Genomic DNA, 72,089 nt, shown 5'->3' on the forward strand with positions numbered 1-72,089 from the left:
GAAGAAGAAGAGTGGTAGGGAAGTTATTTATGTCTTGTTTTGTCAGTAAAATGACAAGTTTTCCCTTCACATTTCCTGCAGTCTCTGCCAGTTTCACATCCCTGTATTTCATTCACAGCCAGTGATTATTTTACATGGTCTTAAGTGTCGTGACTGAAGTCTGAGCCAGTCATGCAGCTAATTTAAAAACTGACATATTGTACAAACTTTATTAAACAAAAATAAGGTTTACAACAGCAATGCAGAAGACTTTGTCACTCTGAGCAAGTCATGCTGAAATACACAGGAATTTTATGTTCTATCAATTCAGTGTTTATTTCTTCAGAATTTTCTTTCTGTCCCTTCCCTCATTTTTTCTTATAAATGATTAACATTAAACCACACCAAAAAAAAACAGATTAATAGTTAAAAAACAAGAACGCAGAAGCCCAGTTCAATCAAATTTTACTGCAATTTTTTTTTTCCTCTGAGTGCTTTTTGCCATATGTCTGCTTGATGTGCAAAATTATCGTTTTAATAGACTAGCAGTTCAGAATTAGAAATCCTTTGGCACTCAAGGCTGTTTAATTTCTATTGCTGTTTCTCAGTTACAAGCCATAGTGGCCGGGAGATTTAGGAAACCTGGGTTCTAGTAATGACCTAGCCACTAAATTTTGCACCGGTTTGAGTAAATCACTTCACTTCTCTGAGGCTGATTTTCTCTTCTCTTTTTTCATCTGTCTTATGCAGTTCATTCAAGCTATTTTTCCATTTGACAGCACTAGCTTTAGAACACATAACACAGGAGTGAATGTACACATCTGTGCACTCCACTGCCTTTCATCTAGAGAGTCTTACAAATCTTTTGTTCAATCTGGCACGACACCTTTACTGTACCAGCCTTCATCTTGCACTCCAGTAAAATGAAATTGAATACACAGATCCCAACATAGTTTTATTTTTTAATGCACACAAACATTTCTGTGCATACATATTTATCAACCTACAAACATATCTGCACATATACAAACCGGTATTTTACTCACCTTGTCCAAAAGCCTGAATGTAACTGAAGATGCATTTTCCTTTTTGTCTGTGCTGCTCTGATGCTTCACAATATGATAAGCACAGGTTTTCTCTCCATACTCACATACAAAATTACCCCAGTCTTACCTGCAGAATTTCTCTGTAGCTCAACACTGCACAGAAAGTGCTTGTTTGTTGAGATCATGTCTGCTTTGTGGATTTTGACTTTGAATGAAATCTAATCAAATGCCAACAGGTGATTTAAATTTGAACACTTAGTGTATTAATCTGCAATGTTAAGGTGCTTAGACGAAAATCAAGTCTAATGATATTGTGCTAGTATACTACAAAACACTACATGATTTGGATACATCTAAATGTAAAGGGATACCACTAGAATTTTCTTTCTTTATGGACTAAGTTCAGTTTCATAAAGGGCTGAGTCAAAACACCTTGATTATGGTGAGAGTGGAGAGCGTGCAAATGGACAATTATCATGCAGAAGCATGATAAAATGCTTCTGCATGATAAAATGCTGCTGCAAACACAATCCTCCTCTTATTATTGCATATGTTTTCAAACCCATACACCACTATAATACTCAACATCATAAACATTTTTATTGCTCAAAGTCCTAGTGAAATCTATGATATTAAAGCCCTGTTTATTGCACTTGGACCTTGTGTATTATGGAACTGCTTCCTCTGTTGGTCAGAAAACAGTGTTCTGGTCACAAAACAGATAAGAACAGCCATATTAGTCTTAGTGTGCTGCATCTTCTTATGCAGCATCATGCAGTATTGCCACAATTTATCCTTCCTGTGCAAAATTCTATTAAAATCAATAATGCAAGTACTTCACTCACAAAATGGAGTTTGTATCATAAAGATATCCTGCAAAAGCCTTCTATATATTACTCAGTAAGTTGCCTTTATGAAATAACCATGTGACCAAATTGCAGGCTTAATGTTTTATGTGTGTTTTATCTTCTTTCCATAAAAAGCAGAGAGGATTGATGCATACGAGCAGGCCTCCTGCCTACCTATCAAAAGCTGGAAATCCAGAATATTTATGGGACTAAAGGAAACTGATAAATCACAGAATCACACAGAATCACAGAATGTTAGTGATTGGAAGGGACCTCAAAAGCTCATCCAGTCCAATCCCCCTACCAGAGCAGGAACACCCAGATAAGGCTACATAGGAATGTATCCAGGTGAGTTTTGAATGTCTGCAGAGAAGGAAACTCCACAACCTCCCTGGGCAGCCTGGTCCAGGTTCTGGCACCCTCACTGAGAAGAATTTTCTTCTCAAATGTAAGTGGAACCTCTTGTGTTCCAGTTTGAACCCATTACCCCTTGTCTTACCATTGTTTGTCACCGAGAAGAGCCTGGCTCCATGCTCATGACACTCACCCTTTATATATTTGTAAACATTAATGAGGTCACCCCTCAGTTTCCTCTTCTCCAAGCTCCAGAGCCCCAGCTCCCTCAGCTTTTCCTCGTAAGGGAGATGCGTCACTCCCTTCAGCATCTTTGTTGCCCTGCGCTGGACTCTCTCCAGCAGTTCCCTGTCCTGCTGGAACTGAGGGGCCACAACTGGACACAATATTCCAGGTTTGGTCTCACCAGGGCAGAGCAGAGGGGCAGGAGAACCTCTCTGACCTACTGACCACCCCCTTCTAATCCACCCCAGGTACCATTTGCCTTTCTGGCCACAAGGGCCCAGTGCTGGCTCATGGTCATCCTGCTGTCCACCAGGACCCCCAGGTCCCTTTCCCCTCTCCAACAGGTCATTCCCCAATTTATACTGGAACCTGGGGTTGTTCCTGCCCAGATGCAAGACTCTACACTTTCTCTTGTTATATTTCATTAATTTTTTCCCTGCCCAGGTGGACAGAGGTGTATCAGGTAAAAAACCTGTATGGATAGGTCCAGCCTTTGGTTCACATTTTATAATCAAATAATCTATTTGCAGAACTGTGAAAAGCAGCCACTGGTGCTTACCTTTGGTGAACAAACCAGAAGTTAGAATGGAAGAGATTTTGAAAACTCATCCAGATTACACATATATGCACACACATTTCCCAGAAGAGAATATACTTTATTTATGCTATGCTAGCAGTTTTTCTATCCTGTGCTTAAAAACCACTGTTTAATAGAGAGTCTCTCTGAAATCTAGTTCAATGCTTCACTTCACTACCCTTACAGTTACAAAGTTTTAGGGTTTTTTTAACATTCAGACTAAATATCTCTTGCATTTAAGCCTGTTAAAACTTGCAGTACGTGGAGCAGCCAGGGAGAATTCATGGCCTCTCACTTCAGAGCAACCTCTTGTGTACTGGAATATTATGACCAAATCCCCCTTTGGACTTCTCTACCTTAGACTATGCAAATCCAACTCTTTCAAGCTATCAATGAGGCAATTAAGAATTCGTGCAGCTGAGGACATTCTTAGCACAAATATCTGAAGATTTAGTTATGTTAATTTTCAAAAAGGAAAATTCTTTTGGATAAACAAGAGTAACACAGAACATGAGTCTTAGAGGATGACCACTGGTAGTAGTGTTTTGAAGGAACTGAGTAAAGTGTATATAATAAAAGTTGAGGAGATTGATGCTGCTGTCATCATACAAATGAGGAGAATTTTTATAACAAAGTAGATCTGCAGAAGGAAAGGAAAGAGGGAGCACTGTCATCTTTGGATGCAGTTTGTCCTTCTGCCTAATCTTTCCTCCACGCTGGGATTTTAATCTCCAGAGTAGTGCTGTGAATATTCCTGGCAACTTGAACTCACAGAGATAGTTTACATAACTCTTTGGCAACCTCTCCGTTCCCACTCCTCAAGTATTTCAAATAATTCAGACCAGATGGGTGGGAGCTGTTAAGGAAGTTTTCTATTCCCTATCACAAGCCAAAGAACTAGAAGACTTACCTGCTAAGGGTAGACACAAAATTCAGCCAAATAAAGACATTTGCAGTGCTTAGCAACACGTTTTCTTCCTCCCTAAAACCACAGAATTTGGCTTTGCATCCTTGAGCACCATCTACTGGCTTCTCGTCTGCTGACTACTTATCATCTCAACAACTAGAGATTGTATTTGTCCCACCAGCACATAACAGGAGCTCAGGGTAGTGAATAACAGATAGCTTGAGACCAGTCCATAAGTTGGACTCTGTGTCTATGAAATGTTTCTCAAACGATTTTGAGTAATTAACAATTTCATAATAATCAAAGTCTGTTTCTGGACAATTTTCAAAGAGATAATAAGGCTTAACTGAGCCAGTAAATTATTTGCTGTGAACAGTTCAACCAGCTGTACGCTGTGTATTGCAGATTCTATCCTTTCTGTTTCTTCAACTCAAGCGACAGTTGTTATGTTAAAACGATGAAATAAAGCCTAAATCCATAAAAATAATAATTAAGCACTAGGGAGCAGTAAACAAGCATAATAAAGTTATTAATAAATAGTTTCAAGTGCTGTAAAAAAGGGAGTAGCTTATTTTTTCAAGTCTTTTTCATAATTTGTTTTTATTGGATGGTTTCCAGTTTCTCTGTATTCTTCTTCCAGATAATCACTTACAAGCTAGAGATCATGTCTGTTTTTTACTGAGCCTGTTCTACAGATTTCACATGTAAAAGATCATATAGGATTTACACAGATGAAAACCCACAATAGAAACACATAAAATGAAATAATTCAATGACCTCTGAGATTTTTATATCTAGAGTCTCTTTTCTCATCAAAGCCACATTCCTATAGTTTTTTGTGTATGTCTGGTGTTCCGTTTCCATGCAGAACCCTGTTGACTCCTGTATGGAGCAAGATTTCTGAATGACATGAAAAGGTGAGGTAGAAATAGCATTTTTTTATTTTTCTGTGTAGATCTAAGGAGGGAAAAAAGGCCACAAAACACTCATATCTGTCATTTTAATGTTTCAGAAAAGGGAAATTATCAGAAGATATATGAATAAAGTTAAGCAATCTATCCATTTCAAAAAGCTGGTTTGGCAGCTTGGCTCATGAAATTTGCACAAAACTGATTATTTTTATTTTTACACTGCCGTGCTCGGGCAGCCACTTTGTCAAGCTATTGGCACAATGTAGAGTAACAGTGAATTATATTTCTTTTTGATAAAATTATATACACAGTCATAATGGAAAGTTAGTGAGTTTAAGTGGTTTTGAGAACTCAAGTGTTGAACTATTCGACATTGAATGAATTAGAATTGATACATACTTTTATATATGTTCAAAGCTCAAGATTTCACCTTAGTTAACATGAAGAAAGATAAGGAGAGGAAAGCAGACTGTCCTTCTGGGATACCACGTATTTTCTTTATTGGAATCTTGACAAAAGGTTTCTAAAGTATAAATAAATTCCTTTCCAATTCTGCGGTGTCTTAGGCCTTGAAATAGATGATTAGTGTTTCGTTAGCATGATTTAGCATGGCCTCATTTGGTTCCAATGGTTGTGCCTCACAAACCTGACAGTGGAGCACCAGGAGAAGCTGAATTCTCCTCCTCTATGTAAGAGAGACTCCCCAGTGACAGGGTCCTTCAGCTAATGAGGGCGGATAAAAGCCTCTACACACAAAATTTAATTAGAATTAGCACTCATGCTACATTGCTCTTACTGTCACAAATTGGACCTGAGCAAGATTTTTAAAACAAGCAGCAAATGAAGCCTGACGCAACCTTTGACTCAGCTGTGGAACGGGATGTGATGAGGTGGCTGCCGTTGCTGGTAGCGTGTTTTGATGCTCCAGCATCAATGCCAGTAACTAACGCTGGTTAAATGTCTCTCCAGCTGTGAACTGACTCCTACAAAGAGAAAAGACACAAAACCCTTACTTGGGGCAGGTAATCATAAGGAAATTATGCAGCCCAAAACCTTCCTATAATTTCACTTCACCAGCAGCCATAACTACTATTTTCCAGATAACTCAGTCCGGTTTCCTTACATTACTTGCCAGCTGAAACTTGAATACATAGATCTACAAGCTCAGACCAGAAGGACTTATCATTAGACCAGTTTTGTTGAAGGGAGAATGTGGTGAATATGTCAGATAAGTTGTTTTTGAGTGTCAGAGAGGAATTTGCAGAGATAAGAGACATCCACTCCTTCCCCTTCCCTAAACAAAAGGAAAATTAGACTTGCATTTGCCAAGATCTAAAATGTGAGATGCAGAATTAACTATAAAGTTGCTTTGTACCAGTTATGTTTCCCAGCACCAACAACCCATGGATTAGATGTGAATTCTTCCCCACACCAAAAAATCACTGTTCACTAAGAAATTAAGTGAAACTTATTAAAAGCTAGAAAATCAATGTTGTGTTTGATCCTTTTCTTCACAGAACCACATTCATGCAAGCAAACAATCCATGAAATAGAAGTTTGGGGTTCAAGCAGTGCTTTTACCAGAAAGGTTTTAACACTTTTTTCCAACCCATCAGAAAAAATGCCTAAACCATCATATATAATAATAATATTCTAAGGCTATTATTTCTCACTGCAAGTGTTTTCTCTCTTTCATGCTGTAGTTTATTCAGGTAATACTTGCCAAGCACTTGAAAATTCCTTTCTGCGTCTTGCATCTCCAATAAGTAAGACTGAACATAAATTTATGTCGGTGCTTGAGTCAGTGAAAAATTACTGAAAAAATTCCTACTTGAGCTAATTATTTTGGAGAAGAACAAGGACAATGCTTTAAAACAATTCCATTCAGAAGCCATTCCAGGAAATCAGCTCTTTCTGCCGCTCTGTTTGTAGCAAACTTGTAAAAACAGTAGTACTTTGTTCTGCAGTCCAGCATAGGACACATATGAGTGGTTCAAACAAATGGTAGCATGAAAGACCAACCACAAACTTCCTTATTGAACTAAAGGACATTAAAAATAACATACTAGGAAGAAGGAATTCAATAGGAAGAAAGGGAATGGAAAATAATTCCTGTCTCGCTGAAAATAAGTTTTCTCTATATATGACTAAAATCCAAATTTTTCTTTTTCCCCTGGGTGCCTCACTTTAATTGGATGAATCTGTCTATAAAATCCACAAATAATACAATTATAGAATTCATGGCGAACGTCCATAACAGGATCTGAAATTTAACTGTAGAGCAGGTGTTGGCATCTGAGCCAGTTATCTCAGGTTGTCTTTAGAGTCAAGATGCCATTCCTCTGACCTATTTTAGAGGATTCACACATCTAGGAAGAGATTAATCACCTGTGAATGTCTCTCCACAACTATAAAGAGAGATTAAGATAATTAGCTAAGTTCTAGATAGTTGAATATGGTCAGACGAATTCCACCCAGGGGGCATATGAATAAACAAATAGAAAACCAAGCAGAATCCCAGTATGTACAGGTGAGTATCAGTCCTTGGAGTATTATCAGGGTCTCTTGGCTCACAAATCAAAGGTCTGAGCTACCACACTGCCTTTCTTTATTCTTCCCTTGGGATTCAATGCTCTTTTGTGTAATACCTGAACAGTTGCATCTCTCTAACCAATGTCATTAACATCCTGCTAAGAAGACCTTGTAGATTTTTTGCCTCCCTAACTATGTGTTTGAATCAGGCTCTCTTACTACACAGAAAGTGTTGGGGATTTTTTAAATACTTTTTTTTTTATTTTATTTTTTTCAGAATTAACCACTAAAAGGAGTAAAAAGTCACCATTAAGTACACCAGTTTACATTCAGGTCCAGGAGGATATTGAGTGGGGCAAGGAGGAACTAACAGTTCTCCCGTGCCTCCTATTCTGTATCTATCTGTCACAGCCCACTTGCAGAAAAAGGCTAACAACATTTCCAGAAAGCTCAGGGAAATGTAAACCAACAAAATAGGGAGGACCGGGAGATGAAAGCGGAATGTTTTCCTCACAATAGAAGACTATCGGGTGTTCTCAACCTCCATTACTGTCTTTCTACCATTTTTTTTCTTTTTCCTTCTCCACAAGTATCTTGGCAAAAAGAGCAGGGTTTGACAGTTGTAACGATAAAGCCTACCTTCCCAAAGGAGGAGGAAAAACTAACAAGAAAATATATATATACTATTGAAAAATATGTTGTAAAATTCCATAGTAGAGATTTAAGGCACAAAATTGAAGGTGCACCCTGGCAGATTAAATCTGTTAAAACATATTTTTCCTCTGCCTGTTGATGTCTTCTTCTTTTTGGCCCTCCTTTTAGTGCCTATATTCATTGGCTGGCTTTTTTTGAAGCTAAGTGGTAAATATAGGTTCTTTATGTGCTCAAGAGGTGGCAATTATCAAGTCTTCTGTAAACACAAGCCATGGAGTTCTTTTAAGATGTGGAATTAAAGCCTGTCTTTTGGAAAGTCATTTAATCTTGTATTGAAAAATAAACACACAAAACTCTTCTTGCCTCCCAAAGTATGTTGTTTCCATGTTTAATTTCCCTTGGCTATAGGAAACTGAATCTTATTTCTAGGCTGAACTTATCTTGCTTCATGTGCCCCTGCACATACATGTTACATCCCCTTTCACAAGAGCAAGAAGGCTTCTGCTATCAGATTTCTTTCCTATGTATTGCAATTAAACAATAATTTTGGCTTTTCCACTAGGAAAACAATTTGGAATAGAATTTGTCTAAACATTCTGTTTTTCCATGCTGGGCTTAAGAAGGTTTATGAGCAGTAACTGAATGCTTAGAGCTGTTTAAAAGCAAGGATAATCTTTGAGGTGAAGCCGCTTTCCTCGTATGAACACTTTTTGTTCCAACAGGCTCATTACAGCCTGTAGCTGAACCAGCCCTGTTCCAGCTTATTAGATGACCATAAGCCAGTACAGAATGTCTGGGTTGGCAGTAATTGCAATATCAATGCTATGTCGATAATTACCTACCAGGAATATAATAAGAAAAAATACTTCTTGCAAAAAAAAAATAACAATAGGCTTATTTTGCTAGTCAGTGCTGCATTATATGTTCACAATACTTTTTGATATTAGGATCTTTGGATAACTGCAATGCACTTAGTTAAAATAATAAAAGTCCCATTACGGAATCATAAATGTAACTGTTAAGATAGTACAAAACTGATCTGTTGGATCAATCCAAAATTATCGTAGTGTATATCAGATAGTAATAAAAAGTTAATGTGTGTAAATATCTAAACACATTCTATAACCCATATGTGCACACGTATGAGTGTATAAACATATATGTATGTGGTGAATGGAGTCAAATCTGGTTGCTGCCCAGTCACGAGTGGTGTTCCCCAGGGCTCAGTATTTGAGCCAGTTCTGTTTAATCTCTTTATCAATGGCCTAGATGAGGGAATTGAGTGCACCCTCAGTAAATTTGCAGATGACACCAAATTGGTTGGGAGTGTTGCTGAAGGGTAGGATGCTTTACAGAGGGACCTGGCCAAGCTGGATTGATAGCTGAGGCCAATTGTATGAGGTTTAACAAGGCCAAGTGCCAGGTCCTGCATTGGCAATGCTACAGGCTCGGGGAAGAGTGGCTGGAAAGCTGCTTGGTGGAAAAAGACCTGGGGGTGTTGATTGACAACTGGCAGAACATGAGCCAGCGTGTGCCCAGGTGGCCAAAAAGACCAACAGCATCCTGGCTTGTATCAGGAGTAGTGTGGCCAGCAGGACTAGAGAAATTATTGTCCCCTTGTACTTGGTGCTGGTGAGGCCCCACCTTGAATCCTGTGTTCATTTTGGGCCCTTCGCTATAGGAAAACACACTGAGGTGCTGTAGAGAGTGTAGAGCAGGCAACAAAGCTGGTGAGGGGTCTGGGCACAAGTGTGATGAGAAGCAGCTGAGAGAACTGGGGCTGTTCAGCCTGGAGAAAAGGAGGCTGAGGGGAGACCTTATGCTGTCTACAACTGCCTGAAAGAAGGTTGTAGCATGGTCTCTTTCCCAAGTAGCAAGTGATAGGACAAAAGGAAATGACCTTAGGTTGCACAAGGAAGGTTTTAGCTTGGATATTAGGAAAAAAATTCCTCATGGAAAGGGTTGTCAGACATTGGAACAGGCTGACCAGGGAAGTGGTGGAGTCACCATCCCTGGAGGAGTTTAAAATATGTGTAGATGAGGTTCTTAGGGACACAGTTTAGTGCCAAAGTTAGGTTATGGTTAGACTTGATGATCTTGAGGGTCTCTTCTAACCAAATAGATTATATGATTCTATTCTATGATATATTTCTATTAATATATAAATGAATGTACATTTCCATCACTCGTTTGTGGTCAAGCCTGTTTTCTAACTTCCACTCATGAAAAGATGTCGTTTATTTTCACTTCTGATTCTTCTCACTGGCATCTATTTGCTTGTGATTTAATACTACGTTTTTTTCAATAAAATAAAATTTATCGGGGTTAGACAACAGTTTTGTAGTCTAGTTTTGGAGCTTGTGGCCATCTGTACATTGCGAATCTCTATACTGTCTTTAATCCTTTAGGCTAGTTACAGAAAAGAGTCATTGCCTGGTGTAGATTCAATGCAAACTATGCGAATATCAACACGAGCTACTGCTGTGTGAGCTAAAGAGCCTAGCTCCATTAATCAGCATCTCAACAGTATCAGCATTTGCTGTCACTATTTGCTATTAACACTACATATCAAAGAAGAGCAAATAGACTTGGCTGGCTGAAGCAGTACTGAGATTGTGTCTGCTCAGCCCCTCTAGGAAGGGATATACACCCAGAGTCTTTCTGTGCATTCAAATTGATTATAACATATATTGGTTTGTTTTCATTTTCAGAGGTAGTGCTCAAGTCAGCAAGTACATTTTTGCCAAAGGCTTCCCGTTTGTTAGGCCTTGTGTGACCTTTATGTTTTCAAATTAATACTCCTTGTAGCTCTTTTGAAGTTTACAATGGCATTCAGCTTAAATAAAGGGAAATAGTTTGCAAAATATCAGTTCCCATTTCACAAGCCTCTGTGTCTACCATTGTGACAAGTTAACTGATCTGGCAGTTTCAATTCTCATAAAAGTGAAGATTTATATGAATGATATGATGTACTTATGGCCTTTAGGCTACTAATGGCCAATAGAAAGAGACATTTTCTTGAGACGTAACAAAATACATGCTTTGTTTTGGATCCCAGAGGTAGGTCCTTTTAAATGACTAAAACAAATTATTTCATTTGTAAAGGCTGTAGGAACTAAGTTAGAAAGGACAGCTTTAAATCTTTTATGATTAGCTGTACTGTTCTTTCACAAGGCATACTGTCATTATCTGTAACATGGACATTTTTTTTTGCACTCCTTTATGTGCTGTATTTTCAGAACATGTGAAGCAGTTGCTTGTACGTGAACAATGAAGACGCATGCGGTAATTTGTTCTTCTTCTTCATCTTTCTGTGGGAACTCACCAAAACTAATTTTGGGATTTTGGGTAGTAAGCAGGAATGCTGTAGTCCATTTGACACAGAACTCCAACCTCCTGTGCTGCTCAGTACCTAACAAGAGGGATTAGGATGGACCAAGTATGACCTGTAGAGAAACAAGTGGCTTAGACTAAGCATTAGAAAGAAGAGGTCCTGAGTTGGAGTTTTACCTGGAGTAGGGGGACATGTGTCACCCCATGTGTTTGTGGAATTTTTTATGTTTTCTTCCTTTTTCTCAATAATCAAATCACATATTAAAAGTTTACCTGACAATAAAAAAAAATAAGTGAAATTTCCCAAGTCTGTTTTGCCTGTGATGGCACCAAATAGCAAGTTTGTAAAGCTGCAGGGAAGGTAGAGACACAAGGTCCTGCTTTCTTGATTGTCCAGGTGGGAGACTTAACTGGAAAGGTGTTGTAGCTCTTCACTACCTGCTGCCTTTCCATTGTATGGGTTTCATCGCTGACATAGACTCAGGATAAAACCAGGTTATGTGCTTGAAGGTGGAAGATCCAAAGCACTATAAGCATCCACAGTTTAGATATAAACTAAGAAAGATGAGAACATCGAGAAGACAGTCAGACCAGCTACAGGAGGGGAGCATGGATAACATGCTTTAAAATAACCAGCGGCTACAAGATAGCTGCCAAAAATCAAGCCCCAGATGATTAGAAATGGGATATAACATCATAATGTACAGCTTGCAGTAGAAGTTCTCACAAAGGTATATGTTTCAATGCTAAGTCAACATTCTAGTGTGCTACTTTCACGTAATTAAAACAACAGATTTAATATTGTATTTCCACTTCTCTGGCACTATTGGAATTTGCACTTTACAGACCAAAAGCGTTTCATACAGAAAACAAACTCCTGTGACAGGACTCCCTCCTGTGTTCTGATCCCTCTGTATTTTGACCACAACTGAGTTGCCATGAATCTTTTCACCTTTATGCTTTGACTACAGGTTGTAATAGCATATAGAAGACCATTGATACGCATGGGATCTACACCATAATATTGCATTTCAGTTAGGACACACCACAAAGAAAAAGGGCTTAGATTTCTTTTTACAATTGTCATGATGCACTTTAAGCACAGAGAGGATTTTTTTCATAAGGAAAAGAGATAAGAGCTTAAAAGATTTATTAATGAGCTTGCTTTTGTTTGCCAAGTGCGGATTAAAGGATTCTTTTGTCAGCTGAGGAAAATGTCTCACTGTTCCCAGTGTGACATTTGGACTAGATCCTGCTTGGTTTTGTTTGCTAAACACCTGCAATTCCCTGATGCTTTTTTACTGTAAACAGGACTGGTTGTAAGATAAATGTTGCTGGGTACCAGGGTGAAATTATATATGATGAGACTGACTTACCTCTCCCCTTTGACAGGAGCACATTTCCAGGGATGAGGATGGATTGAAGAGGCAAAAAGGCGGAGCAAGAACTGGCAGCCTGACAGACATCATGGAACCTGCTCTCTATCATCTACCTTTCTGTATTTTTCCGTTGACACTCATATCACTGCACAGAGAAGAATTGTAAAATCAGGCAAAGAAGGAAGGAGGGAAATATCTACCACTGTGTAGTGAGAATTAGACACCAGTTCTGTAGCCAGCTGTAACTGTGACAACTGTTTTGCCCAAAACAAAGAGAACCACTTCCAGCACAGCTGTAAACAAATGCCCACAAGAAAAAGAGGTGGGCTACAAATGTGCAATACACAAGGTGCTGCCTGATACAGCATGCAACACTTGGGTGTTCACATGGGGAGCTCTGTTAAATAGCTGATGTGCCACAAATTCAGTTCCAGTGATTCTCCTGTGGTAATATGTTCAGAAACATTATCTTCCCCTACAAGCTAAGTAACACAACAGTGCTTGGTATGGAATCAGAAGTATTATAAACCCCATTTGTGTGGAGCTGGCTCTACCTCACAAAAGAAAATCTGTACATTAAGGATTGTGCCACATCTCCCAACTCCTGTATTTCTGCATGTATTTTAGAGGTTTGATTTGCTCTGAAGTAAGGGAAGGTCTCTACTGAAAATTCCTCAGCAGACCAAAGCAGCTCTCTGTGAGCTCTTGCCTTCTGTCATTGAAGTGCTTCTCAGTACTTCAGGTATATCTTTGATAACAGCAGGTATTTCTACACTGTATACATATACTTCCATAAGGCTTGCAAATTTCTATTCTTGTATCAGAGACTAAAACTATTATAGTATGGATATAACTTGCTATCTTGTTTATAGTCTGATTGGTCCTTGAAAATCAGCCTAACTGTAAACACTCAGGTGCATTTCTTTCTGAGAAGAGCCTAGCAGAGATATGTCAAGAACATGAACCTCAAGGCTCTTGTACTAAAACACAGGAACCAGTCCATCCTGGCAGGGTCACGCTCAGCATCACGCAGGAACTTGTTAGAAGAAAGAATAGGAAAACCAGAGGAGAACACGACAGTGCTGCTGTGTTTTCCCTATGGGTCCTGTGACTGTCTACAGCTATTCAACCATCACGTCTTCATTCATGCTTCATACCTCTATTTAACAATAAAAACCATAAATACAAATACAAATGACACTACAGTCATGAGAATAAAAATGGGTGGATGCCCTTCCCCTCAGGTAACTTATAAACTGCCTACTCTGGAGAAAGGTGTTTAAGGTGAACTGGTTTCATTGTTTCTAACCATTTGCCGTTATTACACACTTCTTTTCATTTGAAAGCTATAAAAATATCCCGGTTTTCATACATCTCATACAAAACATCTCTCTGACAGAGCTAGCTGAAAGGAAGCATCTTTCACCATGACAGTGTAATAGTGTCTTTTCATCTCAAACAAACAGCTTTTGCTATGAAATAGTTGTGAATTCATAATAACTCCTCTGTACAAAAGTAGAGTCCTTTCAATTCTGCACATCACTGTTTCTTGAACAGTGGATTCTTCAGTGTCAGAATTTAGAATGTAGCTCATAGATACAGTTGTCCAATGAATGTGATGCATTCATTTTTTTTCTGTATGTTTTTCCCCTGTGATTTCAACAATAATTTATTATTGTTTTAAAATAAGCTGGATAGCTGAGTTGGTAGAAATACATATGCCAGTTTTAGTATCGGTATACAAATAAACACTGTCAGATATGGAGATTTCTAATAGTAAGTGTGTACATCAGTAACAATAGACAACATGTCAAATGTCTGTTGCAACAAATAGCTCTTGAAGCAAGACTCTATAGTTAATTTACAAATCAAATGCCTATCAAATACAGTGAGTCAAATTCTTTTCATTTCAGTAGATTTTCAGTTAAAACCCAAATTAGGCAATCATACCCTTGCCATCATTTGCAGAAACAGCTGAGACATTAAAAACCTTCTGTCCTTAAAGTCTTCTGCCTCTGTGATAGAAAGGGGGTTTCCTAATGTTTAACACGGGCCTTTTCCCTACAGGATCGCCCTACAAAAATCTTGTCTGAGGACAAGATATTGTGTTTCTGCCAAATCAATAAGAACATACATTACGATGTATTCACCCACTCTTATTTTCATTACAGTCTATGTCAATGACGATCTTTTGGGAGACTGTCAAAGGCCTCACTGAAGTCCAGGTAGACAATATCCACTTCTCTCCCCTTGTCTACCAGGCCAGTCATTTTCAAGTTTATCAAGTCTATCTAGTTGGTCAGTGTCAGTTCTATATTGACTGTAAGAAGAGAGAGGAATTGATCCTAAAGTTAGGATCAAAAGAAGAGTATATCTGCTCTAACATAAAGCCTAAAGGGAAAAAATTATCCTTTTAAAGTCTGCTGACCACATCTGAGCCAGGAGAGAAACTCTATACCAGGTCAGTGTTTTTCAGCATATGGCCATAGCTGTTTTGGTCCAAGACTAACATGCTAAAATTGGTTTTACCAGCTCATGATTTCACTGTCCAAGTAATTTCATCAGGGACTATTCTAACATTTCAACCAGCAAACCATTTTCAGAGCTGGAAATATGAGAGGCACCAAACAGCTGTCTTTTTTAAAGAAAAAATTTCCTCCTTCTTTAGTCAAACACAGAAATCATCCTCCTTTCAGCTATGAAAATAATGAGTTTAGCCTGAAGCTCAAGATACATGACAGTCTTTCACCAAGTGAAAATTTTCTGTATATGCTACTTTAAAGACCACTATCTCCTGTCTGTGCAGGGGTAAAAAGACAATCTCTATATAGCTGAGAAATAAGAGTTTCTAAGCTTTCTAATGGGACCCAGCACTTTTCACTGACCCTACTAAGTCTTAAACTAATAGCCTTCATAGAAGACACTGTTCAGTATACCTAAGCGGATTTCTGAGTTTTAAAGCTGTGTGACATCACCAAGCCATTTAGAGGCATTAAAATAGATCCCTTTAACATATTAGGATTGTGCTCCACCTCTCCCTGTCTCTTTCCTGCCATGCTCTTTATTTCCTGCACAGTTGGAACTCACAACACTCCTTAGACACCTGGATCATGGACATCTCCACCTGAGCTAACACCTGGGCTCTCTCTGTGACAAGTGGAAATAGAGTTTTACAAGGAGCAGTCCATCCTAAAGTGGATATTCATTTTTAATCAGATGAATTGTGCCCTAAAAAAATACAACATTCTGTCATGTGACTAGTTCAGGTGTAGAAACCCACTTGACAAAAGATAAACACACCCAGATACACACTGGGCCAACTTCAGTTCCAAGTGTTCCCAAACTAGGAATAGAAGGAGAAGACTGTCTTATTATCATATACCTGCTCCATTCCCTATTAATGTGCAGATGATTAGTTGTTTAGTTGTAAACCAATTAGTTATTTCAGTGGCTCGGTAAATTTCTAATTGTTTTCTTTCATGTGGTGCAGCAAACTTATGATCTATACCCACATGTGAAATATTCATTTTAGGTTGCTTACAAACTACTTTGGAATGGTTCTGTGTTATGAACGGTCTCAGACTCCTATTTTGCCTGGAACAATGATCCTTATCTAAGTATGCTGTTCTAGTTCACAAGATATTACTGCAAAATAGGAGACAGGGAAGATTCAGAAATGGTCAAAAAAATCCAAACAATTCCAGCAAAATCGAAAGCAGAATGATAAGGGTGACATACTTAAAACAACTGAAAAAAACAATTTTGCTAAGAGTTCAGTATGACCTAAACATTAGCTTCAATGGCTCGCTGCACTGAACTCTCCCCTACAACATTTCTCAAAGTTCAGATCATTCCCTTGTGCTCTGGTCCACTGACTCCATTTCCTTGTTTCCATGACGGGAATGTGCTTTAAAAATAGCGCTGTTTCGCCTTTAGCTAAGACAGCTTCAGATCACCACAACAGATGCTTTCCTGAGCCGATGAGGTGAATTCCCATCACATTTTTCAGCTGATGGCTTTGTATTTCAGCTTCATTAAATGAAGTTTAAGTAGCGCGAGAAAAGCCATTCCTGGGCTATTTCATGCTCCATATAATCTTCAGTGTGCTGTTTTTCACCAGCATTGAGAGAGAAGGTGAGGTAGAAAGGAAGATGCTGCCACCACAGGTAGCAGGGAATGGGAGTGCAGTCTACCAAGATACATGGAGTAGAGCTAATAAGCCTGCAGGAAAAGCCAGGCAAAGCCAAGCCCAAATAAATAAATGAATAATGTAGACCAGTGGCTTAAAACAGCAAAAGTGACTGTCTATGGCAGAGAGGTTACAGTGCAGTGGGAGATATTTTAAACAGGCAGAGTGAATGCAAAGAAATATTTAGAGAAAAATGAAAGTTGTGCTTGGATGTTTAGAAAGAAAGAAAACAAATAAGCTATAAGAGCCCCTCTAAAGTTGTTGCTGCTGATATTGCTTTAATTTTTCTTCTGATTCATGGAATACTATACTTCCTAGACTTTATGAACAATTCAGTAGCAACTTATTCTGAGAAAAACCTATGAGCTAGCCATATACAAGTATTTTTAAAGAAGCAAGTATCTAATATGACTGATGATTCAAAACAGAGAATTTAACAATGAAAATATAAAGGTGGACAAAACCAACCCTGTTCCCCTCTGTAAAGACATGGGAACTCTGTAACACTCAGCATGGCTTCCTTCGGGATTCTAATTGCTGCATTTTTAACCTTTCCCAGAAAAAGACTTCAGGCAGGATCCAGTAATGGTCCAGTATTAAATATTATAGCATCTTGGACATGTTTTTCTCAAAGATGGTCTTCTGTTCTTTTGTCTAAAGACTTCCTAGCACAGTGCATTTGTAAGCATTTGAGGTGCTAAGATCAAGTAAAACTGAGAGAAAAAAATAAAGATTTTCACTCTGCATAACACGCTCTCATTTTAAAAAATGCTAGTGCTCTAAATCAGAACAAGATCTATGAAAAGGATCTCTGGAAAACTAGAATAGGACACCCTGGCATATACAATGTGCCATAAAAAAAGCCCTACCCAATGAATAAGTTAATTGGATCCACAGTGTCATCCCTGCTCTGGATCATGTTTTATTTTGATATACTTAGACTGACAGGTGCACACAGATAGATATCTGTCTTGTTCGTATAACCATGCATGAGCTACAAATAATGCATCACACATCCCTCAAAATGTTATAATAGGGTTTCTGTTTCAGAGCCAGTTCATGTCTGTCTGGGGAAGACTATGAATGTTGTAACTGCACTTGTAAGTTTCTGTCCATAAAGATATACTCTGAATGTTATTTATCATGTCCTTTAATTTAGATTTCACTTTCCGATTTGTTTGAAATTAAACAAATTGTGTTTCTACTACTTTGTCACTTCATTCACCATTTCTTCTTATTTACTGTATTTTTTAATAATCAGAACCGTATCAAACACATCAGGACTCCTATAAATTACCATAACCCAAATAAAAGGGTTGTTGACCGATGAGCAATGCATCAGACACATCCTGGACCATTCCTAGAATGCTCATGAACTATAATTATATAAATCAACAGTAAAAAATATGGCCAGCCTGCTCCTTCAAAACAAAATCAAAATTATATACAAATACATATGAGCCAATGCTGAAGTCAGTGGCAAAGCCAGTCTCTCCATTCCTTTCACAGTTCCCTTCCAGGTACAACACAGCCCAGAACAGTGCAGCTGACTTGCAACTGGACTCCCATGCCCAAAAGTCACATCACCTTGTACCACTTCCAGTAACTATCCAGAAAAAATGAAACTCCAACATGGGGCACAAATTCAAAGCATGAATGTAGACAGCAAGGATTCTGAAGGGTTTTGAAGCAAGCACCTGGAGCAGGTAAAAGAATAAGAGCCTGAATGACCATAGCTTGATCACTTTCCCTGTGACACAGAAGCAGCAGATTACAGAAAGGCAACTGAAAAAGAGTTCCCCGTTTCACTGGAACATTCCCTGGCAGCTCCTGTATTTGAGAACATTTCCTTAATTCATTCTTTCAAAGAATAAAAATTCTACACTGATTTTCTACAATTTGTTCTGTAATAATGCATGCTTTAAGCAAAAGGTATTCATATACCAAATAAATTATTCATTATAGTCCAGTCACTGCCACACTTGAGCTGTCTGCTCCTATATGCTCCTTTTTTGATATGTACCTGTAAATTTTAAAGTTGCAGCTTTCATTACAGCTGCTTCTCCCATGCTGATTCATGTCATACAAGAACGTCTTGCCTTCACATTTTGTACCATATTAACAAGAATAATTCAGCTTTTCTCCTGCTGACAATCCTCTTTTCTCATATTAACTCTGATATTGCTATTGTGTAGATCATTAGTAGTGTATCTTTTATAGCATAGCATGTAGAACTTTTTCATTATTATCAGTACAAATTAATGCCAATGCAGATTTCCATTTATTTTTACATCAGTGGGACTTTCTCATCTTGTTTTTACCTTATTGCTTTCAGTTGTTCTTGTCAAAGATCCAGTTATGCCATAGTGTTTTAGCAAATCCCAGCCTTTATTTAACAGTCTGAAGGGAGATTTAAAATCCTACTCTGAGATCAAGTTATAAAGTAGGAAGGAAAAGTGCAGTCAATTAATAATGAAGCAGAAAATTGTTTACTGGGCACTCTGCAGTTTCATCTTTGGAGCAAGGAGTGCATGTTCAATGACGAGAAGTGGTTTCTGGTATCTATAAAGCATGTGTTGTAGGCATTTATATAGCTTAAATAACAAACAACTGAAAATACAATATGAGCTCATGAACACTGAAGTAATGAAACATGGCTACTCCATTGAAATCGTAAGCAGCACCTGCAGAATACAATAGCATTCTCTATGTGAAGAAAATTGAACCTGATTAAACTCTCATCCCTTTACCTTTCTAGCTCACAACGGAATAGCTCAATTAGATGATCATCTCCTGATAATGTGATACTTCCCACTCTGGTCCAGTTTTTAGTGAACAGGATAGACTATAGAAAAAAAGATCTTAGAAAAGTAGGTTAAGTAAGTGCTATCATTCCATTTTATCAGTTCAAATGCCATTAGAATTGTCTTTAAAAGTCTAACCCCAGTTTAATCCATATATCCTACTAGTTACCCACAGTGAAACAGCAGTAAAAATAAGTTTAAAATTATGAGAATGTTTTAAAATCAGTTACGTTTTTAATTTTAAAACCTACTGATAATAATGTACTGATAATAATGTACTGATAATAATGTACTGATAATAATGAACTTCAAAACAGGCAAAAAATAAAAAAAGGATGAGTTAGACATTTTCATCAAAAGTTGCCACTGTTTTTGTCAAATGCTTAGGAGAAAAATATGAAAAAGAAAACAACTGACATCTACCTGAAATTAATAGAACTAACCTGGTTTTGAGAAACTGAAGGGTTAGCTTTGCAAAGCTGTGTATTTTGCCTTCTATGGTTAAACCCTCTACCCTCTTAAAGACTCAACATGCTCTGAAAAAATCACTTCGAATATTCACTCACTGTATGAGTCCCTGCTTAGTGTGATTTCACCCTCAAACCACCAAACCATATGTGTATAAACTGTGTGTTTATGATTCCTGGCCCTGCTTCCTATCAGAAAGTCAAGTCCTGCTCATCATCAGTAATAAATATCCTGCTGTACAGATTCCATTCTTGCTTTCATTCACCCAACCATTCTGCCTACAATAGATTTTAAAGGGAGTAACACAAAACAGAATTTGTCTATCAGATTGGAATTGAGTGGTTCTGTTGATATTTCATGAGAAAGAAAATTATCTCATTTCAATCTCATTGTTGTGTTTCCCAGGTAGGTCTGACACAAGAAAAAGGAAGAGAAAAAACTAATTTATCTCACTAATGTAAGTAGATCAAAAGGTATTTCCCAGGTCACTAGCATCTGTCAATCTGAGCCTGCTTATCACATTTGTATGGATTTATGTATGTAGTTCTTTGTACGGTTAGAACTAAACACTTTTTGCATTAAAATATTTCACTAAAGATGAAATCTGTATTTGTACTGACTGATTTGTGTATTTATTTTAACAAAACAATAAATTCTGCTTGGGATTCCTAAAAAACATAAGGCCTTTCAGAACTGTCAGGAAACAAGTACTATTCTTTGGGCAGGAAAAGTTTTTAATTAATAATGATCTGTTAATAAAATTAACGGATGTTGTTTTAAAATATATATACATAATCAACCATTGGAAATGGTTGGAGGGGAAGAGGAATGAAGGAGGTAAATCAAAACTAGCTTGAGTCTTTCAATCAAGTCTGTAGACCCTTTCAAAACAATGTAATTCCGCTTATTCATTCAGGTCTTGGATGGGATGTAGAAATGCTTAAGGAGAAAACTCTGGATTTTAACACTCCAGATCAATAGAATTATGACTATCCTCCTTTCTGGTCTCAAAATCTGCAACATTTTACTGAACACTGTGTCCTGTTACAAGGGAATCCAAATAGTTTGTTTCTTCACAAAGTTTGACACAGCTTAGTTTTATTGCAGTCTAAGTCAAAGCAGTCTGGAGTAGGTCTCACATAGGAACAGATAACATATTTCAGAGAACATCAAACAGAGGCAAATTTTCAAGACTGATCAGTGCTATTACTTCAGATATACCTCATGGACAACACTAAACCACAATGGAAATGGGCTGGAATAAAGCCAGAATTTGTGAATTAAAGCCCTCTGGCTGTTAATGATTGAGATAAATGTCTGGTTTAAGAGATGGGCCTGAGCTCCCCTTAGATTTGAGCTATGACTTGGTGCTGCAGACAAACCATCAATGACCCAGTAACCTGGATTAATTCCCATCCTCTTATAAGTACAATGTATAGAACACAGAATTAGGACCCTGTGGGTGTTGAACTGCAAGCTGTTACAATTATTACTACTAAATTAGAAGAATGTGCGTAACTGTAAAGCACTACAACTCCCTCAGACATCCTCCAAGCTTTATTCCAATGACTCAGTAATTACAGAATTCCACCAGAAGAGACCTTGAGAGATCAGTTAATGAATCAACATTATGTTCTGAACAAGTTTGGAAGTGATACTGCTACTATGCTAAAACTCATGTCTAAATGTTCCAGCTTTCATGGAAAAAAAAAAATAAGGATGCTTTATCTAGCCTGGGAAATACTGATTCAAAACCACAGGGAAGCATTTGATATTCTTTGATTTTAAAATACCAGCCCAAGACAGGAAATTCCCAATCTGCAAAATACTCAGGAATCAGGACATCAGGAATCAGCTTTTTAACTATATTCTCCATAAGGGGGAATCTTGCTCCAGCAGGGGGATTGGACTAGATGATCTTTTGAGGTCCCTTCCAATCCCACATACTCTGATCTTCAAGTAGATCATGCCTTCCCCAGGGATTGTGTGACACTGCAGCTCCTACCCCTCAGTTTGGTGAAACATCTGAGAGCCAGATGCACACAGGCTGAAGAAACAGTTGACACTGAAACAAATTTGCTGTGACTGATTGCTGGAAGATAAAGCTTCTGTACAGAGGCAACCAAAGGTGAGATAGAATTGGGCCTCAGCCAGTCCAAATGCTATCCCAGCATTTTGGCACAAACTCACCTCCATCAGTATTTTATGCTCACTCTGAGGGACTTATGCTGAAATGAAGGCATATATTCCCAGTTGCCAGCTCAGTGGGAGGACAACCTGGCAACAGCATTAGCTGCTTCAACAAGATTCTCTGGAACTTCTTTGTCTGAGCCTTCAAAAAAAAAACATTTGTGGTCTTTACTCATGTCCAACCACTGGACGCTCTTACAGAGGCTCTTGACGTGCTTTTGATTATTGCATTTTAGTCTGATATATATGCCCCTAATTCTTCCATCCAAGGAGAAATAAGCCAGAAGCAACACCCCCCACACTTCCTATTTTCAGGCACAATGAGTGTAGGTAATTCCAAAATAATTGCTGCCTTGGACATGCAGATATTGTTAATGAGATCTCCTTCCTGCAAGCAAATATGAACGTCTCTTTAGCTTGTGAGCAATGAGGTTAATATTCCTGTGCCTTCCACCTCCTCCTGCAGGGACACTAGACTGTTTAAATGAAGAAATGGCACAAGAATCTCTTCCAGATCCTCTCTGCTGCCAGGGACGAGCGCCTCCTCTCTTACTATGTACAATTTAGATACCACCCTTCCATTTCTGTGTACATCAGAGGATTTAAATGGACAAGCACATACCACCAAGCAGTTAAGCTGCCTGTAATGTCAGCAAAGATTTAGCAAATGGATCACATGCAGAGAGGCTTAGTAGTACATTTTGAACAGGCTTAGGTGACAGAATCACACGTATAGACTTTTTGTGAAGGAAAAGACAAACAAAAAAGCAACAAAACCTTCCTCCCCTATGGCAATGACTAGTCCTACAAAATTAAATAAATACCTTTGAAGAGACTGCACAGAATTCAGAGTAACTGGAGAAAAAGCTCTCAACTCAGATAAATTAAGAGCATGGTCACATTTTCCAGAGACTGTAATACACCTTTTCAAGAGTAGCTGATTGTCTTTGGCCAGGACTTTATTCAATAACGTTGGAAGCCTGAGGGGAATTCCTAGTGCTGACAAATTAAGATCTTGGTAATTAGCAGCGACTGGGCAAACTACCCTCTGTGATAACTGAAAATACCTCCTAGAACAGCTTAGTCCTCCCCAATGAGCAACGAAAGGAGAAAATATGTTTGAATAGCATCTTGTCATTGAATTGCTTTGTTGCATAAAGTCTAGGGCCTTGAGCAGTCCCAAAACATATGGTGCAGAGAACCTCGCTTGGAGTTTTATCTCCCCTTATATCCTGTTCCCTGGTAACTGCAGCTGTCAAACTGGCCTGGGTCCAGTAAGTCCAGGGCAACCATTTCCCAGGCCGAATCAATTGCAAGGTTCACAGCAAAGTCCTAGCACAGAACATGATCTCCAGCTGGTGTCTTCCTTCTGTTCTGGAATTTTCTTAGGCATGTCTTGCAGCAATTTAAGTAGCAATACCAGTACAGATGGAGACGGCTGGACTTCTCAACTTATCTGCATGTAGTCGGGCCTAGTGATGAAGCAGCTCATCAAAACATGCCAGATGAAGCTGTCTCTGTAATAACATTCACAAATATACCATTGAAGTAAATAAGTCTGAAGGTCCTGCTTTGCTGTGCAGAATGTAGGACTAATGTCATAAGACTGAAAGGCCCCATCTGCTTTGTAAAAAGAAAACTTCAAAGTGTTTCCTGTTCATTTCTCCCACAGTAAAATTCATAATAATTAATAGAGTAGACTCTGAACAATGTAAAAATATTTATCAGACAAATGGAACTTCAAAGATGCAAAATATTAGTAAGTAAAGTCTATTTAATTAAAAATCTGTTTCCAAAATACAATACCTCTTGATAATCACAAATCACGTTTCAACCCATCACATCAAAGTATCGGCAGAAAGGCGTTTTCATCACTGTAAATCAAAAAACCTTGTCATTTCTTTATTACCTCCTCCTTAGCCCAAAGCAATATTTTATACATTAAATATATCTTATATCTGTATAAGGTATAAATATATTTCTGTATCTATAGATACATAATATTTATTTTATACTGTGTGTGTCATGGTGCTTATCAGTCTTCTTATCTGCCTAAAAAAGCATCCAGTTTGATTTAAATTATTATCTCCAGGATGCCTATTTTTCTCTTTATTTCCATGAAAATTTTACAGGGAAATAGTCAAAATTCTAAATCCAGGGAGAGAGTGCAACATCCCAGTCTCACACATTCCTTCTCAGAGATTATACAGTCCCTCTTTGACATGAAAAGAGATATTTTTGGTTCTGGCACAGAACTTGGGTTGAGGAAGTCTACATACAGTTCTTTGCACTGTTACTTTCAGTCTCCCTCTGTAAATCACTCAGGCTAACTCTTTCTGTATCCACAAGGTTACAAACCATATGGTGTCCCCACTCAGGTCCCCATCTATAAAGCATGTGATAAAATATTTGTTTTATTATATAGCCAAACTGTGTACATATTTTATGGTGAAGATCAGGGACAATTTTTTTCAGAAGACAGTTAAAAGAAAATACTTCAGTCTCTACTTAACACCTTATAAGGTGGTTCACCCAAGGTGACATCCTGTGGTGCCACGTTCCTCCATACCCATCATAACTGTGACCTGGGGAACTATCTATTTCTAGTGCATGTCTTTATGTAGTCTGTCTTTTGCTGTTAATTCTTAAGGCTTTATTACCTCATACTATATCATAGACCAACTGTCAATTTGAACATCTTTTTAGTCTTTCCCCCGCTCCTGCCCCCTAGGCATGTCTGTTCTTTGAGCCTCCTATTATTGAATCATAGAATCCTTTTGGTTGGAAGAGACAGTTAAGATCATTGAGTCCAACCATAATATTAGTGCTGATTTGCTTGTATATATCAAAAGTAAAAAGATTTTTAGGAAGTCTTACGTAAAGTTCAGAAGCAGCACTAGAAACAGCCTGTTAAAATGAATGACCTATGATAAATAAAAGAATGGGACAAATGAACCATTTTATCAGCTTCCAATGTATCCAAGTCTACTACAATCTTCAAAGGCATCCAGAAGAATTGCTCACTGTTGTGTGAAATTTCTCTAATGAAATAATTTTAGTATTGTCTGTCCTCTGTTACTTATACAGGGTGTTATCCCACAGACGACCCCTCAAAATACATGAATTCTGGAAATGACTAAGATGAACTCTCTCTCATCTCATAAGTTAAATGAGAATTGCACTTGTATCTGTATGGAGCAGAAAACCAGACAAAAATAGCCACAGGTCCTATGAGGCCTTTAATGCGTGGACCAGATTCTAAAGAAGGAGTTAGTATAGTAATATAGAAAGTGGTAACGGTTTGCATTTTAACCATAAAAAGCATTGTGCTTCCTTACACTGAAAACTGGACATAATAATACATATAAAATTCAGAGTAGCACATTGTTTATAGCTGATACTTTTTAGTCCAAGGGAGAAATAGCATTTATCTCACCTGAAAGACTCACCTCCAGATTTAATGTCTGTTCAAAAAACATTGTCTAGACATCCACGCACATTTGGTCTATATATATCTTCACACACAGGTGCATCCGTTCAAGATCTCTCTCTAAATTCAATGCCATAATTTATCACTACAGAGGGAAGTGGGGTTACAATCTTAGACCACACACTTGATTGCATAGTTAACGTGAAATCAGACAGTGCAGGACTGTCCTCATCCAACATTTACCACCCACAGAGCTGTCCACATCTGATCTGTTAACACTGAGCCCCCAGTTTAGTCAGCAGAACACTTCTGGTGCCTCCATCCCCCCTCAAAGCAGACAGGATGACACAGATGATTCTCCCTGATGCTGTCTATTGTTTTCCACTGATAATAAGTAGAGTTGAGGGTGAGTAGCTCAGATGTAGGCCTCGTTGGTTTAAAGAACCTGAGATAACTCTCAATCGTGTTGAGCAGAAATAAATCTCCAAAATATGTATTGCATCTCCTACAATAATATGCAAGTATCTGTATCTGACCACAGTATGGCTTTAGGAAGCAGAAGCAAAATGTAGTGATGCATACATTCAGCATTTGATTAGCAAATTTTTCCATCAGTTTAATGACTGTTTTGATTGAAAGAACTACCCAAATATTCCAAATGCAACAAAGCAATTAATACCATACACTGAACAACTGTCTATGGAACTTGATTCCTTATAATTCCTTTCTATCTGAACCTATAGTTGCATTTGAACTCTGTGAATCTAAAGTGAATTCTGGACCTACTGAAGATAATGGCACAAATGCCACTGACATCAGCAAGGAAATACACAGAGAAGTTCTTATTTCCCTGTTTTGGTGATGCATAGTCCAAGTTCCAGTAAAGTATAAAGCAATGGTGAGTTAAGGCACAACAACAGACATTAAATCAGTAAATGTACTTGCATTTAGAAGGTTACCAGTGGTTTGTGTTGATGCTCTGTCCTTGTATTTGGTCTGGCAGGGATAGAATTAATTTTCTTCGCAGCAGCCCATATGGTGCCATGTTTTGGATTTGTGACTAAAACAGCGCTGATATCAGACTCATGGTTTACCTATTGACAAACAGTGTTCACACAGCTTCAAGGTGTTCTCTGCTTCTCACTCTGTCCCCTCAGCAAGTGGGCTGGGAGTGGGCAGGAGGCTCGGAAGGGACACACAAAAGACAGCTGACGCGAATTGACCAGAGGGATATTCCATGCTATATAAGATTGTGCTCAGCAATAAAACTGGGTGGGGAATCTTCCCAAAATAACCACTGTTTGGAGACCAGCTGAGCATTGATCTGCTGGTGGGAGAAGGTTAGTGAGCACCTTTGCATCACATCTTTTTCACTTTTTTTTTTTTCCTTCACTTATTAAACTGTCTTTATCTCAACCCCCAGGGATTTTTCTGACTTTTGTTCTTCTGATCCTCTGCCCCATCTGCTGCAAGGAGCAATGAGCATGCAGCTGGTGGGTGCTCAGCTGTGAGACAGGGACAACCCACCACAGTCCTGTAATCCTCTATAACCCCAAACTTGGCTCCTCTAAGAAAGCACCATTTCAAGAATAATAAAAACAGACAAATCCATCACAGGCAATTAATATATCAAACTGACCACTGACAGAACCAAGTAGCAAACCTTGATCAATTATAGAAAGCTCATTTTAAAAAAGAACTGGAGCTCTGCATAAGGTGGGTGCTACAGTATTCAACATGATATCCCGGTAGGTACAGATGACAGGATGGAAGAAAACTACACATGGGTGGAACAGTCTCAAAAACATCCTTTCTTTAAAATGGCTCCATTTAAAGAATAGAAAGTCAAGACAAGGAACAATGCATTTTTGTTTCCCTTCCCAACAGAAGTTAAAACACAGTCTTCAAAGTATTGAAATGCCAATACAATCTCTGTGCTTGCTCACAGTTAGTTTGGAGAGTGTTTTTTAAAAGTATGTAATGGATGTAGGTGCACAGTTCTTGACAGATTTTGACCCTCAGTGCTTCAAATGTAGCACTCAGAAGATGCATTCGATAAACATTAACACAAAATACCTGTTACTGTCTCTTACAAAAGTGTGCTCTCTTATGACCTGACTGTTTATTGTGGCAGCTGGATGAGACAGAGGGGAAATAATTTTGGATTTCAAAGATTTTCTTTCCCTCTTTGCCAAAAATCTCCTCTGGGTGTTACAAAAGCTCAGGAGAACACAACTGCAGTAAGAAATGCTGGTAACAGAGAAATTAGTTCTCTTCACTGTGCCAGAGGATGAGAAGATTCAAGCCATAAAACCTTTAGCTGGGTCTCTCTGCATCTTGGTGAACAGGTTCTCCTTCTCCAGCTGGTTGTACAACTGCTGGAATGTGAAGTCCACCAGCCTAGTCCATGGAGTAACTGACTGTTGACCCTGGTATGTCACATCACAGTGAAAAGCATGAACTGTGAGCACATTAATATCAAAGCCACTGCAGGCGTGGGCAGTTGTCCTGCCATCTGCAAGTTGTTCACACAAAGACTGATGTCAAAGATCATTGATTTGTCCATAATATAAATATCAGGTGGCTGAAAAAACAACAGAAAAATGTGATTGCTTTTGATCAGTAGTAGGAATCTGAGAGTCCATGAAACTGAGTTAGGCTAAGCTTGTGCTTATAGTTCTTATAGTATTCATCACAATATTAAAATCATAGGATAGCCCTCTTCTAACAATTGGTTTTGGTTGTTTCGGTTGGTTGGTTGGTTGTTTTTTTTTCCTTTATTTTTCGGTAGCAAATAGTGACAAGTCCTTGTACTGTGGCTGGTTCTCCAATTCTCTTCCCCATCTCTCATCCTCTATTCTTGCCTTAGTAACTTTCTTGCCTTTTAGACACATTGCCACATGAAAAAAACACTTCATTTTACCAGTTTTAAATGTGCTGTTTTTCAGTTTCATTCAATATCACCTCTCTGATGTTATGAATCACAGAGAATTTAAATTCCAAATTTCTTTCCTGAATTATTCATTATTTTATACACTTTTAAAGGTCCTTTTTTATTGCATCTCGGTAACAAGCAAATTCCCTTTGTTCTGTTTGTCTTCATATTAGTCATTTTAGAGTTTGTGGTGTTTGACTTTCTAGGGAAAAAAAAATAGTAGAAGAAGAGAAATCTCACCAGGACATTCAGCTGGGGAGAAACACCCAAAGAAATAACTTTTAGAATTTTCTTTATCTTTCAAAATGGATTCCACTAATCTCTTCTGATCTGCCAGACTCAGAAATGCCCATTGACTCTGACAGACTTCTCACAGAAGTGAGGTGTTTGTTTATGTTGAGTTTTGTTTTAGTTGGGGTTTTTTTTGTTGGTTTTAGTTTGTTTTTTGGTTTTTCTTGGTTGTTGGTTGGGTGGTTGTTTTTGTGTTTGTTTTGTTGGTTTGGTTTGGTTGTTTTTAAACAACTTTCTCAACTTTCCTGAACTCTTTTCCTTTTGTCTCTTATTTGACTCCTCTGATAAGGAATCAGCTGATAAGCACAAGGTAATGTGCAATATCTTATTCTGCATGATCAGTGGATTCTGACCCATTCCCAAAGTCCAAATTCCATAGCAGCAGTACTCATAAGGTGGTGGCTCTTGAATCCACATTAGACCAAATTTTGGCAGCCCTGCAGAACCTCTGGGATAAAAGTGATTCCAATTCAGATTTCAAAGTACATTTTCACTATCTGAGTAAGACTTATAATTAATTTTTTAAGGAAAAAACAGACCAAAAGCACCTGCTGAAAGCAAAAAATGCACATTGCTTCCTTCCCGTAATGATTCTGGGAAATTAAGAAACACATTCACCAGACATTAGAAATTGGCAGCTTACACTAAAAAATCAGATGCCATGCCCAGCTATTGCTCCCTGAATACTGCAGATTTTTGAGTTCTGATCCAGGACTTTTGCACTGGATGCCTACATTTCAGTTAAACCAGAGCCTTGAATCCAAGTATCTTTTCATCTCTTATATCTGAGATGGTTTACACGGGGATTAAAATATGATTCTTTTATCATCTCGCCAAAAGCACCATCTAAAAACTCATTGGACGATAACAACAACATTAACAACACAGAGTTGAGGAGGCAATAGGCTCTGGGAGTTGCATCAGTTTAGGGATGACAGAAGCTTCTTTCCAGCAGCACTTTCGAGAGGGGATAGGGCTAGGTCTGCATTTAGTCCTGAATCCAGACATTCACTTTACAAATACTCTGAACACAGCTGGATTATTCTGTGAAACTGTGAAAAACAAACAAACAAACAAAACAAACCACCACACAAAACTTCTTCCTATTAATAAGTATATGGACATGTTGCCCACTGGAGTAGCATGTCCTGTTTGAATTATTCCAGCTGAAAACCTGAAATATGATTTTCATTTTCACAGAGATGCTTTTGTAAACTTCATTCAGACCAAAGAAGATTTTCATGCTGGGTTTTTCCTTTAGCGGAGCAGAAAAGCATATACCAATTAGAATCATAGAATAGAATCATAGAATCATTTCAATTGGAAAGGACCCTCAGGATCATTGAGTCCAACCATAACCCGACTCTAGTACTAAACCATGTCCCTAAGACATGATCTAACGTTATAAAAATGATTCTAATGTGATATTTTGCTCAGTTGGATGTCCCTGAGCAAAACCAATGGGGAAGTAAAGAAGAATAAGGATATAGAGGAGACTAGAATGGGATCAATCCTTGATCTGTGTAAATATAGAAGATAAACTAACGCTGCTTGCAACTTCATGTGACTGTGCATTTAGAGTTTCAAATGCATAAATATATGGGGGAGAATATGTCTTCCCCTGAACAACACAGAGAAGAAAAAAATCTGTAGAATATTCCACGCCTAATCAGAAGATTTTTTTCACTCCAAGAACTGGTATAAATGTAACATTTACTATTTAATGTGTCTACTTATTTGCTATGTGTGCATATACATAATTCTAATTAATTATTTGTTAAATCCGTGGTTGCAAAGTGCAACTAGTTCAAATTAGTTTGGTGAAAGATCCAACATTCATTGCTGAGTAATGGAAACTAGACTAATAAAAATTCTGTGGCTTCTGGCAGAGTCAGGGGGGCAAAGATGTTAATGTCCTCAGAGATTGACTCTTTGCGGTCTTTTGTAGGGCCATTTACATGTAAATAAGGTATTTATAATTTCACATAGATGTTAGAAGAATCTGAATTTGGAATATTGTTCTCAAATAAATAGCATGTATTGCTGCATCAAGTTTTTCAGTGTTTATTTGGTATTGCTACTATTTGCATCGCACACCCTGCTGGGATCAATACCTTGTTGTGCTTAGACACTGTACAACTGTTCAAACAAAGAAGACCTGATTACACACTATTTATAATCTAAATAGCAAACATCTACACTGTCATTGGGTAGTGTGGAAAAAGCCAACACTCTTTTTCCTCCCCAATGATATATTAAACAAAACATCAGTTTCATCTCTTCGCCAGATTTTGAAAGGAAAGGAATGCTAATGAATGATTTGCTTTCCTGCTATTCCTAAATTCTTGCTCAAAGAGGTGGATGTTTACTTTGTTTATCTATAAAGTTGTCACTTCAGAAAACATTTGAGAGGAAACAGAGGAAAGAACCTGCTTCAAACAGACTCAGCAGAGAAGGGGTAGAGTCAGGAAAATAAGTGAGCACTAGAGATTCCTAACCAGCAATATATCAAGCATATCAAGCAGAATTTTGATAAATCTGTATCTGGTTCCTATACTGCCTGCTCACAGCCAGGTAAAGCTCTTGTATGATATAAAAGACACTAAATAGATTAGACGATCTTGTTTGGATGGAACACTAATACCCAACAGTATCTAGAAAGGCCCCTTTCTTATGCTTACCTAACCCTTACAGACTTTGTTATGTCAGAATAATTTGATTAGATAGAATAAAATTGGATAGAGAGATAAACATGACATCATTGGATGCACCAGCAATGAAAAGGAACATTGAGAAGTTTCAGGTGTGTCAAACACAAAGCCTGTAGGAGCTCTTGGCCACGTTTTTCACAGAGGATCTCCTATGTTCTATGCTAATCCACTGCTAGATTGCAGTCACATCCCCAGGAAAAACAAACAAACAAAACCAGAAACAAACAAAACCAGAAACAAACAAAACCAGAAACAAACAAAACCAGAAACAAACAAAACCAGAAACAAACAAAACCAGAAACAAACAAAACCAGAAACAAACAAAACCAGAAACAAACAAAACCAGAAACAAACAAAACCAGAAACAAACAAAACCAGAAACAAACAAAACCAGAAACAAACAAAACCAGAAACAAACAAAACCAGAAACAAACAAAACCAGAAACAAACAAAACCAGAAACAAACAAAACCAGAAACAAACAAAACCAGAAACAAACAAAACCAGAAACAAACAAAACCAGAAACAAACAAAACCAGAAACTTCAAATTTAACATATGTTAAAAAAAAAAAAAAACTCTCCATGCTTTAAGTGCTTGCTGCCCCATTTATTTTTCACATACCACAAGGACCTATACCTCTTTTAGTTAGTTTAAAAATACGGGAAAACTGTAAGTTTCCAGATCATGCTACAAATGTGACCAACACAGTGACCATGACAGCAATCTCAAGCCTTTGTTTATTTTTATTTCTTTTTTTTTCATATTTTTTTCTGTACAGATAGATACAGTGTAGTGTTCTAAACTAATTGCATGAATATCACAGTAAAATCAAACAGTATTCCCACTGTTGGTTTATTGCTACCACACAGCTCATTCTACCCCAAATCCATAAGGAAAATTATGTAAACTCATGTTGCCTCCCTTACAACCATCACAAAGATAATAGTTTAAGTGTTGTCAAGTAACCAAGCAAAGCACCAAAGACAGAGATCTCTTAAAATCTGTTAGGATTTTAAACCCTCAGTACAAATTATTCTCAAAATGCTAAATTCATCTTCCTCAGGCTATGAAATGTAATAGGGAGTCTGGGAGAACATTTCTCAGGAAAGCCATAGTACAAGAGCGATTTGCTTTCTCATTGGGTCAGAAATATCCACTGCTGAGATGTAATTTTTTTCTTTGTTTTCACAGTACCTACTCTCATATATGTTCCTATCCAGCTCCTGCCCATGTTACCTCTTGCCACCATAACTCCATCCAGAAGAGTCCTTATTTCATACTGATAGACCTCCTCCCCCACTTATTTCATACTGATAGACATACCCCCACTTTACTCACAGCATCTCTTGCATGTGTTGGGATAATTATCTAATATAAACCATCCTTATGAGGTTCACTTGCTCCCAGGGAAAAGTTAGATCCATGCTTAAAATGATGCATTTGGCTTTCATCCTACATTTAATTTTATTTTTGCTTCGTGAACAATGATTTGATGGTGATTTCAATTGCACCAGGCTTCCAAAAACCCAAGTCCGTAATCCACCTTTGGAAAAGTTAATTGAGTACAGACTTGTAAAACTGTTTGAAGGATATTTAAGTTCCTAAATCCACCTGGAATTAGAAAACACAGGGACCTAAATATGTTTAAAGGATCTGAGTCTAAACTACACAGACGATACAAAGGGTTTGGAAGGGGTTCTTAGGCACAACATTCCTTTTGAAAGAGGAAGTTAATAGTCTCTCTTACATGTGAATCTTTTCCAGAATTTAGGCACAGAATAACCAAGGTTTCTATGGGAATTAACTATAATACTTTTCAGGAACTCAGTTTTCGGACTTACTAATCAACACGTGTATACCTGGAAGTCAGCTTCTCTGATCTTTTGTTTTGCATCAGTAAAATAAGATAACCTTACTTCATCTATTTCCTATATGTAGAATGACAGTTCTTCAAGACAAGGAGCCTTACTGCATATGCTTACCACACCTCCCGCCATGGGAAAAAACACAGTCGACATGCTGGTTATTATGCAATTATGGATGCCTATTCTGCCTTTGGTAATGTATAGATGTATTGTGAATTCTGGTTTTCGTGTTGTTCTGAAACTGGTAGTTAAAATTTCAGCTGAATAATTCAGAACTTTGCAAGTTATATGAATTTTCAGTTAACACTGCATTTAAAAATGGGTGAAAAACTTTTCAGTAAAATTATATTTGCCATAGAACAAATAATAACAGTGTAACACCATGCAGTCTGTTTATTGTTTCTTTCATATCTGTCCCCACCTCATTTCTAATATGAAATACAGCCTTATGAAACTTCCACCCTGTGTGTTTACAACATAAATAGATTTTCAGATCAGAAATCAAGTTTAAGTTATCAATGCTAAACATAAACTTTAAAAATTTGTGAGACACAGTTTTTTGAAAGAGCAGTTAAGACTAAAGTTTTCTATTCACAGGAAAATCAATAAGAGGAAAGCAGAGAAAGGGATTCATGGTATTTCACAACTCTGAATGTGTTTTTGTCAGGTATGATCACCAGAACTGGAACAGAAAGGCTGTTTTTCAGCACATTAATAGTTACCTCCTATCATGTTCCTTCTCAATCCTGCTTAGTCTAGTTGATGACAAGGATCAATTTGAGGGAAGTTGGGGGTGGGAGGGTAGGAAGTTGGGGTTTGAGGGGTTTGGTTTGGGTTTTTTGGGAGTTTTGACCTTTTTTTGTGGGTGTTTGGTTTGTTTTTTTCAAAGGCACACACTGGAGCATGACCGAAAAGTGTGTGGACTTGCAAATGTGACCTGGGAACCAACTGCAAATCTCAATGCTTACCGATGTAAAAGAAAATAAATAGGCACAGAGAATTTATTAATTCCCTTAGCCCTATGCACACACAAACTGGCATCATATTTGCATCCAGAAAACGATCAAGTTCCCCATCCTTTCTGCTCCATCTTTTGAAAAATCTAAACTCAGAATGTTTAAATAACAGTGGGTCAGGAAACTTCAGTAGAATAAATCATTGGAGTCACAGACTTTCAATTTGAGTTTTATCTGAGTTTTGGCAACTTATGCTTTGGCAGAGCTTGCAAATTAAGCACACAGCCAAGCACAGACACCCCTGAGACTCTAGGAACCAGTTTAGCATTGCTTTTTTGTTTTACTTTCTTGTTCAAGCTATTTTCCTACTTTATACTTTGCTTTTAACCTGTTTCTTTCCCAAGCTGTGTTTGGAAGCAAATTAACATCATATAAATCCCCTTCCATAAACACAGAGGAATATCCAAACAGAAGCGTCCAGGAAAGCACTTCACATAATATGGTAATTGTGAAACTCTTCATAATTTTGTTTGCATTGTTATTTTCAAAACAGCACCTGCCAAAAGCACTGATGACTTTTCATAACACATTTATAAAGCAGTGCTTATAAAATGATCAGAACATTTCTACAGGTGTGCAGGATGAGGCAGGCAGACTAAAATGCCAAAAAGACACATTTCTTCAGTTCACTGACTATTCTTAGCACAGCAAAAGTGACCTTTCTGAGACTAAAGTGTTCCCAGCCACCTCACACTTTGCTTTTAGAGTTGTCAATAATCCCATCTGCACCTTTTCAGATGGAAAGCTGGGATGCTGTATAGCCAATCTGATACATGAACCTTGAAAAGTATATGACGAACAGAAAAACCTTTAATAGCAGTGCAGAAAAATAGATAATTGACCTTCAATTGTATATCACAGTAACTGAAGTTCATGCAATTCAAGTAACTAAGGTGTAAGAAAGTCTAATGAGAGAATTACACTTATCAATACTTTTGCATGCTCTCTAATTCCTTCTCTAGCATCTCACCAATATATGACAGTGAGTGTTCAGGTGAAAGGAAAAGTAACTTGTCTCTAATAAGCTTTTGCTATTGGCCACTAGGGAAAAATACATACAAATGACAAACACATATAACATTGCCCCCCCCCCCCCCCCCCCCCACTACTGTCTCAGCCTACAAATATTTGTAGGTCAGGGCCAGGGTTGAATTTTGTGGATGTAATAATTCTTTGTGGGTTTCCCATTAATTAATTTGTCTTGTTTCCTCTTGAATATTTCACTTTGTAAACCTGAGTATCCACATATTCTAGTATGGAGCTCTATAGCTTATCTTTACAATATAGATTAATAACTTTTTCCTTACTTATATCTTACTGCCATATAGTTTTTTGTCAGCATCATCCTCACAAATTGATTTGGAGCTGGGTGCTATGTTCTCTAGCTCAACATACACCATTGCCTACTCACAAAGGAGGAAGATATTCTTTCTGCTTGATAGGTTTTGATATATTGAAGTGAATAGCTGCTTAACAAGGGAGAAAGAGCTTCTTTTCAGAAATTATCTGAGCCCTTACACATCCAACAGCGTAGGAACTTAGAAGTTAACTGTCTTTTTGTCTTGCAGGAGGACTAACCACTGCCAGGAGCTTATGTTTAATCTTGTCTCCTACAAAAATGCTAGAAGACTGAGAAATAAGACAATGAGTTGCTGCGATGTCTCATTTACTTTTGCTTAAATTTTTGCCTTAAAATAATTTTAAGATTCTTGGCATGCTGGAAATCTGTTAGCAGAAAGACATTGTAATGCGAGGCTATAAAATTCACAAGAAAGCAAGCACACTTGGACAGGGTTGGGTGGAGGGAATAAAGCCATATGCTAAAGTGACCTTCGATTTAAACCAATGTTACCTACACAAGCAAGCATCCAGCCAGGATGATAACACTTAATGAAATATTTTATGTGAGAAATCACACAGAAAATACCATCTGGGATTGCAGTGGGAACTGAAATTTTAACGATCCATCTTCAGGCATAGGAAAGGCCATAGTGGGACATAACATAATCAGTGACTAACACAGATGAGGTGGTTAGGGAACCAAAAGGAGAAGATGCAATGCAATAGTTGTACAGGATCGCATCCTAAAGTATTCCACTGAAGAAAGAGTTCCATACTTTGTTCTCAGGAAAGTACTTTGTTACAATAATATATACTCCCAGGAGAGTAAACAAAATACAGCAAATCTGTGGGAGTTGCATTCAGCTTCAAAAACAAGCGCTACGGAAAGAAAGAGAAAAGCCCTAAAAAGTAGTCCAGGCTGTATAAAAGAATTAAAACCTTACAGGTGAAACTAGACAGAATCAGTACATATCAGGTCTGAAGACAGGGTTGAGAAAGGACAAGAGAAAACTAACCTGGCCTAGAAACAAGGCAAAAAAGGTTATTATACATGAGAAGGCATCTGTCAAAAGCTGAAGTTGTATTCAAAGGCAGAAACCAATAACAGTCAAATTCTGGCAGATTAAATGTGAAAATACAAAGTGGAAGCCTCCCAAAAAAGAATGGGAGAAACAGCAAGTCAAAGGAGACAAAAGAAACAAACAAAAAGAGAGCATTTCCTCAAATACATCAGAAACAGCAGTACTGTCAGAAATCCCACAGCATCAAATGATGATAGGACTAAGAACATGAAATCCAAGAGAGGACAAGAATACTGCAGAGAAACTTAAGTAATTGTTTTTATTAGTATTCACTGCAGAACAAAGTGGAAAGATATTGATATTCTCGCCCTTCTCTCTCTGAAATTGAAGACACTTCACAAGACATAATAATAGATTGGCAAAGGGAATGGTAACAAATCTCAAGAACAGCTAGTCATAACCACCATGAAACATGACAAAAAATTATAGCTATTCACCAAGAAAACAAAGAATGAACACGGTGTTTTGCTACAGACATTACCAGCACGTAATGTCTTGCTTTTTACTTGAGGACTAGAAAATAGCAAAAGTGACGTAAGTAAAAAATAAGTCTGAAAAAGTTTCTAAGAAACACTAAAGGAACAGGCCAAATTAATAGAAACTGTAGTAAGGAATAGGTCAAGTGGACATTTGGATAAATGTGATCTGCTTTGGAACAGTCACTGTGGCATTTGCAAATTGAAGTTCTGCCTTTCAAACCTTTCAGATTTTCCTAAATGGGGTCAACAAATTTGCATATAACAAAAGATCTGGTGGATACAGTCTTTTTTGGATTTCAAAGAGCCTTTTAAGAAAGCCTCATACCAAGCACTTTTAAGGAAATAAAGCAACCAGGACTAAAACCAAAGGTCCCAGTGTGGATAAATAATGGAATAAAAGACAAGAACAGCAGGTAGGAGTAAGTAGTCAGTTCCTACAATAGGTAGGTGTCAAGTGGAGTTCTGCAGGGTCTGTTTTAGAAAAGTGCTATTTAGTTTATTTGTAAAGAATATGGAAAAGCAGTTAAGTAGTCACAAGTTAAAGTTTGCTAATCAGAGTTTAACATAGTAAGGATGGGAGCAGCTATACAAAATTCCAGAAGAGCTTTATAAGACGAAGTAACTCAGCAACAGAATGGCAGATGAAACCCAACACAGATAAATGGAAAGTGATGTTCATGGAGGAAAAATAGATGGCTTTAAAAAAATATCCCAGCTTTCCTTGCAAGAAAATGCTCATTGTTTGAAGAATTCTATGAGTTACTGTAGGCTATTCTTGCCTTTCTGTAGGTATCCCCTTAGTGCTCCTGTCAGGGGTTGCTGGATTAGATGGGCCTTCTGCTGACCTGTGTAGCATTCTTACATAAGGTCTGAACTCCCAGATTAACCCCACTGCTTCATATTCTGTCACCAATGACTGATATCAGCAGATTACCAGTAGCTCATTGTTTGGTATTTTCTGCTAAAACCAGAAATGAAGAATGACACAAGATTTCTGAAAAAGGATATTGCAGTTTAAAAATAAATAGTAAGCATGGGCTCGAACTCTAGTCGCAGTAGACCCTATACAATATATGCTGCTGTTCAGAGCACAAAAATTAGCAGATAACAGCATTTGTAGGCAAGTACAATATGGTCAAAGCAGTACTCCTTGGTATAATATCAAGTTTTGTGTTTGCTATCCCCAGCCAGCCTGTCCAGTTATGTCTTGTAAGACCTAAGGGCTTGGAATTTACAAAGGAATAAAACATCAGTAGATTGTAGCAGTGACTCTGGGGTCTAAAATACACTCAGAATTGTACTAAAACTCACTTTACTAATTCTGGATTGATATTGTGGCCCTTTGTTTTAAGCAGTAGTAATGCTTTTGCTTGTCATTAACATAAATATACAAGCCAGCCTATTCACATTCACAGGTGACTTCTCATTGTTACACGGAAGGGAGAGAAGTAGCATTGTGTAATTTTTCTGCTTAGGCCTTCAAAAATCCAGGCTCCTCATTGTATCTGTAGAACAATGACACCTCCAATTTTGAACAGGTTGTTAAATTCATTACAAAAGTGTCAGCCATTGGCTTGTCAGTGGAGGAAATATTGTGTCCTAGGATCCACACTACCAAAGCAGTAAGCACAAAATAAATAAATAGATCAATAGATAAAAAACAGGCAATTTCTTGTGCCTTCAAGATCCCTCACACAAAGTTCAGACACAATTTGGCTCCCCATTGAGGATCAGCTTAGCCCATGTGACATTATGGTAAGAGCACATGCCAGAAAAATATGGGGTCCATGTCTAACTGCATCTTCCTTCTTGTTACCTGTCTCCACTGTCTGTGGGATTTCATGTAGTTTTAACTTACCACACAATTGCTCCAAGCTTTGCAGATTTCACACATCATACAGGTACCTCTGGTGCACACCAAGCTCATCCTCCAAGGACACAGTTGTTCTGCACTGTTGCTACAGGATGAAAAGAGTAAAAACTATTTCCATTTATACCAATGTACTGTAAAACTTCTCATTCCTTTTAAAATACTTTTATCTTCCTATTTTTCTCCTCTTTTAAATCCCTTCAATGTACATGTTACCAAAGCAATACAATACCAGGAAGCCTTTGAACAAGTTACAAGACCCATTTACCCTAAACGTTCTTTGCTGATGGCACTGCCATTTTTATTAATACATTAGAGTGCTGGCTGTACTGATGTTACATTAAGTTCTAGTCATAAAAGCATTGTTCAGTAGGTGGAAAGAGCATCCCTACAAGAAGATGCAGTCAAATCATCATAGTCAGTCTGATCCATTACAGAAAGGAGACTCTTAAACAGAATAAACACAAGGCATGCATAACAAATTGCTCTTCAAGGTGAAAAATCAAATACACAAACAGAAACAAATACAGACCTTATACTTGGCTACAAAATTCCTTCAGTGCCTAAGATAAACCAACTATGCCGCATAACTAGACTGTCACCTGAGCAAATAATAAGTATGGGTGAAGGATAGAAAAGTTCAGGTTTCTTCCTTATACAAAAGTACATCTGCAGTCTCCAAGAACAAGAGGTAACCTCATGAATGGTCTAGGCTCAGCACAAGATAGCCAAGATATCCTGGGAGAAAAATTTTACAGACAGTCGAGATCATTAATAAATATTCCTTGGCAGTAGACATGTTGTAAGGAATTAATTACAATTCTATCCCTTGTATAGCTACTCGCTGATAGCCCAGATCATACAAACCTTAGTTTACTATTGCCTTAGATAAGTAGGCCTGCACTTCTCCACCTTTAGTCAGGCTCAATAGAACCCAACTCTGTAAATCATCTTGTGAACAACTCATGAAATAAGGAAGTAACAAATCATTCTGCCTGTGGTTCTTTAGTGACAATCTTTGTGTCTTTGTCCGGGCTTCAAGAATAATGGAAACAACAGAGCCACATCTGGCTTCATTGGAAGGAAACACTTTACATTAGTAGAAATTACCATGTGTAAATCCTCTCAGTGCTGTTGCCCAGACAATGGATAGAGAAGGAAAGAAAAGATATTTCAGCAAGTGTAAGAGAAGGGGTGGTAACAACCTCTTTACCAGCTTAGGAAGATGAAATCAACAGGATGATGTAAAAATCATGGAGTATGGGGTTGCCCAGGGCATGAGACTCATAAGCCAGCTCACAGTAGCTCAGTGGAACAGTTTCAGAAGCACCATAGCTTTTGCTTGGATTTAACCATTGGACCCTTATCCAAATCTCAGAGGAAAATTAAAATCAGGGAGAACAACAAAGGAAAAAAAAACAAACACAAGACTGAACTCCTATGTTACAAAACACTTTTCTAGCATTGAGGTTACCAGAAAGTCTACCTGGAGTAATTCTGCTGCTCCTAAATGCTTTATTCATGCTACCACATGGACGTACAATGGATGTACAGGACAAACAAAAGTGTTTTAAGACTTTCAGGTGTTAATTTATGGCATTAATTTTGTGATTGCATAAACATCCATTTCCACTTTCAGATCAAAAGAAGGAAATGTTAAAAAAAATCCTCTAAACAATCCATTGCATTTGGCTCAGGAACAGAACAACCTCAAAATAACAAAGGAATGAAGGAGTTGTTTTAACGTGGAAGTTGCACATTGAATAACTAATGTACTTTCAAAGCACAGCCCCTTGTCATACACTTTTATTTGTTTTCTAGGTATGTTTTCTGGCCTGTAGCATGGCTGAAAACACTTTCAGACAAAGGAAAAATGGGTAAAGAAGGGAGGTAATCAGGATCCTAAATTTGTCCCTGACGCATTCTTTAGTACAACTGTGAATAACTTACATCTATAGTGGGAAGTCAAAAAACTCTTACAAATGGCCAAACACTTCTGTCATTGAAATCAGCAGGGAAAAATCCAAGCACAGATGAAAGCTTATTATTTATTTTGCTCAAGTAAAGGACTTATGCTTCAGTTTTTCCATCTCAAAAATAGGAACTAATATTACCTTGGCTAATTATTTGCCTTTGTGCTTTTGGGGCTCAGTTAATGGATTAGGAGTAGTAAAAAGACTAAAAATAACACTTAGTGTTTGCTATTCATTACAGTAATAATACTCTAACTGTGATCTGGTCTGTGATTAAAACAAGAATGGTAAGGAACTCAGAACAGGACACATTATCCTGCAATATTTATGTTTGTATTTAGTCTACTGATGTACAAAAAAACCTTCAGGTGTTCCACTCAAATATGCTATTTAAATATATCCAACATCAAGAATTGGTTCTATTGTCTCAATCTATTTGTCTGCTTGGGAGGAGTTCCAGGTATTTGGACTTATTTTCCTTCTTATATAGTAATAATGCACTTATGTTTTTAGGTAATCAATAGTAACGTACAGCCATTGTTTGAGAGATTCTAAACAACCCAACTGTTGGGTTGGGGGGTGAGGGGTGGGTGGTTTGGTTTTGGTTTGTTTATTTATTTTTTGGAGGTTTTTGGCCACTTTTTAAGAATCTACTGCATTCAGTCACTGGCACCATCAGTCAGTCACAGACACCTCTGTGTTGAGGTTCAGTAACATATCTCAGTCTTTCATTAATTTCTCATACTAGTTCTACACCTGCCCTAACTCCTTCAGTTGTGTAACCTTCACACAGAGAAAGCTGCAGCAATGCTGTTTTCTACCTGATTTCACTTCTATGGAACACTGACAGCTGTTAATGATGATTAAAAGATTCATCTGTAAACGGCTGCACCACCTCAAAGTACAATATGAAAAAAGTCCTTTAATTTCCCCTTCAATATCAGCAACTACAAATCTGCCTGGTCTTCAGAGAACAGAAAAATTAAACCCTAAACAAACAAACAAAATGCCACACATCACAGAAACTAATGGTCTTCAAGAAAGTATTGGTATGTTATCACAGACTTCAAAACAAAGGTCAGTGATTTTGGATCTCTATGCATTGTTTTCTCTATTGCCAAGATTACTGTTTAAAATAATTTAACAGTCTTGATTTCCAAAGGATGGAAATACATAGTGTACCAGATTTTCGAGGCATGAAAATCATAACTTTTATTTGTCTTTTGATTAATGCCTGCACTATAAAACTTACCTGGTCAAATACACTTAAGAAAACCTACTTACATATGCAGTATCACATATAAAATGCTCCTTGGAAAAACACAGGGTTTATAAAAACAGGGTATAGGAAGAAGCAAAGAACAAGGGAGGATAGAGCAAGTGTGTTCTTACTGAAAAAAATAGCAAACAGATTTGAGACATCAATTTCACATTGTATAATAGAATACTGGCAAGATGCTACATGTGATAATTCATTTGTGGCAATTATTTAGTCAATCTTAATAGTTTTGACCCTGTTCTCTCCTTTTATGACAGATTAACAAGTGTAGTAAACAATGATGTGCTATCACAAAATCTTCAAGGGAGATCAAAGAACCAGTACACACAGGTATTTGCAATGAGTCATAACCTGCATATTAATATCCTGTCTCTGAGAAAAATCCATCAATTAAAGCTAAGTTTCTCTTATTGACACAGGAGTCTGTTTTGTCCTGTTCAAAAATTCTGGTTTCTGATATGATGAGGAAATCCAGAACAAAGACCACCTTTTCCTCTGTGTACTACTTACTTGCAATGAGTAAAGAAATGTTTTCCACATTCAAAAAGGACAGCTTGTCCTAATATTTCTGTACCAGAATGTCACAAGGAGCAAAGAAGCAAATCATCGTCATGAAAACCAACTCTTTTAAAACCAGATGAGCTCAAAATGTATCTTTAATTGATAACTGAAAGATACAGCAAAGTCACATCTTGAAACCACATAATTAATATCTTCCACCGGCAGCTTTTCTAAAATAATCAGGTTTCTGGGGAAAACAAAACTGCAAATGGCCATAATGCTTGTTAAACAATTGATAAAACTAATATAAATCAACTAAAATGCTACTTCATACCATAGAGAAAAGTAGAGGAAATAGTATTTTCTCATTTGAAATGTCAGAGTGGAGCCATTTTGCATAGATGTATGTAGCACTTGTTCATTCTAGTTTCTATGAAGTGAGTATCTTACCTAAGTGTCTTTCATTCCATCATGGAACTGAATTAGACCAGGTGACATTTTCAGTGTATTGACGTCCGTATCAGGCAACATTTTACACTGGAATTTATCTGACCAAACATAGCATATGGTCACTTGTTTACTCCTTCTTCCAAGAAAAGGATCCAATGGCTTCAAAAGAACCCACTGGTGGCAAACTCGGGAGACACAACAGGAAGCAGCTCCTCATGCTAAATAGAGGAAATCTCAGGACCTACTTCCTATTAACAGTTACGGACATTATCATTGCTGTGTTGGTTCAAGAGAATAACAATGATGTTTACAGAAAATAAATACATTGAGCATTACGGAGAAACCACATGCAGCTCAAACTACAAATGCATATGAAGATACTGGGGAATATTTTACATACTCACTTTATTCTTACACTTTTCCATCATTATCTGCTGTTGGGCACTATGAGGACCAAAAGGTGCACACATGCACAATATTATTACAACCAAATTAAGTTTTCTTTTTAACCTTTATTAATTCTTCCATGTCTGTTTTACACAGGCATTTCTTTTGAGCTTATTAAGTACCTGACTGACTGAATGTGAAAAGTTTTACCCTGTGCTGGGACCAGTCATTTCCAGTTGCATAGACTGAACTGGCTCCTCCAGCGCCTGTATTTCTGGATCATTTTAGAACATATTTAAAAGGTATTTCTGACATGAGAGTACCAAATAAACAAGGCCAGATGAGAGAAAAAAAATCTCTCGACCAACCTTTGTAAAATGAAAGCAATTGATTTGATTCACTTTCTTCAAATACCATTTGTTTTATGTCTTTTCTTGCTCCAGTGCCACAACTGAAATCAATATTGCTTCAGGTTTCTGGATTGTTTTATAGACTTAAAGAGCCCCCCATGTATCTTAGAAAAGTTTTACTTTGCAGTATGCTGTATCACAACCATGCTTTATAGGTAGTTCTTTGAAAAGAATGAGGACGCAACTATAGAAATTAAGCTCTCATTGCTGTCACATTAATTGCAAGCTGCCTACATGGTTTCTTCAATTATTGAAAAAAAAAAAAAAAATCAACATAAATTTAAATGGCAATTCTTCTACTTAAGCAAGAGATTGGTTTTTTCTAATTTTAGGTCACTCCTAATCAGGTACTATAATTTTACCACAGCAGAAAACAGACTGACCAGCAGTAATTCCACACAACAGTTTGGGGTGGGGTTTCTTAGCTCCAAAACTTAGGGCAGATACTATGAAATTTAGTTCACTAAGACTCAGGTATCAAGTGACAACTCTGATTCCTACCTGTTGCTCTCCAGATAGCTACACGTCTAGAAATGACAGAAATTCTAGAGAAAAGGGATGGTGAGCATACGAGGGGACTGGAATGGTCAGCGGAGCGATAGCAAAGGAGGACAGCAAACCAAACATGTAAATAATAAAACATAATAATTCAGTGGATCCTGATAATGTTATCATTGCAACTCTACAACTGGCTATTATGGGATGAGCACCTAGGAGCACAACTACACTGCACAGTGAAGTGCAGAGCTATACATGGCTTCAGCAAACTTTGCAAACCCAATTGGACTTGAAGCATTGGTTTTAAATGAAGCACTGCATTAACACAGCTATGCTGAGCAGCAATGCACTGCATACCTGTAACTAGTCAATTGTTGGTCTCCCTTTTCCTTGGGCTATTTGTATTCAAAAACTTGACCCGTCTTGTGCTATCTTCCAGCTTGATTTTGTACCAATCCCATTCAGGCATATCCCACTCATGTATATATAAATCCTAAGCAATTACATTTGGTCACCTTCTTCAATTTTTACGAGGTACAGACTTAAATCTAGAAACCAGAGATGTTCTTGAGACAGATATCGATAAGCAAGCACCTAATTGTGTCTGCTACTTGTATAAATTAATCTAAATTTTTGAGATGGAGAGATAAAAGTGACTACTGCTGAATCTGCACCCTAAATTCCTTGGGTGATGTTAGAAAGAGAAAACAGCATTCTGGGGAAACATTAGCCTGGACAGAAAAATTAGGCTTGGGTGGATCTTTGAGAGCCTCCTTCTCATTATTACCCTGTCAATAGAGTCAATGCATAAAATTCAGAATTATAGGGATTCATAGACTTTCAGAGTGGCCTTTACATAGCGAATGGCAATAAGATTTCATTCTGGTAGCTTGTTTTTTATGGAACTGAGCTGTTTGAGTTTAGTGACTTCAAGAGCTGTAACAGAGAGCATTTATACATACATACGTATATATATATTTAACACCCATGATGCATCCCCACCATCTTCTAGACCTCCATAGGAAATAATAGGCTTCTTCTTGTTAAAACTGATGCATTTTGGTCAGACCCGGCCACTGAATGCACATGACATAATTCTGTTGGTGAATTAAACACATACAATGCCTGATTGGCGTTGTTATTTTCTAGCACTTAATTCAGTCAGAGAATGAACTTGACTCAGTGTTGTTAGATGATAATTAAATTGTTCACATGCTTTTTGCAACACTAAGGATCTGAGGGAGTTGTTTGAACATAGCCAGGTTCCTGCCAACATGGAAATACAGCTGTGCATACAGAATCACAGAATCGACTGGGTTGGAAAAGACTTCAGAGATCATCAAGTCCAACCCTTGGTCCAACTCCAGTCCCTTGACTAGATCATGGCACTAAGTGCCATGTCCAATCTCAGTTTAAAAACCTCCAGGGACAGTGAGTCCAGCACCTCCCTGGGCAGCCATTCCAATGCCTGACCACTCTCTCTGCAAAGAATTTCTTTCTAATATCCAGCCTAAATTTCCCCTGGCAGAGTTGAAGCCCATGCCCCCTTGTCCTATTGCTGACTGCCTGGGAGAAGAGACCAATCCCCATCTGGCTAGAACTTCCCTTCAGGTAGTTATAGAGAGTGCTGAGCTCACCTCTAAGCCTCCTCTTCTCCAGACTAAACAACCCCAGCTCCCTCAGCCTCTCCCCATAGGTCTTGTGTTCAAGTCCCTTCACCATACATCTCTTTCTACTGGAAGTTTCTGCAAGAGAAAAGGAAACACAACTAGAGGCAGGAGAAAGCTAAACTACTCCAAATAGTCTGTAGGTTCTCCAATATTACATCTTCTCTATTCCACCTCTTAAAATGTAATTCTCCCTACCACTACAAAATTGTTGATCTCCTCTAGTTAAGTCTTAGCTCTGAGGTTCTCAGCAGGACTTTGTAATGTTTGGCTGGGTGGAGGTGGAGAGAGGCCCAACACTTAGGCTGTGTAAACTTGGACTAAAAGGAAAAAAAAAAATGCATAAGGAATCCTGAGTTGTTTCTGGAGTCTTGGTAGATCTTCAGACAAACTGACTGCACCGTTTTCTTCTGTGCTTAGTGTAGCTAATTCACTCCGTCTACATGATTTTCTTACTTTTGGGTTCTTGCACAGAGAGCAATTCTGGTCTGTTTTAGCAATTACTACCCAACCTCATTCTAAGGCACATTATAATCTCTTTCCTTCATCTTTCACATACTGCCAGCATTCTAATGGCCACCAACTTTATTCCCCAACACACAACTTAGAAAAACTGCAGACAAGCCTAACTTTTCTGAAATGTGTTTTTCAAGAAACCTGTTTGGTTTTTGGAGGTATTTCTATGGAGCACTAACATTAATGTGTATTTAATTTTCTCAGAACAACACATAAATGCAGAAAGACTATCTCAGGCATAGAAACAGCATAGCAGTGTCATTGTCATAGAGCAATCAGTGTAGCAAGAACTATTTATGCCCCAAACTGCAAGGATATGGCTGTTCTCTTTCACCTACAGAGCAGGCTTGTTTGCTAACTCTATGCTTTGCTCCAACAAGTTTAGCATTTTCAGAGCTCATTATTTTCTTGCTTCTGTCTCAATACATGTTCTGCCCTTTGCACCAGCTCCCTTTTACTATGAGAAGTATTAACTTCTCCAGTGCCAATGGAGATGCTGTTTATTGCTCCACTACAGTTTTTGTGCGTCTCTGTATTACATCATTTCAGACAGCATTTCAATTTACTTATCTTGTGTGCTGAGACTTTTGCAACACTTTCCTTTGGAAAATATGAGATGCTTTACAAGTCATTAAAATGCACCTACAGCAATTTTGGAGTTGGTAAACCTCACAAAAGTGATTTGTCCAAGATGAGTCAGTAAGTGCAGCAACAGACAAACCCTGGAGATTTAACACTTTCTTCTCTCTCTAACCACAAGATGGAAACACTATTATCCCACTAGTCTGTTCTTCCTCTTTCAAGTGAAATTTATTCCACCAATACACAGCCTCTGAAGTCCCATTTCTGTGGTAATAGATAGATTTTTCATTAGCTCTTGACAAAATGCTTAATACTACTGTTTATTTTACCCCACTCCAGGCAAAATAACTGGGAAGGAATAAGAACCAGATCCTAACAGCTATGAATCTTCAGTGTACTTTTCTTCCAGAACAATATAAGAAAACCCATATTTAGACTGATATTTTTTCAAAGGTGCCTAAAACTTCCAGAAAGCAAAGTGTCATCTAAGCCAGGAACCTAACTTTTGGAGGCTCCTTTTCTGTAGAAAGCATCATTATTTCTATAATCACCATCTTTCCTGAACCCCAGTCTTATGAAAAATGTCTTCAGATACAGAATATTTTAAACAGAAAGATAAATTTCTCTTTTTCAGCAGTATGGCAGGATAAGTTTCTGTTTCCTTACACATATAACACATTGCACCCTTCACACATCACTTCTTCACTTACAATCACATGCTGCACCTTGTTTAGAAGCTCGCCTGAAAGAATGAGCTATCTGCGCTGTCAAGATTAATGTTTCCAATATTAAAATATCACAATGCTTTTGACTCAGAGACAGAATTAATATTGACTTAAAATGAAGACTTCTATACAGATTTCTATCCCAAATCACTTTCTGTTGTAACGTTGAATCTTTGAAACAGTCAGTTCCACTTTGTTTCTGCCAGATGAAGAACATCTGACAACCAGCTGCATGGAAATTAAACCCTTGTTTTCATGTAACAGTTTTATTGGTTTTGTGCTGAGTTAATATGACAAATGTCTTATAGCTGAAGTATTACAATGAATTGTATGAGTTTGTATTGGTTTGAAAGCATTTTTTTTTACCAAATTTGTTCTCACATCATTAGCAAGTCAATACAAAAAGGAACCTAGGAAGAAAATTAATGTAGTGTATGTTGTATTAGTCACTTTCTCACTAGTGTCAGAAATTAATTGAAGCATGCACAAACAACTCGGGACAATTCAGCTTCCACCCCATGGTTGGTGAATAAGGGAACCCTCACCAGAAAGCTTCTAAGGGACTCTGCCTCACACAAAGCTCTCAGCCACAGATGAGATAAATTTCTATATCAAAACTAGGGGGAAATATAAAAAAAATACATTTCAGTTTACAGACCCTTACCTGTAACCTCTGCAGGATTTTTATGCTGAAAAAACAGCTGAAGCAGAAAACCAGTTCTGAGAAACACAACCAACAATGCCTTTTTCCTAAACATTAAAGTTCCCTGGCTGGACTCTCAAAAGTATCACAAAGTGAACTTTCTGTCCAAAGCTCTCTCAGGGAGGACTCTTGTTTCTGTGATGTGGCTTGTCCAAAGAGTAATATTGTATTATACCTTTTCTTTCAGTGGAGTTGCTAATAGAAACACACTCCTAACCCAGGCATCCACTTTTAGAAAAGTTTCAGAAATACGCTGTCTTTGAAATAACTACCATTGACTCAGACTTGTTTTCAGCTGGCTAACAAGCTCAGAAACTACTAACTGGTTAGGGTGGGCAGTCTTATAGCCATGTGGGTGTAACCTGCTCACCTGAGTTTAATCCCTTTAGGAGATCAAGTGGTGAAATGCTTGCTTTTAATTGCTTCACCTGGTTTTCCATGGAACTGTAACACAAATTATCCTATATCAGCCTGGAGAGATCAACACACTGCTTCCCTTGTAAGAGACTGCAAGCACAGCTTGCTTTTCCTCAATGATTTCACGGCACGTCCTTTGCCATTTGAAAGACTAAGCATTTTTACTCATGTTCTCAAAACTAGAAGCTGCTTTTCCACCTTATCTGCAACTTTTACTTAGGAATACTGCTTTCTACTTCGTGCCTGAACCCAGGACCAGCCCTGCAGGCCTTTTTAATCTCATTCACTAGGATGTCAGCACGTAGACTGTACTTGAACCTCATGCAGCCTGATCTACAGTAATTACATTTATTTTCAAAGGAGAAGAGCGGGAGCTGTTTACTAACACTTCAAGCTTCTAGTTAGTTAATTTGGACTGCAAGAGAAAAGGTGTTGGAGCAATCCCTAGGAAAAATGCAAATGAATCAAATGGGCAATGTATTCAGCAAGTGACAAAAGTTACAACCTACATATCATATATCATATCATATCATCTGAAGGTCTATCCCAGCTTCATTCTTCAGCCACTGCTTCAAAGAGGGATCAGAAGTGTTTCATTCACTTTATATTAACCCGTTGCTCATTTAATTTCCTTTGCAGTCTAAAACTCTCAAGCAAATGGGAGACACAGAAATGCATAGGCTAAAATAGTTAAATACATGAAAGTTTTTTTCTATACCAGGGAAATATTAGAAAAATAAGATTATAATCAGGCTAGTTTCTAGTAACTTAAATGTGCATTTTCCTACTTTTATATCCTTTAAGTTTCATTATCTGCAAATTTCATAGACACAGGTTTGACTGGAGGCAGAGGGAACACCTAGGAGAAAGAAGTACTTGAGCAGCTTCAATCTGTGATTACAAGATATTCTAAAGGCCTTTACTGATCCTCCAGCTTACCCTGGTTCTAATCTCTCATTCATTTTTCTGCTAAAAAGCCACAACTTTGTTTTTATCCTCCAATAGCAACACTAATGGATGAATCAATTTTAAAAGTCGTGTGTATTGTACCTGGACACTAATAAAGTAATATGCGCAGAGCAATCTAATTTAACCCTGAAAAATAAATTTAATTATATTGGTCAATAATGCTAAACTGTCACAACACGGTGTGATGGATTTGAAGACAAAAATTATCAGTAAATGTAGCTGATTCTTGTTACGATTATTCATTTGAATATTTGTAAGGGGCAAAAAGCAAAAATTAAGGTACAGTAAATCAGGAGTATTACAAATAATGGGAGGTGGGAAATGCATACGATCACTCAGAAAACTAATTATTTATATGGATTAAAAGCCAATTCTAATTACCATGATTTATGCTAAACAAGACATAGACTTTCTTAAACAACAAATATTGTAAAGTATATAGTCTAGTTTATACTACTCCAGTGAGAATCTGAGCTTCTCACACCCAATTCTGACACAGACTGGCTTTGCATAGATGGTGAGATTAATTTATTTGTACCACAAATGGAATATTTCTCACTGGAAATGCTAGTCTCTGCTAATTTCTCTGATGTCTTCCATTCCATATTTCCATTAACTTCAGAAAAAATATTCATTCACCCATCTGTACTGCATTTCTGATGCCTGGACACCAATTTCCCTATTAGCTGATGTTTTGGGTGATAAACTGTAGCAGCTGAGTAATGGATCCACCCTCCTTTCTGATGGTTTTGCCTTGAATGTCATAAAGGGGCTTGCCAGAGATAAGGACAGTGTTATCTAAAATTGCTCAATATTAATTGATTATCAAATTCCAGACATCGAGGTCTGGTTAGGGCATTGCTAGAATACAGAAGCCCTCTCAGCAACTTGGCAGAAGTTTTTAGGACAGTTTCCTACTGATTTTTGTCTGCAGTTTCTGTGCAAATCCCCACAATGTTTATATCCGCATATGTGTATATATATACGCACACACAAGGCACAGCTCTAGGAACTCTCCATCTTTAGAAATGGGAATAGGTAAATGGAAACAGAGTAACAGCATAAACAAGCCCTTACACTTGGATCTGATGACCCAACATGGAGGGACAGGTTTTACTTTCCATAATATATGTATTCTTTCTATTAAATAACAAAAACCATCTAGTAAATAATAATGTTAAAATGAAAGACATACATATAACAGATATGAGAGATGCATGTAAATAGAATGATAATATATTTCACAACCTTTGCTTCTTCAACACTTTGAGAATATTTTGTCTTCACATTAATATCATTATATATCAAAAGCTTCAATCCACGTTTTCCCTTCCAATTCCTCAGCACCCCAAAAAGTTACCATTATCTTTAATTAATTTGAGCAATTTCCAATACTTATTTTCCTTATTGTTTTAAAGACTTATTGGGAGGAGAAGAGGATGAAGGACACACAGGAAGTTATGTTTCTTACTGTAAATGTATGTGTTATGATTTCACTATTCTTAATAAAAGCTTGATCATGTTCTAAGGGTGATTGTCTTCCAAGAAAAATTCAGTTTTCAAATCCTATGCTACAAATGTAAAAACATGTTTAGTGTCTGAGTGTGACAAGGTTCTCCTAACACCCATCTTTATGCTTTCTCTTTCAATAAATAATAATAATAATAAAAAAATCTATTCACTGAAACAATATTCATGTGTTCAGTGTAACTGGCATCCTAACATTTTCAGTGATGACAACATTATTTTGTCTCCTTTACATTTCACTTCTGGAAAGGGGCCTGATCAGAAACACCTCTAGCATGGACACTGCTCTGTGGCTGATAAGGATGAAGGCAGCTTTCTGAATGCTACTGGTTGATTTGGGCTGCACTGACTGAGCATTCCAGGTAACAGGGATGCATCTGGCAATGCACATCTTGGCACTGGTTGCAGATCAACCATTGCTGGTGGATAGACCTCATCATCACTGCAGTTTAACATCTCACAATAATCAGCATTATCCTCCTGTCAACCCCATGACAACGGGGGAGAAAGATGCCTGTTTACTCTTAGCCTTCTATGATTTATTGTGTCTGCAATATGATAAAGGGATGCAGATGTCTTTTAATCAGTCAGAGGCTGGGGATGGAGTGCCCCCACTGTACGATGTGTTGCTGGTCTATAAAGCAATGGGTGTCAAGCACCATAGGACAGGGCATTAAGTTACCAAATGTAGAAACAACAAAAGCTATCCTAGGTCAAAACAGTGAAACATGTGATTCACAGTTAAGCTGCAGACAGAATCACAGACTGGTTGGGGTTGGAAGGGACCTCTGGAGATCATCCAGTCCAACCCACCTGCTAAAGCAGGTTCACCAGAGCAGATCACACAGGAATGTGTCCAGGCAGGTTTGAATGTCTCCAGAGAAGGAGACTCCACAGCCTCTCTGGGCAGCCTGGGCCAGGGCTCTGGCACCTCAAAGTAAAGAAGTTTCTCCTTATATTCAGATGGAACCGCCTGTGCTTCATCTGTGCCCATTGCCCCTCATCCTATCGTCGAGCACCACTGAAAGGAGTCTGGTCCACCCTCTTGACACCCACCTTGAGATATTTATGAACATTGATGAGATTCCCCTCTCAGCTTCTCTTCTCCAGGCTGAACAGACCCAGCTCTCTCAGTCTCTCCTTGTAAGAAAGGTGCTCCAGACCCCTCAGCATCTTTGTAGCTTTCCCTGGACTCCCTCCAGTAATTCCTTGTCCTTCTTAAACTGGTGAGCCCAGAACTGGACACAGTTCTCCAGATGTGGCCTCACCAGGGCAGAGCAGAGGGGGAGGAACCTCCCTTGACCTGCTGGTCACACTTTTCCTAACGCACCCCAAGTACCATTTGCCTTTTTGGTGGGGCAGTTCAAACAGGTATGGGCCATTGGTGGGGCAGCATTTTGTCTTTGATTTTTCAGTTCATAAAATACCAAGGCAGCGCAGAAGTGTGGAGCATGACCATGATATGTTTTATGTCACAGGCTCTATAAAGTGACCAAGTTTCCAAAGTTTTCCAAGCAGAAACTTCAGAAGCGGGGATGTAAAGGTGACATAAGACTGACTAGGTCTAATATATTTTAAAAATTATAATCATACCAGTGTGTTGCAAAGTTAATTCTGGGTATTTTATTTATATAATGCAATAAAAACAGGTAAAATATCGCAGCTGTTTGTTATGATTTTCTCAGGAATCGTTTGAAAACTCAACTAACTGTTCCAGGGTGCATCACAGAAACGTGGAATACCCTGGTAATTTGTCTGTCGTGATTGAGATGGACAAACGACATAGCCCAAGTTCTTAAGTACAAACAGCCGTCTCCATTTATTGCCACGAACGCTTTTTTATATAGTTTTTACCAGCTCAAGTGTCTTTTTGCTATTGGTTACAGGCTGCAATAGTAACAAATCATTGGCAAATTTTGCTAACGTCAATGTTACTCTTTTATTCCCTGCTTTCTCAGGATACACCTTAATATCTCCAGATACTCCTCTACTCCTGTCTTTCTCATGGGTAGGCCTTAATATTGTCAAGGTTAATCTCTGTTGCCATACCCTCTGTCATGGAATCCATGGACCCACCATAGTTTCCACATTTGTCTCATATTTTGGAGTATTTAATCCTTTCTTTCTGATTTTTTTTATTCTTGTGAGCCAGGCTTGAGTTTTATTGTGCTTTTTAAATTACCCTGCTTTTACACTGACTTCTCTACAAAACGAGAAGATGTTAACTCCATGCTAGAAAAGCTGGAGCTATAGATGGTAATTACCAAAGGGAGGCACCCGCACTGCAGAGAGAATCCTTATTCAATGCATTACTGAGTTGCAGTTACTACAGAGTTCTCAGGACTTTCCTAAGTTTCTGCAGTCTCTAGAGCCTGACCCCACTGACTTATATTTGTCAAGATGCTTCCCCGCACCTGCTGTAATTGATGTGACTGGGACTTGGTCATAATTTGATATGCAACAAAAAACTGTCCAAACACATGAAACATCTTAAGAAAATGTTCAGATATGGTATGATTCACTTTGATTCACTTTCTCCTCTTCCCTTCCTTAAGACATCAACTGCCTTTAAAGACTCAGCAGTCTATACAAGGGACAAAGTTAAATTTGACAAGCAAACTTCATCTTGGAGATTTAATGATATTTCTGTGCTCCGTGCCAACACTGCTAACTTATAAAACAAGGGGTGTTTTATGTAAATGAAGAGTAAATTATTTAAAAAGAAAGTTATAGACTAGACTTTTGGCACCAATATGCTCAACATTACAGTCACTGCAGAGTTATCGGGAGAAGGAACTTGCTTAAATACAAAATCTGTTGCTTCTGAAGTTGTAGAAGACGACAAAAATCCTTTGACTAGAATTTGAAACAAGCCTTCAAAAAGAGCACTCTTATAACAGCTGAGTACTGGGCAAGATGCAGGGAAAGAAATCAAGACAAAGAGCCCACATGTAAGAGCCTTGTGTGCTGATGAACAGGATATTGTCATGGAACTCACAAACTGCATTGGGAGACTCCTCTCTTAGCATAGACGTCTCAGGATAAACATCTACAATTGAGCTTGCTCTCTGAACTCCCTTTCTAAGCAGTGGAGAGAAATGGGTCCTCCTCACAAGACATTTGTTTCACTCATTTTAGACATCTGATTCCCAGAAGTGCCTGTATCTCCCTCCATTAGAAAAAATATTGCTGAGTAGACATCAGGATCTTATCTAAAGTTGAGTAAACCAAATTTCTGTTCTTTATTTCTCTGTGAAGTGTGCATCACTCTCTGATGATAAACAAATCCATGAGTGAAATTTTCATCAGCAATTGAAAAACTTTAATTAGAGAATACAAGGATGACTCAACTTCCACTCCAGCTTCACTCCAGACAGGCACGATCTGCTGTAAAAGTCTCATTCCCTTCCTGCCTCTTCATCAGGAAAATTCTTACTGTCATTATGGCCCTTGTGCTATTGCTTCACAAAAAGGTTGATCACCATAATTGCATTTTTGCCCAGAAAGCGGATGCTTCTCTAAACTGAAGAAGTATAGAAGCAACCGGAAAGAGATTAGACTTTTCACTTGCTTGTGAGTGAATGGGACTATTTAAACTACAGCAGCAGGAAGATTAAAAGCAGAAAAACTTTAATACTGTGTGCACTGCGCCCTGAACAAAGAGCTATGATTTGGGATACTTATCATTACTGTGCAAAGTCATTTCACAGTATATTGATCCTGCAAGATCACAAGGGATTGTGTGCGGTTGGTTGGACTTTCCTTACAACTACAAGGTGGTCGGCTGTAAAGCAGTTCAGTTGCTTAACTTCCAGTGAACTTTCAGTTAAGTTTTGAATTTAGATCTGCAAGATAAAGAGTTTAAGGCTACAAGTCACTGTCAGCCTTACTCTCCAAATGCAATAGCTCAAATGTATGCTATGCTTACAGTGAGACTTCTTATAGGTAGTTGCTCCATCATACTTTGATTAGCAGCTTTGAAACAACATGTATGTGTCTGTCACTAGACCTGGAAGTCCTTTAGGGGACTTTTAAGTTGCCTTCTGTAAGTGACAATGATGAATAACAGACCAGGGAACCTAACATAAGCATTTCAATGAAATGACAAGTGCCCTGTTGTAATGACAGGAACTAGAAGGTGCACAGGTGGAATCCTTTGCTGACAGTGAACAGCACTGAGCTGATTCCAAAATCAGCACTATTAGATTTGACCAAAGGGGAAAGAGAAAGATCTGCTTGATCATTTTCTTGTGTTCACTCAGGAAAAGCTTCAGGAGGTTTGCTACAGATTGCAATGTAGCATGTGCATTTTTCAGCTCCTTTCATAGAAATGCATAGCTTTAGGTTCCAATTTGCTCAGTACTTGTATTTGTCCAGCTATCACACAGACACTTGTTTCTCACAATGGGGGGTATGGTATCTGAACTGAGACAAACAGAAGTTCTGTTAGGTAAAATGGTCTTTATGTGACAAGAATCACAAATATATGAGCCTTATCTGCAGAGCCTTTTCTTTGGCTACTGGTATTCATCAGAATTCAAACTGAAAATACTCTCAATCCATACATTAACTCAATTTAATCATACGATGGAAAAAGACGTTTTTGTCTCTTCCCTTTTTACGTTGTTCCAACTTTGAAAACTAAAGGCAGAGTGTGTAGAGGTTGGGATGCCCCATGGAAGTTCTTGAACCAGTACTGTAATAGAAGAGGGAAGAAGTCTGGAAGGCAAATTCATGTGAGAGAGAGAACTATCTTGGATTTCAGATAAGAAAGCCAATTGGCATGTTCAGAGCATTCCAGCCTCCAGCTTTTTCTCAATGTTGAAAGGAGCCCGGATTGCAAGGGTCAGTTTAAAGGCCTTTTATTCTGGGGATAAGACTGAGATTCCATCTGGAGTGAACACTCTACTATGCTTTCACAAACAGGTTGTGAAGCTGTCTCATTTTGCATAACCTTGATGATTGTTCCTTTTTTTATTAGTATAAAAGAAGAGAAACTGAGGTAGCTCCTATTTCACACTTCTTAAGTGAAAGGAAATCATTTTGGATGCCATAAAAACTCTGGTTGCTATGGACACTGTAAAAGCAGGCCATCAAAATATTTCTGTGGGCTTAAATTAGGAAAACCTTTGGAGGAAATGATAATATAAAAAATTCATTGGTTGAGAAGTACACAATAATTCTGTGCCACCTCTGAAATAATCTGGTTTACTGATGACAGAAAACAAGATTTAGCAAAAACTAGTAACTGAGGGATAAGCTTTCATTGGCACAAATCTAGGAGAGATACTAAGACAGCGAGATGCCTTCTGAACTATGTGCTTGTTAGTGTTGAAGATATTCCCTAGTGTAATGGTTTTACTATGTACACACAACGGTGCAGGATCTTTACCTGTAGCAGAGACAGAAGTGAGTATTAAATATAAATACGTTTTTTTTCACAGTCAGGCACACTTAGTTTTATATAGCAGCTGCATTTACAATAATAGTCTCCTTCCCAGAATACTGGTCAAGAGTAATGTCTTCTGATGAGTAGAAGGCTGTTTATTCTTAAATCACTCCTCATCACTAGCCAAAATCTCTTTTCCCTGGAGTGTGACACACAAAAAAAATTTATGGAACTTGAAAACCTTCTTTTTTCCAATCTGTACCTCTTCTTCAGGAGAGGAAAGACTTATGCATAGCACTAAATAGCTACAGGTCAGCACCACAGAGGTCAGGACAATGTGAAAACATTCTATTATAAAAGGTTTGCCATTGCAACACTTTTGATAGCAGCTTCAACTAAGTTTGGGATCCATGCTGCTGAATGCTCAAGTTGCAATATGGGAAATTCTGATGAGATTTAAGGAAAAATACTTTTACTTTGAGGATGGCGAAATGCTGAAAAACAGACCAAGAGAGACTGTGGGATCTCCATCTTTGGAGATTATGGAACTGCCCCAGATTAATTAGAGATGTGTCTTCTCATTTTATGGAAGACTGCAGCAAAATCAAGTAGTTGCACAGGCATGTTCCTTCATAATCAGCTATGCAGAACTGTTCATGCTAGTAGCCTGTATTGGACATAATTATTAGTTTGTTAACATTAAATGAAAATAGAGTTGTATTTTTTTTCTCTTTGCTCTTAACTCTATTACTTTGCTTTGATCTGTTACAGTGCCCTTCTGGCTCAGTTGTAATTTGGGTGTGACACTGTATCATAACCATTAGGCTACTATAAATTCTAAAAAAAAAGTAATCTTCATAATAAATACATTTAGTTACATGTGCTGCTCACAATTGACAAGATATTCCTATGATTACCCTGTAAAATGTCAACAGTTTTCTTGTCAGTCAACTTGATTTGAACAGGGGATTCCCTCACGCTATGTTTTCACACATTTCTGAATGAGAACTAACCACATATTAAGTCCTGTTCTGGAAGAAACTATTTTCACCCAACTTATTTTTGCTGCTGTTGCCATAGTCTCCAATTTATGCATGCTTAAAGATGGTGTAAGCCATGAGCAATGTATTATCACTTGTATTGGTTAGACAACTGATAAAATAATAATCGGTCTTCTTCCTACTATCTCAGTTTCTTTCATAATATTGGGGAGAGGAATGTGCCCTCTCTCAATCGTTCGGGGTTTTTGTTTGTTTGTTTTAAAAAACAAAAGGTTTAGCTCTTTCTTGATGCTTTTTCTTGATGCTCCATTCCTAGGGAGTATGACCTCCCCATTTAATTTTGCTAGTTTCATTGGCATGTCCCAAAAAGATTCATTCTTTATTCAGAGTATTCTCCTTCTGCCAGATGGTCTGGCTTAATTCAGGTTTCTGTGGGAAGTGTGCTATTTTCCCTTCAGAGATCATTGATCCAGCATCTATGAACAACAGCTGATTTCCTTCCATGGACAGGGTAGTAGACTCACAGGTTTTAAGGACAAAATAAGCCATTTTTCTAAACAAATCTGTGTTATTGCACAGTGTGTAGTATCTTTTGTACCTGTGTTGGTCTTTGACTGTAATGCTTTTTGTGTTCCTCCGAATTGCTTGGGTTTTTTTCCATTCATTATGTCAGGACCAGAGGCTCCTTAAGTTGGTTAGATGCTAAAAACATCTGACAACTTCACGGTATCACCAACACTTACTAGTTTTGAAGGTGTATACTTTAGTAATTTTGAACTTTGTGGTCATTTCCTCCACATGAATTCTCAAACATTCTGCTTTCAAGAAGCTGCTTTGTCCAGCCAGTAGGTTCATGCCACCTGTCCTGGTTTTGTTAAAAACAAGTTTCTCTTTTAGTGAACTTGCCTGTCAGCTAAAGCTTCATATTAGCTGCATTTTCCTGGAGAACCAGATACATGTTTTGGTAAACATAGCAATGGAATGCAAACTTATTGATAAGCACGGATGGACATCTCGCGAGAGGGGCAACAAGAAACAAGTGACCAAGAAACTGACCAACTGTGTATAACATTCCATTCACGTGAATACTTCATATAAAAGTGGGAGATCACGAGGATCTCGTCCCTTTTCCCTTCTGCTTATGGCCGACATTAGGAGAGGACCTTGCTAGTCATCCCTGCAAACTGATGCCTAGTGAGAGACTGAATCCAGCTCCGGTTGGCTGCAGAGTCCAATCCAGGACTTCAGGTGCCAGCTCTGCAGTTGCTGAGACTTTCAAGATTGGTTTTGTATATTTTGTATTATTTTCTCTATTCTTATTAGTAGCATTAGTAAAACATTGTTAATTTTTCCAACTGTCTTCTCTCTGTCCTTTTTTCACTCCCGATCGCCTGTCCGCAGTGGGAAGCGGGGAGAGGGAGGGGAAAAAGGGGGAAGTGGCGGGGGGAGGAGGTTAACAATACATCTGCCAGGGTTTTTGTTGTCACCCCGCAATCTAAACCCTCGACACCACCCCAAATGTTTATTTCTAAATCCCAGCATGTCTACTATATATATTTGGCTGGGAATGAGGACTGATCACAGTCTAGAATGTTCATCTCTACACAGTTACAGAGCTGCAGAGGAAAATGTCTTTTGAAAATCCTCAGGCTCTTCCTGTCACTCATGCTCTTTGCTATTGACACCAATCAAATCTTTTTTGTATTTCTTCCAAAAGAAATAATGTGTGTTGTGCTGTGTTCTTTGTTGTTCTGCTGCTTATTTATACAGAAGACATGGGAATTCCTTATTCAACTGTGAATAGAATGAAACATCGATCAACAAGTTAAAAAACCTGTAGACAAAGAAGAGCAAAAGTAGAAGAAAACAGAGGGTAAATGATAGATAGTGGGGAAACAGAGTGGAGGAAAGAAACAACAATTTGAAAGATTAAGAATAAATGGGAAAAAAAGGTTCTATATAAAAATACAGTTGTAGATCTTGATGTACTTTCTCTGTCTTTTATGGTGTGCACTATATCTATATTTCAAAAGCCTTCTGTAATACTTCAGAGAAACATTGTTCTCCAAGCAACATCGTTGAATGTCTGATTCAGTAAATGAAGATATTGGGGACACAACTGTCCGACCATTCTTCATACTGTTTTTCCTATGTAAAGAATGAAGGAAGAAAAAAAAAGGAAAAAAGAAAGAAACAAACACCTCAGAGGTGAAAAATATTCCTCAAATTCCACAGAAAGAAACAGAGATACCTGGGTCAGATCTATGGTCCATCAAGGCAGCATCCTGTTCCACAGATTGTCCATAGGTGATATATTATCAACAGAAGAGTATACGCAAATTAAAACATCCAGTTCCTTTCTAGAACATTACTATTTATCAATCATTTTCAGTTCAGGGACTTGCAAACTAGGGATGTAATTTCTATGTATATAATATGCCTCTGAATTTCTTTATCACATTTTTTTCACTTTGCTTAATTCATGCATAACTGTAGCATTCAGGACATCCTCTAGTGTAGGCAAGAATGACAACCAGAGTCTTGGAATAACTTTACATGACAGGAGACTCAATAGTATGAGAACGCTCAGCAAAGAATGCATCACCTATAATAAGCTATAGCAGAGTTCCACAAATTGTGGAAGAAATAGAGAATGTAAGGAATAGTTACACACTCTGAACTCTCAAAAACATGGGTCCTATTTTAAAAGAAACCAAAAAGAATTGCAGGGTGTTTCAAAAAGATGGACTCAATTTGAAATCATGCTGCTTTGGAACTGGGCCCATATTTTTGAAACCTCCTGTACTTTCATTGCCCCCATATTCCATTTTCAATGCATTTCTACTTCCAATCATAGTGGCAAACAATATGACAGGGTTCATTAAGTGATTATTGAAAAGAATGGAAGGTGGGTAACTATTAAATACAGTGGTCCTAATGCAACCTCTGGCCAAAGAGATCCTTACACAGCAATTACCAGCGAGTGAGAAGTTATCAAGAAGAAACAGCGCACCCTGATTCTAATATTAATTCTGTATATATTTAAAACCCTATAGGTAACTAGATCTGAAAATTGTTTCTGACACCTTCGGTCATAAACACAGCATATTAGAACCCCTACATAGAACAGAGTAAGAGGAAGAGCAAGTGCAAGAAGAATGGACAGTAGTAGCAGTAACATGCCTTCCTCAAGAATCCTTACCATGTGTTAAGTATCTATGTAATATTTGCATTACAGATGCAAACATATGTTTGATTGTTGAAATATACATAGTGCTTGAAATGTCCCATGGACTACTCAACAACAAGGACTTCCTAATACATTCACTGAATCAACCACTCCAAACACTGGAGTTTGAAGTGTCACCATCATATCAATGGACAAGTTAATTAAATGAGCATAACAGCAGAATAAAGTGAGACCAATAACTATCAGAGGCATATTTTGTGGATTCAATCATGACTGATGCAACCCTCATTTCCATGGTATATCTGAATATTGTATAATGTCTTTCATTATTACATTTCTGTTAGAAGAATAGACACACACGGAGACTATGTGACTTTACTGGAGAACCATCTGTATAGGCTTTCAAAGAATAAATTAATTTGGAACTCAGCATCACACTAGTATCTTAACCACTGAACTTTTCTTCCTTTACAGACAGAGCTTTTGGGACAGTATAATAAACACCCTCCTGGAGCCTTTATCAGAACTCTCTCCAGCATGAAAGTAATGTACAGCTGCAAACCAATTAGGCTGAAAACTTCCAATATGTTAACCAAAAAGAACTCACTTTAGTCACTAAATAAAGCCAATGACTTAAAAAATCCCAGGATCTTAACTTGAAAGCATCTACATCTAGGGATCTCTTAAACCACATTAAATCAGAGATCTGTAAGCACTGCACATTCCCAAATGTCAGCCATTTTTTCTGCAAGCTGTAAATACTTCAGCTGAAGGTCATCTGCCCAAATTCACCAGCAGCTGCCTCCAGTCAGCCATAATGCCAAACAGGCTTAAGTCTCACTTGACTGGATAGTTATTCTACATAGATATCAGCAAATCAGGTGAAGATAACTCAATAAATTTGTCCCAGATAACTTAATGTCTCATCACATTTTCATTGCCTTTCATCAATAGCTGAGACAAAATGAAGTGGTTTGATTAACAAAGTTCTAACCGAGGGTTAGAACACAAGGAATCTGGCTGTGTGGTATTGTCTTTTTTTTCTGGTGCACCTTCCAATATTTTGAAGTAAGGTATGTGGAGTTGTGCTGGAATGGAAAGAAACACCCTGAACTGCCCTGACCAACTCCAATTTGAGTATTGAAGGAAAGCAGTGGACCAGATTGCTCACCACCTTGCTATCTACAGAAAACTGCATCAAATGAGAAAGTGACTTTGTGAAGCCCAGTGCCTGTTAACGTGGGAGTATCAGGTAGGCTTTGTGTAATTAAATCCACTTAGAAGACAACTTTGATGGGAAGTGGTAGACCTGAAACCTAACCATTGTTTTGGCTGTTCATATCAAGGACCCAAGTCAAGCCAAGTCCTCTCTTTCTACCTCTTTTTCTTTCTTCTGTTATATTTTGATCTCTCTAAAGATGGGATTGCCTTTGTTCATCTTCCTTCTCTGTAGCCATTTAAATATTTGTCACTGGGATTCCCTCTCTAGGTAACACAGAGAGATGGCTTTTCTCAAGGACAGTTCATCATGCCTCACTCAGACACATAGGACAGAATTAATTGCTCTCCTCAAGTGACTACTGAGTCACCCTAGGAGAGAAGCACAGTCTGTACACTCACCCATTTAATAGCTAAAAAGAGAAGAAGAATCCCACTCTCAGAGGGTACAGCATTTACAAAGTAAGGGACACTAGCTAGAACTGCTAATTAGTATATTGATACAGATAAATGATATTATATAATATACCACTGCTGAAGGGCTGGAATGGGCCAGACAATGAACAGAAGAGTACCTGGTGCTTCCTCAGAAACAGAGGTCTTGTGTTGCTTCCTTTGGCTAAACATGCTGTTCCACTGACTGATTTAATTCATTAAGGAGTACCCATGCCCGTTGGATTCATTCTGTGACCCAGATGTCCTTGCTCTACAGACATGAGTGACACACACCTTTCCTGGCTTCCTGTGATTCATACTCAGTTTCCTTGGATCATATGTAACTAACAAGGCACAATGGCCCTGAAATCCTCTGTAACAGTAATTCATAAAGGTTTATTCTCACTTACAGTGCCCTAGGCTTTAACAAACAGCATAGCAGGTACGGTGGGGGAGGAACCAACCCACCAATGCACCCAGGCAGAAAACAATAACGAGTCTCCTTACTCTTTTATTATTGCTCACACAGGATATCAGTCCTTTCTCACTTGACCTTGCAGTGATGGGAAATATGCTGAAGCGGTTGTACAGTAGCCTAATTACTTATCACAAATCTTTCTAATGAGTTTATACTCATTAATGTGACATCTGGGAATCGGGCATTAAACCATCAATGACCTTTTTGCAAATCAAAGGCCTCGAAGCTTGTTATTTGGAGGGAATTTCTCGTACAGAGCTTTACCTCCACATCAGGCTAATCAGACAGGTCAGTTTTTCTTGCTGAATTTGAAAATGCTAGAAGTAAGCCTGCAGAGATTGCTATTTGGAAGATAGATGGGCATACAGATAAGGCTGCTGCTTTATTCTGCAAGTATGTACATGAGTCCCCTCTGCTTACTTTGGATATATCTGTGTTGCTAGTTAAGAAGTAACTGCAATAAGCATAGCTGAGCCAACTGTAATCTATGTGGTAGGAACAGAGATACTGTAGAGGACTTGAGGCACAATCTTCAGTGTAGCTGCTGGGTTACACATGTAGGATTCCAGTGGTACTAAAGTCCTTTTGTTCGATTATTAGCTCTGTTCCAGCTAGCTCAAGTATGCCTAAACCTCCTTCTGCATTGTAGACCTCAGTTGTGTGGATCTTGCTTGGATCACTGTACACTTAAGCAATCACAAGCCATCAGGTCCTACAGTTTATCCAGTTTTTGCTTGTCGAGGTAACTATAATAGCATTTCTGGTTTGCTTGCCACCTAGTAGGAAATTAAAATGCATTTCCTTCTATAAGCTTCTCCATTACAAAATTAATTTCTTTTTTCAAATTTCTAACCACCTTCCAGCACTCTCACCAGGAGCTGCTATAGTAACGTGATCAGTGGTTATTTTTTGGTTCTAAGCTACAAGTCAAAGTATCTTGTTTGCAAAGCCACATACCTTCCCAGCCATGTCTCAAGAAAACTCACTGCCGTAGTCTGCAAGAGGGGGTGAAATAATTCTTTCCTATCTATAAGGCATCCTCTTATAGCGGAGAAATTCAAGTAGACAGTTTTTGTCAGCTGTGTGGTTCTTCCACCCCACCAAAATTATGTAGATTATGTTACTCTGCAGTTCTGTATTTTGTGGCTATTAAGGTCCAGACTGCATTCAAGTATATCTCTTCCTATCAAAACAGTAATGTTTGCTAGTATGAATAGACATGCTGTACAGGTCAGTATTTTTGATTTAGTTAGAATGCATTGAATTTAAGTGATAGCTTTTCATTCTTTCTTATCTGGCATCTGACCACTGAAATTACAGCAATTCCATGGATTTTTTCCATATTGATGTGTTGTCACTTTCTGATAAAAGTTCCCAAGTTTCCTATGACTTGTGGTGCATATCATCATCTTTATTTTATAAATGGAAAAGCTGATGTCAATAGAAAGTCCATTATACCCAGAATGTACATTTCAAGATCAGTCTTATGTGGTAGTTCGTATGGTGACTGTTCTTATAGTGCAGGACAGGTGAACATTTACATATCCAACTGTTTCTTCTGGCTTTTATTTGATTCTTATTAGCCTTAAGTAAGGAAAAATACAGAAGAGGAACTGAGTAATATTTTAGCTTGGTAAAGAGATAACAGTGTGTTTATGTGTAAATATATCCATGTGAATTTCTTTTTTGCCATGTTTGTGTTTCTTTACTCCCTTCTTTATAACTATTACTAAATGTATGACATGAAAAGCAACAGTGTTCTTCTGATATACTCCAAATAAGTAACTGGGCCTTCATTTATAAGCACAATTATCTTGATTTATTCCAGAATATCGAGACACAGTATGTATCATTTGTGTTAGCCTTAAGCCCAATTTTATGCTTCATAGCACTGATGATGTTAGTTTGAAAAGTATGTTGGTCACTTGAAAGCCAGATATCGGGAATGGGATTAATCTCAGCAAATGTAGACATTCCTTCTGTAGATAACTGCACAGTACCTTGTCTTGGACTCCCTTTATAGTCAATAGATAGGAGGAGGAGGTGCTTTGAATGTGCAATTCATCATGTGCTAAAACTGATATCTGAAACAGGGCAGATAAATCACACTTTAGAAATGCTTCTTTCTCACACTGAAGGCAAAGGGAGCTCAGGCTGACTAGTTTCAATGCAGTGAAAATACCTAAGCATGTGATAAGGATCTCAGGCCTAAAGTATGCTTGGTACTCTTGCAAAACAGTGTTTTTTCCACACAGTAGTCTCTTTCTTTAAACAGCCCATCTTTCTTCCTGTGTCATCAGGGCTGTGGAACAGGTAGTAAGACTTTCAAGGGACAACTGTAACAGAGCAGACCAAGTATGACCTTGGGACTCCAGATCTGCTTCTGAACAGCGATGGGTAAATCAAGGATATGATGTCAAAGAAAAATTAACACAGGCTATCTCATTGCATACCACTTTTTCCTGTCATATAGTATGTCAGTACAGGACAGATATGGACCTGTTGGAAAGGGTCCAGAGGAGGCCACAAAAATTATCAGAGAGCTGGAACAGCTCTGCTGTGAGGACAGGCTGAGAGAGTTGGGTTGTTGAGCCTGGAGAGGAGAAAGCTCCAGGAAGAACTTGTTGCAGTCTTTCAATATCCAACTGAGCCTATAAAAAATATCGGAACAGGCTTTTTAATAGGGCCTTGTCCTGGTTTTGTTAAAAACAAGACCAGTTTCCCTTTTAGTGAATTTTCATTTCAGCTAAGTTCTTCTAAGCAACTGCACTTTTCTGAAGTTGGATACATGTTTTTCCAGACATAGCAATGGAATGCACGGTCACTGATAACAGTGCATATCCCGGAAGTGAGAAGGGTGTATTTGCAAGGAGGAGAGAACTGAACAGGTGACTAAAATTGACCAGCTAAGTATTCCATCCCATCCACGTCATGATACCATATAAAAGTGGGAGATCATGAGGGTCTTGCTCTCTTCAACTATGGCCAGCATTTGAAGAGGACCCTGCCTGTTGTGCCTGTGATCTGATGCCTAGTGACTGACCCTGCATCCTTGAATCTAGTTCTGGTTCACTGCAGGGTTCAACCCAGTACTTCTGTGTGCCTACTCCACAGCTGCTGGAGCAGTGCTGAGCTGTGCTGGGGAATTCAAGATTGGTTTTGTATATTTTGTATTATTTTCTCTATTTTATTAGTAGCATTAGTGAAACATTTTTAAATTTCTTTTTCCAACTTACAGTTCTGTCTGTCTTTTCCTCCTATCACCTTTCCTTAGTGGGAAGGGGAGGCTGGGGGCAAGGGGGAGGTTGACAGAGAGCATCTGCCACGGTTTGTCACCCTGCAATTAAACATTAATAGGCCTGTAGTGATAAGGGGTAATGGTTTAAAACTAAAAGAGGGGAGATTGAAGATAGGTATAAGGAACAATTTTTTTTTTTATGTTGAGTGTGTTGAAACACCAGCACAGGTTGCCCAGAGAGGTGGTGGATGAACCATCCCTGGAGACATCCCAGGCCAGGCTGGATGGGGCTCTGAGCAACCTGATCTGGGTGAAAATGTCCCTGCTCATGGCAGGGGTGTTTGGACAACATGACTTTTGAAGGTCCATTCCTAGCCAAACCATTTTATGATTTTATTAAAAGTGCAGTAAAAAATTGTAGGTAAAATTATGAATTGTAAGTCAGAGCTGCCATCAGACAATGCATTCTTTCCTATCTGCACAACTATTTCATCTTTCCTCCCATCAGCTGTGATTCAAAAGCTACACTGAAGACATCAAGTAGATGTCCTAAAATCTCTAGAACATTCCTTTGAAAAATCCTATTTCTAATTACACCAAGTTTAGAGGGGAGCAGAAATCAATTTAGAATTTAAGTGTATGTTCATGTTGTGACTGCCTTTACAGGTATGCTTATCAAAAAGATAGACTGTCATCCAAAAGTTAGACTTTGAATCTAAGCTTGTAGTTTCTTCTGTGAAACGAGGTTCTGTCTAGGAGGTCCCAATAGTCTCAGGCTGGCTAAGGAAAGGATTCTGTATGACAGGCATAGTTAGATGGCTAAACTGAAAGAAAATGTTATGAAATGGGAGTTTCAAAAATATACTAGTGGGTTTTTCAATTACCTGGCAGAATCTGATCTTTTAATGGCTTTAGACAATTACGATAATCTTGGAGATAAAGTAGCTTCACACACAAGGAGGAAAGTACTAATACCGAAATATTAAAATATATGATTGTTATTACTGGAGCAATATATGTACGATGGGAGTTAAATGCAAGGAAAATGCCAGCTGAAAAGGAAGCATGGTCTAATGAAGTGTCGACAGTGTCCTAACTAGCCTTCAAACATTTATTCTTTGCCACAAAGACACAGACCTCCAGAGACATTTTGAAGCAACTGGCTTCCCTTAGCTAAGATTTGCAGCTTACCCGGGATGGCATTATCATCTCGCTGAATGAGGCAGAAGTCCATTGAAATGCAAGTAGTGAAAAGAATCTGTTTCTGAGTCACAGTTAGAAAAACTACCAACCTAGGGTAAAGAATTGCTGTATTGCAATTCTTACCCTCAGGGTTCCAGGTTTTTTTTCCTCAGTGTGTGGTCTGCATCTTAATCTAATCCCACCAAATCAGCAAACAAATGAAACACAGTGCTCACATTAACACATGGCATCAGTAATGGTTTTATTTTGACAATATTTAATTAGGTATCAAGCTAGAAGTAAACACCAAACACAGGAAATGGAAAACATAGCTTAATAGGGGCAATAGCTAGAGATGGGGCCTATTTATAACAACACAGTGGAACAAATCCACAACTACTGAGCTGTTGCACACCCCTTATTTTGCTGAAGGCCATAATATTTAGGAACTTCCTGGACCTTAGCTGAAGCAGAATTACTAGTAGTTGTTTATAGCCTGCAGCTCTTGCTGCATATCTAAGCAATTCCAACAGTTCCTGCAGGGAACACGGAGATCCTCCAGGTTATTTCCTTTATTGACCCTCTAGGTCTGCAGGGGCTTTGTAACAGGTCCTCACTGTGAGTATTGTGCTTGCAAGTCTAAGATGGCTTGTGTTCATACTGTCTGAAGGATGGAACAAGATGTTTACTGCTCTCTCTGTGTCCTGACATGTCCTCTACCATCGCATCATTCATTTTGGAGCTGGAGCATTAATTCATCCAAACCCCCTGCTGTGGAGAGCCAGCTTAAAACCATGGACAAAAGAAGCAGCAAAGATGCATGTGTTAAAGGGAAAAGAAGATATAATGAAACATGAGAATAAATATAACAGTTGCGCTGAGACTTGTAGCCAGATATGCAATGTGTATGACTGAGGAGACATAACAAAAGCATTCTGTCTTCCACTGGTCTTTTGAGTGAGTAATTCCCAGGGGACTGAAGCTGTTTTAAGTGTCTGTCCTCACACACATCACAGAGGAATAAGCTGGAATTGCTGAGATTAAATCCAGTTGCCTGACTCACCTGCCTACAAGAAGCTGGTAACCTGTGGTGGATTGACAACCAGGAATAGATGAAAAGGTGGTGGAACAGCACCTGAACTGTTTGCAGACTGTCTTATTAATGCCAGTCAGAGCACACTAGACTCAGTGCTGGTGTGCAGGCTTGTGTAGGGAATGACAAGTTTTGAGTTTAACTGTCTTCAGCTGAAAAGGCTGTAGGCTCTGGGAGGGGTGTTCTGTCATTGTGGATAGCTGGGGACAGCATTTGGTGCAGACACCATACCCACACCTGCTGCTGAATGCACATCACCATCAGGAGTGGCAGAGCTAGCTGAGAGCAGTTTAAATCATGACAGAAGATGAAGAGGTCCCAAGTTAGGAAACTGCAAATACTTTATCAGATCCAAGTCCAAACCCAAGACCGAGTATAATATAAACCCCACCATCTTAGTCATACATTGATTAAGGAATTTTTATTCTTTTTAAGGGTTCCTCCCTGCCTCCCAGTCCTCCTTATTTTCATCAGAGAAATCAAAAAAAAGGAGAGGGATAGTACTTAAGATGGAAGACTGGAAAATTGTCCTTTTGTTGGCCTCTGCTGAGCAAAAAGATAAACAAATGCCACACCTGGCCCACAGAGGAGCACACAGCATATCTCACAGGCCATAGCAGCACTGGAAGATCATTTCCTTCCCATCTTTGCAATTAGGTACTTGACCTCTCAAACCACAGTGGGCACATTGTCAGTAGGTACCGTGTTATTCCTCTACACTCAAGTACAGAAACTTTCTTGATCCCATAACCTATCCCAGCCCTCAGACATCCATGGGATATTGAATACAGAATACAGTTTCACAGCAGGAGTTCAGTGGGGCTACATGATCCTGTTTGTATTCAGAATGTATGGTGCTTTTTCTGCTGTTTTTTAGAGCTGGATGTCAGGTTCATTGATTTCAATAATTAATGTGTGTCTTGCAACTCTCCTATCCCCCGTATACTTGTGTTCTTTCTCATCAGCTAAAGGGTTTATTTTTGACTGGGTACTTTAATAAGCATGTCTTGATTAAACTGAATTTCCTTATTTGATTTGATTGCCTTACACAGTGATCTCTACAACTTCAGATTTTTAATTATTTTTCTCTTGTCTTTGCCTCTTTCTGTTGGTTTTTGTTGTTGTTTTGGGGTTTCTTTGGGTATTTGTTTGATGTTTTTTGATTCTGTGATGTAGGGACTGTATAACCACCACGTTCTCTAACAGATCTTCCTGAGCAGGGATTGTCTTCTGAGAAGCTAGAAGTAACCATACCAAAAATGACAACAAACAAAAAGAAGCTATCCTGCATGTCCATTTGGATATATAAATGTGGTTAGATCAGTGACACACACATATGCCTATATATTTGTACTATTTTTGGTATTAAGAGAGGTGTTAAAGAATTGCTGCACCCACTCTAGTTACCTGCTATTCCAGAGTGAATTAACGATCCCTGTATACAGTTTATGTATTTGTTTTATATTGCACATCAATAAAAGCACATCAAATTCAAAACCATTTTCATTTATGGATGGAAACTTTGAGGCAAAAAACATACCTTGTTATGAGTTATAGATCAGCCATTTATTCAAGTCAAACAAAATACTGCTGTACTTCCAGCTCAGCAAGTACAGAATGTGACCCCACACTGTACTAACTTCCTGGCTTGAAAGTAGATGGTTCATCCACTGATTAAATTGGTTGCTTTTTGGGAGCAACCTGAAAAGACAGACCATTACATATGATATGGCACTCCAGCCCTGGTATAGAGAGAGCACTGTTAATAGGAGAGAGAAGTCCAAAGCCCATTTACATTGAATTAACTGGCCAAGACAGACATGTGGTGCTGTCAGAGACCTGTAAAAACATATCAAAATGCTTTCTGCAGTGCAACATGTTTTACAAGGGGTTGAAAAAAAGATAGGATATTGTCTCTCCTGTTCCTTGCCCTCGTCAAGTCATAAAGTTGTCATTCTCCTGACAAAATAAGGGATTTTAGCACACTGAAATTCTGTGCACTGCCATAGAGAGACTGGTTTAATTGCACCTAACATGTAAAGGAAGGGCATTGATGGGCAGCAGGTGCATTCTGAAGCACATTGTGGAGGATGCAGAAAAGGAAAATGTTTTGCAGTAGCTCTTTCCTCATTTCTGATCTTGCGGATGGGCATTTGGTGGGACCTTTCACTGAGAGTCTCGTTGCCACAAGGATGCAACAGCCAGCAGTTGTCTTCCCTGGTCTTTATGAACAGTATATAGATGTGGTAGCCCAACATGTCACATACAGAGTGTCAGCAGGGTGAGCAGATGGAGAAAGAATGGAGCTACTTCTGATACCTCTGTCCTTTCTCCTCCCCGCTCCAGTCCTGAGAGCCCTTTCAGACCAGACCCTGGCAGGAAGCAAAAAAATACCTAGAAGAGGGAAGGTGAAAGGATAGAGCAAAGACAGATGGTGATCACAACAACTCTAAGCCCTGCAGGAGGCTTTGAGAAGTATGGGAGCAGAATGGGAAGGTTGTTTTGGGACATAAAACTGCCCTACTTTCTTTTTCATCTCTCAACATTCCACAAATAAAAAGGAGTAATTTCCCTGTCCAGTATTTTAAACTTCTTTTTGAATCAGAGTCCTTCAGAAAGTCACAGTTCATGTGACTTAGCCAACCATCTCTAGCTTGAAACAGGCAAATAGTTCTATTGCTTGGGTGGCTTTGCCATTCTTGAAACCTGATGTCTGTATCAGTTCCCAGGGAGACCAAACAAGATTGTCTTTACTCTTGGAAGCTCAGGAGCTTTTGGAGGATTGACATAGTTTGGTGTCGCACAGTCAAGGAGAGGTGGTTTGACATAGATAGTCAGTAGATA

The 72,089-nt window shown here is 38.3% G+C and overlaps 1 long non-coding RNA gene across 1 annotated transcript; it reads right to left on the reverse strand.

The window, feature by feature from the left end:
- Positions 1 to 12,739: 12,739 nt before the first annotated feature.
- Positions 12,740 to 49,393, reverse strand: LOC110364276 (uncharacterized). The gene is made up of 3 exons (XR_010472605.1): positions 49,070 to 49,393; positions 39,406 to 39,505; positions 12,740 to 12,890 (listed from the first exon to the last, which is right to left on the reverse strand). It is a non-coding gene; the product is annotated as an uncharacterized LOC110364276 (long non-coding RNA).
- Between the last annotated feature and the right edge of the window lie 22,696 nt (positions 49,394 to 72,089).

Source organism: Columba livia, chromosome 4 (assembly GCF_036013475.1).
Source record: "Columba livia isolate bColLiv1 breed racing homer chromosome 4, bColLiv1.pat.W.v2, whole genome shotgun sequence".
In the NCBI taxonomy this organism is placed as follows: Eukaryota; Metazoa; Chordata; class Aves; order Columbiformes; family Columbidae; genus Columba; species Columba livia.